Here is a 70,577-nt window from a genome sequence, read left to right as displayed (position 1 = left end):
TGAAAGGCTCAATAGAAGAGACAAAAGAGTATGCTCACAAAAATTTACTAATCTTGAACGAGTAGTTACTCCCTTGCTAATATCACCCAATATCTGGTCGACGGGATGATCCCTTTGAATCGTCGCTCGAACTTGGGTTGGAGGTGCCTGAGGTGCTTCTTCCTCTTCAACTTGAACATCCTGTGCTCCCCCTTGATCATGCGCCTCCACTTGAGGTACCTGTTCGTCATCTTGGGTTGGGGGATGCACCATAGTTGAGGAAGACGGTTGATCTTGCTCCAAATGTTCCTGAGGCCGTACATCTCCAATCGCCATGGTGCGTATCGCGGCCGTTGGAACGTCTTCTTCATCTACATCATCAAGATCAACAACTTGCTCTCTTGGAGAGCCATTAGTCTCATCAAATACAACATCGCTAGAGACTTCAACCAAACCCGATGATTTGTTGAAGACCCTATACACCTTTGTATTTGAATCATAACCTAATAAAAACCCTTCTACGGCTTTGGGAGCAAATTTGGAATTCCTACCCTTCTTCACTAGAATGTAGCATTTACTCCCAAATACACGAAAGTACGATACATTGGGTTTGTTACCAGTTAGCAGCTCATATGAAGTCTTCTTGAGGAGGCGGTGAAGGTAGACCCTGTTGATGGCGTGGCAAGCCGTGTTCACGGCTTCCGACCAAAAGCACTCGGGGGTCTTGAACTCTCCAAGCATAGTCCTCGCCATATCTATGAGCGTCCTGTTCTTCCTCTCTACCACACCATTTTGCTGAGGTGTGTAGGGAGCGAAGAACTCGTGCTTGATCCCCTCCTCCTCAAGGAACTCCTCCACTTGAAGATTCTTGAATTCGGACCCGTTGTCGCTCCTTATCTTCTTCACCTTGAGCTCAAACTCATTTTGAGCTCTCCTTAGGAAGCGCTTGAGGGTCCCTTGGGTTTCAGACTTATCCTGCAAAAAGAACACCCAAGTGAAGCGGGAAAAGTCATCAACAATAACTAGACCATACTTACTTCCTCCTATGCTCAGATAGGCGACGGGTCCGAAGAGGTCCATATGTAGCAGCTCCAGAGGTCTTGACGTGGTCATCACATTCTTGCTGTGATGTGCTCCTCCCACTTGTTTACCTGCTTGACAAGCTGCACAAGGTCTATCTTTTTCGAAATGAACATTGGTTAGACCTATCACGTGTTCTCCCTTTAGAAGCTTGTGGAGGTTCTTCATCCCCACATGTGCTAAGCGGCGATGCCACAACCAGCCCATGCAAGTCTTAGCCATTAAGCATGCATCTAGACCGGCCTCTTCTTTTGCAAAATCAACTAAGTAAAGTTTGCCGTCTAGTACACCCTTAAAAGCTAGTGAACCATCACATCTTCTAAAGACAGACACATCTACATTTGTAAATAAACAGTTATATCCCATATTACATAATTGACTAACAGATAGTAAATTATATCCAAGACTCTCCACTAAAAACACATTAGAGATAGAATGCTCATTTGATATTGCAATTTTGCCTAAACCTTTCACCTTGCCTTGGTTCCCATCACCGAATATGATTGAATCTTGGGAATCCTTATTCTTGACGTAGGAGGTGAACATCTTCTTCTCCCCCATCATATGGTTTGTGCATCCGCTGTCGATAATCCAGCTTGACCCCCCGGATGCATAAACCTGCAAGGCAAATTTAGGCTTGGGTCTTAGGTACCCAACTCTTGTTGGGTCCTACAAGGTTAGTCACAATTTCCTTAGGGACCCAAATGCAAGTTTTATCACCCTTGCATTTTGCCCCTAATTTTCTAGCAACTATCTTCCTATCCTTTCTATAAATAGCAAAGGAAGCATTCAAAGCATGATAAATTGTAGAGGGACCATTCATAACTTTTCTAGGAACATGATGAATATTTTTCCTAGGCACATGATGAATATTTTTCCTAGGCATATTTCTACCATGCATATAGGAAGAGCTGGGGGCAAACATAGCATAAGAGTCATTGGCATGCGAGTCAAAAGCATTACAATTCCTATGAGACTGTCTTCTATCATTGTACATAAAGGCATGGTTCTTTTTAGTACTACTTGCCATAGGGGCCTTCCCTTTCTCCTTGGCGGAGATGGGAGCCTTATGGCTTGTTAAGTCCTTGGCTTCCCTCTTGAAGCCAAGTCCATCCTTAATTGAGGGGTGTCTACCAATCGTGTAGGCATCCCTTGCAAATTTTAGCTTATCAAAATCACTTTTGCTAGTCTTAAGTTGGGCATTAAGACTAGCTACTTCATCATTTAATCTCGAAATTGAAACTAGGTGTCCATTACAGGCATCAATATCAAAATCCTTACACCTAGTGCAAATCATAACATGTTCTATACAAGAATTAGATTTATTTGCTACTTCTAATTTAGCATTTAAATCATTGTTAACACTTTGTAAAGTAGAAATGGTTTCATGACACGTAGATAGTTCATAAGAGAGCATTTCATTTCTTTTAACTTCTAAAGCATAGGATTTTTGTGCCTCTACAAATTTGTCATGTTCATCATACAACAAATCCTCTTGCTTTTCTAAAAGCCTATCCTTTTCATTCAAGGCATCAATCAATTCATTGATTTTATCAATTTTATTTCTATCCAATCCCTTAAACAAGCTAGAGTAATCTATTTCCTCATCACTAGATTCGTCTTCACTTGAAGAAGCATAAATAGAGTCTTGAGTACATACCTTCTTCTCCCTTGCCATGAGGCATGTGTGACGCTCGTTGGGGAAGAGGGATGACTTGTTGAAGGCGGTGGCGGCGAGTCCTTCATTGTCAGAGTCAGACGAGGAGCAATCCGAATCCCACTCCTTGCCAAGATGTGCCTCGCCCTTTGCCTTCTTATAGTTTTTCTTCTTCTCCCTCTTGTTCCCTTGATCCTGATCACTATCATTGTCGGGACAGTTAGCAATAAAATGACCAAGCTTACCGCATTTGAAGCATGAGCGCTTCCCCTTGGCTTTGGTCTTGCTTGGCTGTCCCTTGCGACCCTTAAGCGTTGTCTTGAATCTTTTGATGATGAGGGCCATCTCTTCATCATTAAGTCCGGCTACCTCAATTTGTGCCACCTTGCTAGGTAGCGCCTCCTTGCTTCTTGTTGCCTTGAGAGCAAGGGTTTGCGGCTCGTTGATCGGACCATTCAAGGCGTCGTCCATGTACCTCGCCTCCTTGATCATCATTCGCCCGCTAACGAATTTTCCAAGGACTTCTTCGGGCGACATTTTGGTGTACCTGGGATTCTCACGAATATTATTCACCAAATGAGGGTCAAGAACGGTAAAGGACCTTAGCATCAGTCGGACGACGTCGTGGTCCGTCCATCGCGTGCTTTCGTAGCTCCTTATTTTGTTGATAAGGGTCTTGAGCCGGTTGTATGTTTGAGTTGGCTCCTCACCCCTTATCATCGCGAACCGTCCAAGCTCGCCCTCCACCAACTCCATTTTGGTGAGCAAGGTGACGTCGTTCCCCTCGTGAGAAATCTTGAGGGTGTCCCATATTTGCTTGGCGTTATCCAAGCCGCTCACTTTGTGGTATTCATCCCTGCACAAGGAAGCTAGAAGAACAGTAGTAGCTTGTGCATTCTTATGTATTTGCTCATTAATGAACATGGGACTATCCGAACTATCAAAGTGCATTCCACTCTCTACAATCTCCCATATACTAGGATGGAGAGAGAATAGGTGACTACGCATTTTGTGGCTCCAAAATCCGTAGTCCTCCCCATCAAAGTGTGGGGCTTGCCGAGTGGAATGGAGAGCAAATGTGAATTTGAACTTTGCGGAATACGAGAGTAGTCAAAAGAAAAGTTCGAATTAACCAGTTTCCTTCTCTCGTAGTCGTTGTGGTCGTCGTCCTTTTGGGAAGAAGTAGACTCATTGCTGTCGTCGTAATAGACGATCTCCTTGATGCGCCTCGTCTTCTTCTTCTTCCCTTCCTTCCGTCTATGGCCCGAGCCGGAGTCGGTAGGCTTGTCGTCCTTCGGCTCATTGACGAAGGATTCCTTCTCTTTGTCGTTGATCACGATACCCTTCCCCTTAGGATCCATCTCTTCGGGCGGTTAGTCCCTTTGTGAAGAGAACGACTCTGATACCAATTGAGAGCACCTAGAGGGGGGGTGAATAGGTGATCCTGTAACACTTCAAAACTTAAGCCACAAAACTTGGTTAATTGTTAGCACAATAATTGCCAAGTGGCTAAAGAGTAATCCTCAACAAAACACGATAACCAACAAAGATCAATCACAGAGATGGCACGGTGGTTATCCCGTGGTTCGGCCAAGACCAACGCTTGCCTACTCCACGTTGTGGCGTCCCAACGGACGAGGGTTGCAATCAACCCCTCTCAAGCGGTCCAAAGACCCACTTGAATACCATAGTGTTTTGTTTGCTTTACTCAATCCCGTTTGCGAGGAATCTCCACAAATTTGGAGCCTCTCGCCATTACACTTGAAATTCACAAAGAACACGGAGCAAGGGAGGGATTAGCAACGCACTCAAGACAAGAAATCACAGCAACACCACGCACACAAGTCGCAACGAGAGCTCACAACACAACTCAATGAGTTCACCACTCAACTAGAGCTCTAATCGCTATTGCAAAGAATCAAAGGCGTGGAATCGATGTCTTGGTGCTTAGGAATGCTTAGGAGATGCTTGATGTTCTCCTCCATGCGCCTAGGGGTCCCTTTTATAGCCCCAAGGCAGCTAGGAGCCGTTGAGAGCAATCTTGGAAGGCTGATCTTGCCTTCTGTCGACTGGCGCACCGGACAGTCCGGTGCACACCGGACACTGTCCGGTGACCGATTTCCTTCCAAAAATGGTGCAGTCGACCGTTGGTAGCCTGAGAGCCGTTGGCGCACCGGACATGTCCGGTGCACACCGGACAGTCCGGTGCCCCCTTCTAGCCGTTGGCACGGCCACGTGTCCCGCGCAGATTGCGCGGCCGACCGTTGGCCCGGCTAACCGTTGGCTCACCGGACAGTCCGGTGCACACCGGACAGTCTGGTGAATTTTAGCCGTACGCCGTTGATGGTTTCCCGAGAGCGACGAGTTCGCCTGTGAGCGGCCCACCGGACAGTCCGGTGCACACCGGACAGTCCGGTGAATTTTAGCCGTACACCGCCGTCGAAGTCCCGAGAGCAGCCTTTTCCCTCGAGCCAGCCTGGCGCACCAGACACTGTCCGATGCACCACCGGACAGTCCGGTGCTCCCATACTGAGCATACTTTGGCTGCTCGAGCTATCTCTTCTCCAGCTCAATTTTTTCTGTTTCCAGCACTTAGACACAATACATTAGTCCATAAAACAATGTACTAAGTCTGAGAAACATACCTTTATCCTTGATTTGTACTTTGTCCACCTTTTTACAATTAGGCACTTGTGTTGGACACTAAGTCACCAAAATACTTAGAAATGGCCCAAGGGCACATTTCCCTTTCAAGTAGGACTCCATTTTTTGGTCGCGGCAGTGAGAGTTCTTCATGACTTGGTCAATAACGAGCTACGAGTCGCCACGAGCGTCGAGGCGCCGAACCCCTAGCTCGATGGCGATGCGCAACCCATTTACCAAGGCCTCGTATTCGGCCATGTTGTTTGATGCCGGAAAATGGAGGCGTATTACATAACGCACATGTTCTCCGAGGGGTGAGATGAAGAGCAAGCTTGTGCCTGCTCAAGTTTTCATTAGTGACCCATCGAAGTACATGGTCCAAAGCTCGGCCTGGATCGGAGCTGTCGGCAATTGGGTGTCGGCCATTCAGCCAGGAAGTCGGCCAAGACTTGGGATTTTATGGCCTTCCGGGGGGCGAATGAAAGTGTTTATCCCATGAGTTCCACTGCCCATTTTGCTATCCTACCCGAAGCCTCTCGGCACTGGATGATCTCTCCCAAGGGGAAAGAGGACACCACAGTCACCAGATGAGACTCGAAGTAGTGTCGCCGCTTTCGCCGCGTCAGAATTACTGCGTACAGTAGCTTCTGGATTTGTGGCTAGCAGATTTTGGTCTCGGATAGCACCTCGCTGATGAAGTAGACTGGCCTCTGGATGGGCAGTGTATGCCCTTCTTCTTGTCTCTCGACTACGACCGCAGCGCTGACCACCTGAGTGGTTGCGGCCACGTAGATCAAGAGGGCTTCTCCCGCAGCGGGGGGCACCAAGATGGGTGCATTAGTGAGGAGTGTCTTAAGGTTTCTGAGGGCTTCTTCGGCCTCAGAAGTCCAAGTGAAGCGTTCGGTCTTCCTTAAGAGGCGGTACAAGGGTAACCCTTTCTTGCCGAGGTGCGAGATGAAGCGGCTCAGAGCCGCAAGGCATCCCATAACTCTTTGTACTCCCTTCAAATCTTTGATAGGCCCCATGTTGGTGATGGCCGCGATTTTCTCCGGGTTGGCCTCGATGCCTCGTTCGGAGATGATGAATCCCAGGAGCATGCTTCGGGGGACTCCGAAGACACACTTCTCGGGATTGAGTTTTACGCCCTTTGCTCGCAAGCACCTGAATCTTACTTCAAGGTCGGAGAGAAGGTCGGAGGATTTCCTTGTTTTGACAATGATGTCATCAACATAAGCCTCGACTGTTCTGCCGATATGCTCTCCGAACACGTGGTTCATGCACCTTTGGTATGTAGCACCTGCATTCCTCAAGTCAAATGGCATAGTAGTATAACAATACATGCCGAAAGGTGTGATGAAAGAAGTCGCGAGCTGGTCGGATTCTTTCATCTTGATTTGGTGATAGCCTAAATAGGCATCGAGGAAAGACAGGACTTCACACCCAGCAGTGGAGTCCACGATTTGATCAATGCGAGGTAGAGAGTAGGGAACTTTTGGACATGCTTTATTCAGCCTAGTGTAATCTACACACATCCTCCATTTCCCCCCTTTTTTCTTTACAAGTACAGGGTTAGCTACTCCGCTAGCTCCCGCGGGATCTCGACGCGAGATGCAGGTGCAGTGGCATCGTTGTTTCCTGGCATGCCGAGGTGGTTGTCTCCGTCGTGATCCTCCCGATCGATGTGGAAGCACTCGCGAGTCGGGTCGTAACCCTCGTCGTTGGGGCTGTGGCCATCGTCAGAGTCGCCGAAGAGGCAGTGGTCACATGCGGACATGAAGTCTCGCATGGCCCCGGGATCATGGAGTCCTGTGAAGTCCAGAGCGAAGTCGGAGCCGTCCTCTTCCTCGGGACCAGCGGGTTCGAAGGTAGAGGCGGCCGTCAGTCGGTCCCAAGTTGACCACATATGGTACCCCAGGAGGTCAGGATATGCCCTTGCGGAAGCGTACGCCGAAGCGGGTCGCCTGGCAGATTGAAGCTGAATCTGAAAAGAACAGGATGGAAAACCGATGGTACCTCTTGGTTGGTGGACGGTGGTGAAGTCGTAGTGGAGACGAAACGTGTCGCTGTCTCGGGCGCGAGACTGATGCCAGACAAGTCCCTCGCAAGGGTGCTGGCGTCATCAGTCCGCCTGGGGTTGGCATTTTGTGGGGAAGTGTCGTCCATCGTTGTCTCAGGTGTGAGGCTAACATCCGACATGTCCCCCGCTGGGGTGCCGGCGCCGTCAACCTACTTTGGCCTGACAGCCGACGAGGTGCTGCCCCTTGCCTGGCCATGGTTGCCCCGCCTCCGTCTCCTTCGGTGAGGAGGGTGGCGGGGTTGACCCGAGTGTTCCTCTCCCGCCCCGGGGAGATGTCGTCGTCGGGTTCGCCTTCGCCGGGCGAGCCGACGACCGTTGCTGTCGTCATGCTGCGGTGGAAGGAGTATCATGTCGTAGCTGCCGTCGAGGGACATGAACTCAAGACTCCCAAAGCGGAGCACCGTCCCGGGCTGAAGAGGCTGCTGAAGATTGTCCATCTGGAACTTCACGGAAAAGTATTGTTTACACGCAGCGAGCCCCTACCTGGCGCGCCAACTGTCGGTGTTTCGGACCCGGGGGACCCTCAACCGAACCGACTAGTGAATTTTGTGCCGCGTGTCCCTGCCCAGATGGATTGACGCAAGATGAAATACAAGAGGTGGGATGAGGCTTATATTATCTTGCACCGGGGTGCTTGCAGTAGGGGCTACAAGCTTCATGAGAGAGGGAACGGGTCACAGGTCTCTTGAGAAGTCTAGTGTTGCGAAGAGGAGTTCGATGTTTGAGCGAGTCTGTCTCCATCGTCCTTGCAGCGTGCCGTGGGAAGGCCCTGGGCATCTCCTTTTATAAATAAAAGGAGGTGATCCAGCTGTACATATGGGGGTGTAGCTGTGTGCTATCGTGGCCGGCGGAGAAGTGCTTGAGCCCTATAGAGTCGTGGCTGGCGGTACAGCCCTTGGTCCTGCTGATGTTCCTTTGATTTCGTAGAGAGCTTGAGGATAGTCGACGTCATGAGCGCATGCCGGGGATCATCATTACCTGTTACTGGAGTAATTTGATGTGACACCGGTCTTGTTCCTTCGTAGCCTGAGATGACTAGCTAGGGGTAGGATAATGATGGTTTCCCTGCTCACGTAGTCGGTCCGAGGCCGTCTCGAGCGAGGTGGTGACCTCTCCCGAGGCCGAGGCTAGGGTCGGGCGAGGCGGAGACCTCCTCCCGAGACCGAAGCTAAGGCCGAGGCCTAGGTCGGGCGAGGCGGAGACCTCCTCCCGAGGCCGGAGCGGAGGCCGAGGCCTGGATCGGACGTGGTGACGACCCCTCCTGAGGCCGAGGCTGGGGTCGGTCGAGGCGGAGCTCCCTGTGGCGCCCGAGGCTAAACTCGGGAGAGGCGATGACTTACTGTTGTTAGTCTTACCTTGGTGGTTGGCACAGTGGTGGGAACGGGGTGAATAGTGTTGTCATCCGTCAGAACGATCAGTAAAAGGGTGAAGTGACTGCAGTCATTTCGACCTTGCCAACCGTGGCGCGTGTGTCAGGATAAAGTGTCAGATGATCCCTGCATTAAATGCGCACGTGATACGGTCGGCGGCAAGGTGTTTTGGCCGAGGCCGCTATACGACAAAGCTTACCCGAGTCGGGGGCGCGCCCACCGCCTGGGGGGGCCCTCGGGCGAGCCGTGAATTTGTTCTGGGCTACTGCTGCTGCCCGAGGCTGGGCTCGGGCGAGACGGGATCACGTCCCTTGGTAGACAAGGTTATTAACTCTGATCCGCGCTTGCCGGTCTTTTTAAAGGTGTTCTTCCAGACATGTTTTAGGATTATCGGGGGTACCCCTGATTATGGTACCCGATAGTGGGATTTGTCTGCAAAGGAAAATGAATATGTCTGCATGTTTTAGGGTTTAGAAAACGACGAATACCTTCCATCGTGATGACTTGATGGATTCTAACACTTGTTTGAATGATTTTTACATGGACACGCAACCACTCGCCTGTCGTGCCTCTTCTCCTCCTAGGGGCGGTTCCATAGGGGGGCAAAGGTGGTCATGGCCCCCTCAATTTTAGTAAAACCTTCTACACCTAATGTTCATTTAATGTTGAGTATAGACAAGAAATAAAGTTTTAGGTGGATTAAATCAGCCATGTTCTATTCTTCTTGTCACATATGTCTAGTCCTCCCGACTTTCGTCCCCCTCGTTCCAGTCCTTGCATTTATTTGTTTAGTCCCATTCTATCTGACGTCGTCTGCCACTGCCTCCTTTCTGACGTGTGATGTCGTTCGACCTTAAACCCTCCTTAGACCCTCATCCCATTTGTCATATATGGTCACAACGCCGACACATCTAGCAGGCTCCATCTCGCTCATCGCGACGATGTGACCCATTCTCGGTGGTCGGTGAGCTTGTTGAACCAGCGAGCCCTAACTTTCTGTCAGAGAGGTCGCCTGACACCGCCCCATTCCCGATACCCCCGCCGTTCAAGGAGATAGACATTCGATAGGTAAGTATGGCTTTGTTTCGGTTAGTGTTGGAACTTGCACACGGGCACAAGTCGATCCAACAGTAGGGGGAATGTAGGCACAAACAGGGTTTTAGCGCATGATGGCAAAAGCACTGTTCATCTGGCCTCTCACGGGCACTGTACAGGGGTATTTATAGGTACCTGAGTGCGCAGCGCCTTGAGCTAAGGACGCATGTGCCCTCAGCTACCTAGATTATCCCCGGAATATTCCCATAAAGCGGGGTTACAGACCGTAATTACAGGGATGTCTTTACAAATTAGGCCCGTAACGCACGGCGGCCACGCGGGGCCCATAGCAACGGGCCGGATCACACGTGGGCCTCCGAGCTGGACGAAGCTGCGCTGTGGGGTGCCCCTCGTCGCCAGTCTTCGTCTGATGCGGTACATGCGAAGGGTGTCTTCGCCTGCTTTGTCTGTTGGCTCAGTTGCTGCAGCGAAGACATCGAGCGAAGGGAAGACTTCGAGCGAAGGGTGGCGCCTATGCCTTCGCCCCAACATTTGCCCTCCGAGGGACCAGTTCGACAAAGTCACCTGGTGCCGAAGACGTCGCTAGATGGCGGAGACGCTGCCCTCGCTCGAAGTGGTTCCACGGGGGTTTTTGATATGACCGTTGATTGACGGCGTACTGTTGGATTACGGGTTTCCCGGAGCGCCGCGCCCTGTTGGATTGCGGGTTTCCCGAAGAGCCGCGCCCTGCCTATAAAAGGGGGGCGGGGGCCGGCGCTTTTTGAACTTTGCTTTCCACGCTCCGCGAAAACCCTAGCCGCCCGCCGTCTTGCTGCTCGTCTGCCCGCCGCGCTCTTGTTCGCCGGAGATCTGGCGCGAGTGAAGCAGACTGCCCGCCGCCGCCGACGGTACGTAGCAATGTCGTCTTCCTCTTCTTCCGCTGCCGCTACGTCGCCGGCCGGTTCCTCGCCGCCGGCCGCCGCCTCGTCGGAGGAGACGCTGAGCGGTTTGATGCCGGAGGAGTTGCGCGCCGGCGATACTGTTGATTTCGGCGTGTCGCGAATGTCGTCGGCCCGCGTGGAGGATATGCAGCGGTTGGGCTACTTCGGCGGCGGAGTTGCCCGTGCCCCGGGGACGGAGAAGGTCCCCGAGCCGGATGGCGAGTTGGTTGTTTTCGAGGCATTTTTCGCCGCCGGTCTCCGCTTACCTGCGCATCGGTTTGTTGGCGAAGTCCTGCGCAGGTTCAACGTGCAAATGCATCAGCTGACGCCGAATGCCGTGGTGGCCTTGTCGAAGTATGTCTGGGCGACGACTTCGTACGGCGGACAGCCTTCGGTCGAAGTTTTTGCGAAGCATTATTGTTTACACTGGCAGAAGAGGATGATCGGGGACGAAGTTGCTCAGTTCGGGTCCTGCACATTCACGCCGAAGACCGGCAAGACCACGATGCCGGTAGTCGAGTTGGTCCCTTGCGCCCGCAACAAGTGGGGCAACTGGAATGAATTTTGGTTTTACGTTGCTGAGGGTATCATCGAGGGCCACGAGGGACTTCCCGTGTCCAAAATGTGCTCTCATTTTTACTCGGCGTACCCGCCCTTTGAAGTGGCGGAGGATGATGTGGACGAAGGGGCCCTTCGGTGTGCCGCCGGCCAGAGCAGTGGGCGCGACTTGGTTGAAGAGTTTGTGGCGTACGGGGTATGGCCCTTGGCGCGTGGTTGGGCATTGGGCGAAGTATGCCCTCGCCAGATGCCTTTCCGTGGTGGAGAGATGGTGCGGAGTCCCGCCTTCGCGCTAAATTTGCGAAACCGTGATGCGGCCGCCTTTGTGCGTGAAGCTGAGGATGGGGCGGTGCGGCTTGTTGGGCGTTATGTGCCGAGGACCGAGGGCCAGCGCAGCTGGGAGATCCGCGGGTCGAATGACCGTTTGAACAGGGTCTTCGAATTGAACCAACTGCCATATGACGGCTATCCTGGTCAAGACGACGCGGACCGCCGGGGGGAAAAACCGGTGGTGGAGACTAAAGACGACCCTGCGCCGGCGGCCGCCCCATCCTCTAAGAAGAGGAAACTAGGTACTGCCATGGGAGGACTTGGGGTGTCCGATGGGTTTGCTAGAGAGTTGATGAGGACATGCGCGGCCCCGGGGGAAAGGATGTCTTCGCTCGAACTCCGGGAGTCTTCGGCTCGGATGCTGAAGGTTACCGGGGGTTGCTGGCCTAGGAATGTTCCTATCCCCCACGCGGCCAGCGGGGACGTTTTTACATCTCGCATGGTTCGCCAATGGAGAGTTTTTCCTTACGGGTGGAATATTGCTGCTGTTGTGTCGGCGGTGATGGACAAGGACCGCTAGGGGGCTGCACAAAAGCGGCAGGCGGCGATCAGGCTTGTTGAAGCCAGGCCAAAGAGGCAAAAGCGTGGGTCGGCGAAGGATGCGGCCCCCGGCGGAGGCAAGCCGCCGCCGGCGGCGAAGTCAGGCGTTCCTGCATCCAGCAAGGCGCCAGAGGCAGCGGCGGGCGCCGGAGGCTCTAAAGTGTCGAAGGCTGTGCCGCCGCTCAGCAGGGTGGCGGAGGCTGCGAAGGCGGCCCGAGCGCTGTCGTCAGCAAGCAAGCGCGTCGCCGACTTCGCCACCGACATTTGTGTGGAGGACTATCTTGGTGGTAAGTCGCTGGCTTGTGTGTGTGTGTTTTTTTTTGATTTGTTGGTGCGTTGCAGGGTCGGACGAGGGCCAGCTTGCTGTGGTTGCGCCCACGGCTGGCACAGTGCCGAAGGCGGGGGGCGATGCTCTTGGCTCTGGGGGCGAGGTGTCGGCCCTCGTGGTTGTCAGGGACGAGGCGGGCGCGGCGACCCACCGGCTGAAAGGGGTGACGGAGGCGCTGAGTCAGGTGACGGAGGCGCTGGGCCAGGTTCGCTGAGCTATACTCTCTCCCCGCCCCCCTCTTTTTTTGTGTGCACGACTTTACACGTGCTCTGCAGGTGGCTGACTTCGCCAGCCGTGCTGCGTCGGGGGCCCTCACGGCAGCGGTGTCTGCCGAAGTCGAGAGACTTCGGACGCAACATGCTGACGCTGTCCGTGAGAAATCAGCCTCCGACAGCAAGTGCCGAAAACTGACGGACAAAGTGGCCGTGCTGGAGAAGGAGAAGGCTGACCTTCGGCGCCAGCTGGCGGCGGAGAAGAGGGAGGCCAACGAGGCTATCGCCAAGCAGCAGGCTGCTCAGGCGGAGGCCAAACTGGCGCGGGCGGAGGGCAATCTTGCCAAGGAGCTCGCCGAACATCTGCAGGAGCGGCTCAACGCCCTGGAGAGCCGCGCGAAGGGGGCCGAGGCCGCGGTGCGTGCGGAGGCAGAACGGACGCGCACGCAGCTTATGGATACATATCGTGAGCTGGGTGCGCGGATCGGTGACTTCGAGGTGCCGGACCGAGAGCCCGGGCTTCGCTGTCTGCAGTGGGTGCAGGAGGAGCTGCAGGAACTCCCCGCTGTCGTGGGGGGGGGGGGTTATGTCGTACGCCTCCCTGGTCACCTGCGAGGGGGCGATGAACGCGCTCTCCCGCGAAGGGTGCCGGCACTTCGAGGTCTTCGACTAGGCTGATGAAGATTTTGATCGAGATGTCTATAAGGTTGAAGACCTCGTGGTGAAGGATTCTACCGGGGCCCTCTACGACCGGATGTGGGGTCCACACGGTCGCGAGGTGGTCAGGGAGCGGGCGGAGACGGCAATGGCTCAGGTAATATTTTCGTTTGTTTGGCGTTTGTTGGATGTGGGGTGTGCGTGAGTTTGCTGAATCTTGCGTGTTTTGTTCTAGGCGTTGCGTGGCGAACGGGTGGACGACCTCGGGGCGCTGAACAGCGCGCTGCCTGACCCGGAGCCAATCCCTGCGGAGGCCGTGTCCGGGGTCGCCCTGGAGCCAACCCCGGAGACCGCGCCGATCGCGACGGCTGCCCCCACAACTGCTGCGGCCAGCGAAGACCTGCCCCCAAAGGTGGCCGAAGGCGCCCCTGATGCCCCCGCAGCTGCTGTGCCGGGTGCTGAAGGTCTTGCGGCGGAGGCGGTGGAAATAACGATAGAAGCGGCGGCGGAGCCAGCGGCGGAGGCTCCCGCAGCGTCAGGGCCTTCGCAGGTGGCATAGCGGGTGTAATAGGGTTGGGGAATTTTGGATATGTTACTGAATTTTGGTTGCTGCGCAGGTTCAAGATTTTGGGCCTGCGCACGCAACCGCTACTGCTAATTTTTTGGCGGCTTCGACCGCGGAAGGTGGTAATGAATGTGGTGAATCTGGATCTGAATTTTCTGAGTTTTTTAATGTTGCTGATTCTGGGAGCTCGGTTGAGTGGACTGGGTCGTCGGAGGAGGATTTGGACTATTTCGCGGCTTTGGATGTGGCTGCAGCGGAGATCTCGCCGCACGCTGCGGACGCGCAAGATGTGCCATGTCCTAGCACCGGGCACCGACGGCGAAGGGCGGTTGCGAAGCGTAGAGTTAGTACGGAGGAAAGGTCTCGGCTTCGTGTGAGCAGGGCTGGTCGGCAGGAACTGTTATCTTTGCCGGCCGCTACGAGTACAGGGGAAGGGGAACTGCGGAGTCTTTTTGCGGGTGAGGAGCTTAGGATAATGTTATTTAATTATAGGGAGATGGGAATTATTCCTAAGGTTGAGCCGATGTAGGGTGTGGCGCCCGCGCGCGTATATGTGTAAAGGCTTGTACGATGAAGTTGTGTGCCCTCGCCTGCCTGTGCCTGCGAAGGCGTTGTGTATTTTGCCTGGTATGTTTTGTTTCTGCCTTTGTTGTACTAGTTCGGCTGCGCCTTTTAGGCGGCTTCTGCGTGGATGGTCTTCGTGGTAGACTTCGGGGTTTTTCGCACTTGTTGTGCTATTCCGGCTGCACCCTTAGGCGACTTCTGCGCGGATAGTCTTCGCGATAGACTTCGTGTTTGTCGCACTTGTTGTGCTAGTCCGGCTGCACCCTTAGGTGACTTCTGCGCGGATAGTCTTCGCGATAGACTTCGTGTTTGTCGCACTTGTTGTGCTAGTCCGGCTGCACCCTTAGGCGACTTCTGCGCGGATAGTCTTCGCGATAGACTTCGTGTTTGTCGCACTTGTTGTGCTAGTCCAGCTGCACCCTTAGGCGACTTCTGCGCGAATAGTCTTCGTGATAGACTTCGTGTTTGTCGCACTTGTTGTGCTAGTCCGGCTGCACCCTTAGGCGACTTCTGCGCGGATAGTCTTCGTGATAGACTTCGTGTTTGTCGCACTTGTTGTGCTAGTCCGGCTGCACCCTTAGGCGACTTCTGCGCGGATTCGTCACACGCGAGGGTGGCTAGCGCTTAGCCTCGCGGTGACCTCGAATTGGTCGAATGTCGAAGACCGTCGTCGCGGTCTTTTTTCGACGCATGTTTTTGCGGGGGATTTTTCACACATATATTACATGGCTCCGCCTCGTTAAAAACCTCACCCCCCGGGAGGAAAAGAGTGCGGGCCGGTACAAGATTGTTTTTGGCGAATTACAAGGGCGAAATCAGCCCTAATGAGTCAAACAAAAAATTTACGAAGGTTGTCGATGTTCCAGGAGTGCTCCAGGTCCTCGCCGTTTGGCGTTGTGAGCCTGCAAGCGCTGGGGGAAGCTTTTGTCTTGACTATAAAGGGGCCCTCCCACTTGGGCTCCAGCTTGCCCCTGGACTCCGTCCGAGCTGTTCGGACGAGTACGAGGTCCCCCTCGCTGAACTCCCTCGGGATGACTGCGTGGTCGCGCCATGCTTTGGTCTGGGCTTGGTATTTGTTTAGGGCCTGTAGGGCGAAGACCCGGTCTCCGTCGATGAGATCTTTTGAAGTTGGCTCGTCCACGTCGGGGACGGCTGACGGGACTGTTCGCGGGGACCCATGCTTGATTTCTTGCGGGGTCATGGCCTCCGATCCGTATAGAAGGCGGAAGGGAGTGAACCCGGTCGCCCTGCACTCAGTCGTGTTTAGTGCCCATATTGCCTCTGGTAGCAAATCGGTCCATCTGCCCTTCTTTTCATCAAGGAGCATTTTCTTGACAGCTGTGAAGATTTTCCCGTTGGCGCGTTCGACGACCCCATTGGACTGCGGATGATAGACTGAAGCGAAGGCAAGCTTGGTGCCAATGGAGAAGCAAAAATCTTTGAAGTCTTGATTATCGAACTGCTTGCCGTTGTCAACTGTCAGCTCGGACGGTACTCCGAAGCGGCAAACAATGTTCTGCCAGAAGAATTTTTGGGCAGTCTTTGATGTTATTGTAGAGACAGCCCGCGCCTCGATCCATTTGGTGAAGTACTCGACAGCGACGAAGGCGAACTTAAGGTTCCCCTGAGCGGTGGGCAGGGGCCCGACGATGTCCAGGCCCCAGCGCTGGAGAGGCCATGTATGGGCGATCAGCTTTGTATACTGCGAAGGGCTGCCTGACCGAGGAGAAAACTTCTGGCAGGCTTCGCAGGACCAGGTGACCCGATTCGCGGCGCAAATCATTGCGGGCCAGTAAAAACCCTGGCGGATCACCTTAGCAGCTAGGGCCCTTGGCCCTGCGTGTGATCCGCACGTGACGCTGTGGACTTCGCGTAGGATCTGCATGCCTTCGGCTTCGGTGACACACTTCAGCATTGGTTGGCTGACCCCTTTTTTGTAGAGCTGGCCTTTAATCAGTGCGAAGTCTCGGCTTCGATGTTTGAGGCGCTTGGCCTCACTGATGTCGGCTGGATGATAATACCCCTGTAGGAACAGGGTTATTGGTGCCCGCCAGTCCTCGGTCATGATAAGGTTGACTATGCGGTGGCCCTCGCTGTCGTTGGTTATTTGGAGCCCTTCGGGGCTCCGGACGGCTGGCGTGCCGATGATGTGAAAGAACACGTCGGAGGGCAGAGTTTCGCCCCTGGCGGCAGCCTTGGCCAATGCGTCGGCCTCTTCATTCTTGGCCCGATCCACGTGCTGCAGGGTGAACCCCTTGAATTGCCTCTCGAGACTTCGGATGGCCGCAAGGTACTGCATGAGCGAGGGGTCCATTGCCGCGTAGTCTTTCTCGACTTGGCCGGCAACTACCTTGGAGTCTGTTTTGATGATGCAGGTGGTGACTCCAAGGGTCCTCAGTTTGTGGAGGCCGAGGATGACTGCTTCGTATTCTGCTATATTGTTTGTGCATTTGTCGGATTCCAGATTGAAGCTGAGTCGTGCTGCATATCTGTGCTTGACCCCGACTGGTGAGGTGATGACTGCAGCGACGCCTGCCCCCGCATGGCACCATGCGCCGTCGCAATGGATCGTCCAAACCTTCCCTGCGGATGGGTCTGGCTTTGTTGTTGGCCCGGTCCAGTCGACGACGAAGTCTGCCAGGACTTGAGACTTTATTGCTGTCCTGGGCTCAAAGCAGATGTGGTAGCCGGAGAGTTCGGCCGCCCACTTGGCAATCCTCACTGACGCCTCCGGGTTTCTGAATAATTCGCCGAGTCCCCTGTTTGAGGTGACCCGGACCTTGAATGCTTCGAAGTAATGGCGTAGCTTGCGCGACGACATGACGACTGCATAGGCAATCTTCTCCAGCTCTGTCATGTTGCACTTGGACGGTGTCAGCACTTCGGAGACATAGTATACGGGGCGCTGCCTGACAACGCCTTCGACAGTCTGCTCCTGCACTAGTGCCGCGCTGACCGCATGTGGCGAAGCCGCGACATAGAGCAGCAGGGGGAGCAAGGGGTCGGGGCTGGTGAGGACGGCCAACTCTGTCAGGTACTGTTTCAATGAGGCGAAGGCTGCCGCCTGCTTTGGTCCCCAGGCGAAGTCCTTTGCACCACAGAGTGTCTTGAGGAAGGGGAGACTTCGCTCGGCGGACCTGGAGATGAATCTGTTGAGGGCGGCCAATCTGCCTGTTAGTCGCTGGACATCCCTGACGGACTGCGGAGGCGTCATGTCTAAGATGGCCTGAATCTTGGTTGGGTTGGCCTCTATGCCGCGGTGTGATACCAGGTAGCCCAATATTTTGCCTTGGCGAACGCCAAAGACGCACTTTTCCGGGTTTAGGCGGAGTTGTGCGTCTCGCATGTTCGCGAATGTTTCAGCGAGGTCGGCGAGGTGGTCCTCCTTGCTCTTGCTGGCGACGACGATGTCGTCCACATATGTAAATATGTTCCTGCCGATTTGCCCCTCGAGCACAGTTTTGGTGAGCCGGGAGAAGGTGGACCCGACGTTCTTGAGTCCCTCCGGCATTCGGATGAAGCAATAAGTGCCGAAGGGTGTTATAAAGCTGGTGCTAGCCTTGTCTTCTTCCTTCATGTATATCTGGTGGTAACCGGAGAAGCAATCGAGGAGGGACATGACCTCGCATCCGGCCGCGCTATCGACTATTTTGTCGATCCGTGGCAGCGGGAAATTGTCCTTTGGGCAGGCTTTATTGAGACTGGTGAAGTCGATGCACATTCGCCACTTCCCGTTTTTTTTCTGCACCATGACGACATTGGAGAGCCATGTGGGGTAAGCCACTGGCTCGATGAATTTGGCCTCCAGGAGGCGGTGCACCTCTGCCTTGGCGGCCTCCGTCTTTTCGTCGGACATTTTGCGAAGGCGCTGCTTTTTCGGCCGTACCGAAGGGTCGATTCCCAAACTGTGTTCAATTATTGTACGGCTAACCCCGACCAGGTCGAGGGCCGACCAGGCGAAGACATCTTTGTTCTTGGCCAGACAGCAGAGGAGCTTCTCTTCTTCATGCGAAGTGAGGTCTTCGCTGATAATGATTGTCTGCCTGGGCGTGGCCTGGTCGAGGGGGACAATCTTGGTCCCGTCGTTGCTCTGCAGCTGGGCCTTGTCGTGCTGCTTATTGGTTGGGCTGGCAAGCGCGGGGACCTCGCGCTGTGCCGTGAGGCAGTGCACGTTTCTTTGACCGGGCACGAAGTCCCGCTCTATGTTGCGCGCAGTCTGTTGATTGCCGAAGACTGTGATGACGCCTAACGGACCTGGTATCTTCATGCATAGGTACAGTCCGTGAATGGTTGCTTCGAACTTATTAATGGAGCCCCGGCCCATGATGGCATTGTAAGGATATACCATGTCCACAATGTCGAAGGTTATCTGCTCGCTTCGGGCATTGGGTGCTACACCGAAGGAGAGAGGCAGCTCTATTTTGCCGACGGGGAAGGTGCCCTTGCCACCGAAGCCATACAGCGGGTTGTCCGAAGGCTTGAGCAGGCTGTGACTTATGCCCATGCGATCGAAGGCGTGAAGGAAGATAATGTCCGCCTGACTGCCGTTGTCAACTAGGACTTTGTGCAAGTCCCAGCCTGCCACGCTGCAATTGATCACCATGGCGTCGCAGTGGGGGGCACTGCGCAGGTCGACGTCCCGTGCGTCGAAGGTTAGTGGTATGTGGGACCACTTAGTCTGCACAACTGGACCCGTGACGACGACATGGTTGATGCTGCGGTAATGGTCCCGCTTCTGCCGTTTGGTGTCGAAGTCAGTGCTGGATCCCCCAGTTATCATATGGATGACTCCGCGATATGGTTGATCGGCGAAGTCCTCCTGCTTTGGGGCATTGGGGATGTTCTGATGTTGCTGGTGTGGTGGTGGGGGTGGAGGAGGTACGATTTGTACTTCCTGGTGGTGTTGGTAAGCGTGGTGCGGTGGATGCGGGGCGGGAGCGTGGATATATGGTGGAGGGGGTTGCTGGTAATTGTGCGCGACAATTCTGGGGTTGTCGGCTGGTTGCGCCCGTGCCATCCTCTCTCTGGTAGCCTTCGTTTCGGGGCAATCCTTGGTTTGGTGGGCGCAGTCTTCGCCGTGGAAGAGGCAGTAGAATCGGCGCGGCAGCTGTGTGCGCCCTCGGCCCCTACCACGAGTGCCATTTCCGCGGCCCTGGGGGGGATATTCCTGGCGGCGAGGGGGGTCAGCAGCGGGATGCTGGTTGGCGATGTTGTGCACTTGCTGCTGGTTGCGGCCGTCTCGACCGGAGTCTAGCTGCGGAGTCCTTGTCCACGTGCGGCTGGACTGTGGGACATCTTTCGGCTTCCTTTGGGACTCAATCTTGCGCTGGTGGAGTTCTTCGGATCTGGCGTACTTTTCAAACAGCTGATATAACTCCTGGAGGCTCTTTGGCGGATCTCTGATGCAATGGCTGTATAGGACGCCAGCGCGAAGGCCACTGATAGCATAGTGGATGGCAATCTGGTCATCGACTGAGGGCAGCTGTGATTTGAGTGTTAAAAATTTGCGGTAATACTCCCTCAGAGTCTCCTTCTCCAGCTGCTTGCATAGCGAGAGTTCGGCCAGGGCGTCGGTGTCTGGGCGGTACCCTTGGAAGTTGAGCAGGAATTTGTCCCGGAGACTCCTCCAGGAATCAATGGACAGCGGAGGCAACCTGGTGAACCAGGTGAGTGCCGGGCCCTCGAGGGCGATGATGAAAGACTTCGCCATTGTGGCGTCGTCCCCTCCGGCAGATGCAACGGCGACCTGATAACTCATTATGTATTGAGCCGGGTCGGTGATGCCGTTGTACTTGGGATAAGTCCCTGCCCGGAAGTTAGCTGGCCAAGGCGTCACTTGCAGGTGTGGCGCCAGGGGACTTCGCTCATCGAGATAGTTGACCCCTTGGAACGGCGCGGCGTGCGGGAAGGTGAAGTCGCGCTGGGGGAAACGCAGGTCCTCCGGTTGGGCGCGGTGTTGCAGGGGTGGCCCATGATGCAGGCCGAAGTGTCCTTCGCGCGTGTCTTCGAGTTGTGCGCGCTGCTGGGGGGTGCCTCGTGCTGCAGGCCGGAATGGCCTTCGCGCTGCATCAGCGCAATCTCCCGCTCGAGTTCTTGAGCCTTCTGCTCTTTGTCGCGTATCATTTGCCGCACTTTGGCTAGTGCGGACACACGCTGGCGCTTGGCCTCCAGTATCTCCTTCTGCCTCTGGAGATTGCGGTTCTTGAGGCGCAGGGCGCGGAGCTGTAGCTGCTCTTCTGCTGAGACGCCGAGGACTTCACCGTCCTCGGTGAGGTCTGCGCCCTCCGGTGGTGCGAAGCCTGAGGGCAGCTGCGGTTGTCCTTCAGGGTCGCAGGTGTGGAGGGTTCGTCTTCGCAGGCGCGAGGAACGTTGTCTTCAGTGGCCTCTTGGTTGGTGGAGTGGGTGAGGGCGAGGGCCTTGCCCTTTCTTGCGGCGAGCAGTGCTGCCTTCGCAGCCTCGTCAGCCTTCGGGTTAGCTCTCTTGGGTGCCATCGCGGGTGGTTTTCTCGTAGCACGAACGGTGGGCGCCAAATGTTGGAACTTGCACACGGGCACAAGTCGATCCAACAGTAGGGGGAATGTAGGCACAAACAGGGTTTTAGCGCGTGATGGCAAAAGCACTGTTCATCTGGCCTCTCACGGGCACTGTACAGGGGTATTTATAGGTACCTGAGCACGCAGCGCCTTGAGCTAAGGACGCATGTGCCCTCAGCTACCTAGATTATCCCCGGAATATTCCCATAAAGCGGGGTTACAGACCGTAATTACAGGGATGTCTTTACAAATTAGGCCCGTAACGCACGGCGGCCACGCGGGGCCCATAGCAACGGACCGGATCACACGTGGGCCTCCGAGCTGGACGAAGCTGCGCTGTGGGGTGCCCCTCGTCGCCAGTCTTCGTCTGATGCGGTACATGCGAAGGGTGTCTTCGCCTGCTTTGTCTGTTGGCTCAGTTGCTGCAGCGAAGACATCGAGCGAAGGGAAGACTTCGAGCGAAGGGTGGCGCCTATGCCTTCGCCCCAACAGTTAGCAAGAACTTAGTGACCTGTTCATTTTTTTTCTTTATATAGTTATTTTATTTTGTACCGTGTATTGATATGAATCTTAGATTTTATGCAATATTAGTTTTTTCGATATAAATGGTTTTTTTGTCTCCCATAGATTTTCCTGCTGGCTCCGCCACTACTCCTCCCGTAGTCCCGTGCTAACCATTAGGTAAAATCCGGCCAACTTCTGTGCTTGGTTCCACCCGAGAGAAAGGAGCCGGGACAAGCTGGCATTCACAGCTTCATGCGGCTCCCACCCTTGTCAGAGCACAAAATCCGGGGATCTGGCCCGTGAAGCTGGTCGTGCTCGTGGGCACGCTGTCTGGCTGTGGCTGATTGAAAGCTGAGAAGCAGCTTGTGAAGTCTGGTCTCGAATCCGTGCCATTGCCAAACGTCCCGTGCAACAGCAGAGACGTCCGGTTTGTACTCCAAAATCCACTCTTCGCTTCGCCTGCAGTCGGCACCGCCGTTCAAGCAACGGCCACCGCACCTCTTGAACCATGAACCCTAAGTATCCTTATCCACGGTGAGCTCTGAAATCCACGTCGCCTCACGTACAGTACTCCCCATAGATTTCAGACGGAGCTGGAAGAAAAAGAAAGCCTAGCCACCGAGACGTGCAACGGGACACATCCACGACACGAACGCCGCGACGGGACTGGGCAATGCAGGTGGTGTGGGAGTATTTATCAGCCTCGCCGTGTCTTCTTTTTATGTTCCAGCACGTAATGTAGGGCGCGTAGAATCTAGACTATCAAATCGCGAGGGGCGAGCGACGACGACGGTGCGGTGCAGCTTTCTACAGGACTAGTCGTTTTCACGTCGTAGCAGAGCACGCTCGCTTGGAGCAGCCGACAAACACCAAGCGCTAGTAGACTAGGACTACAGTGCAGTGCGTCTCGCAAGTCCACGGGCCTCGCATTGCATTGCAAAAAAAAAAAAAAAAAACAGTTGCCGCTATATAACAGGATCCAGCGCACGGCAAGGCGGCAGGCAACAGCAACACGGAGTCAAGGAGCACGAGTTAGGTTGGCAACCCTCGAGAGTCGAGAGCATGGATCCCAACGACGCCTTCTCGGCGGCGCACCCGTTCCGGTGGGACCTGGGCCCGCCGGCGCCCGCCGCGCCCGCGCCTCCGCCCCCACCGCCGCCCGCGCCGCAGCTGCTGCCCCACGCGCCGCTGCTGAGCGCGCCGAGGGAGCTGGAGGACCTGGTGGCCGGCTACGGCGTGCGCCCGTCCACGGTGGCGCGGATCTCGGAGCTCGGGTTCACGGCCAGCACGCTCCTCGGCATGACGGAGCGCGAGCTCGACGACATGATGGCCGCGCTCGCGGGGCTGTTCCGCTGGGACGTGCTCCTCGGCGAGCGCTTCGGCCTCCGCGCCGCGCTGCGGGCCGAGCGCGGGCGTGTCATGTCCCTCGGCGGCCGCTTCCACACCGGGAGCACATTGGACGCCGCGTCACAAGAAGGTATACACAGCATGGTCAAATTGTTTGCCTCTGTGGTCGTGCACTCGTGCATGCATGCGGACAGTGCCCATGATTCAGTCATGTTGAGTTGAGTTCTGCTTGCCGGCCTGTGATGTTATTTGTTCTTGTTCAATCATATCGCAACTGGCAGTGCTGTCCGACGAGCGCGACGCCGCGGCCAGCGGCGGCTTGGCGGAAGGCGAGGCCGGCAGGAGGATGGTGACGGCCGGCAAGAAGAAGGGCAAGAAAGGGGTTGGCGCGAGGAAGGGCAAGAAGGCGAGGAGGAAGAAGGAGCTGAGGCCGTTGGACGTGCTGGACGACGAGAACGACGGAGACGAGGACGGCGGCGGCGGCGGGTCAGACTCGACGGAGTCTTCCGCTGGCGGCTCCGGCGGCGGGGAGAGGCAGCGGGAGCACCCCTTCGTGGTCACAGAGCCCGGCGAGGTGGCCAGGGCCAAGAAGAACGGGCTTGACTACCTCTTCCATCTGTACGAGCAGTGCCGCGTCTTCCTGCTGCAGGTGCAGTCCCTTGCTAAGCTGGGCGGCCACAAGTCCCCTACCAAGGTACGCACACTTATTATTAATTTAGCAGGGCAACGTTTTTATATTACATATGTATAAATCCATTTGGTGGTGCATACGGATAGCTAGATTGAATGTACGATAAACAAACAAAAACTGTAGTGTTAAAAAACGTAATGTAATGAAACAAACTTTTTAGGTCGTTGACAAGCTAGGTACTGTTTATAATTTGCTCTAAAACATGTGTTATATATTCTCAGACACAGTTGGAGTCACACAAGTTAAGGGTCAGAACTCTATTAATAATTTAATACGAAGACGTAATTCTCAACTTTGTTAGTAGTGAAACGGTTTAAGGGTTGACTAAAGTTATATATAAAAATACTAACATTTATGATGTTAAATAAGCACATTGTTAGAATAATAATGAAGTATATCTAGTTGGTATATAATTACCAATACTATTTGCTATAGTAAATTTGATCAAAGTTAGTCTAGTTCAACTTTCACAAATCCTAGAAATACAGATACTATTCATTGTAATAACATCATAGTCATAGTAAAAAAGATCTAGTGGCATGCAAAAGGCCCTTCACATCACCTAGAAGGAAGAAGGAAATCCTTTGCAGTGGAATTCTATTATATTTTGTGTACCGTAAGTACGTCTACAGTAGCACATGTGCAAAAGATGGTCTATATAGTACGCCGTAGTAGTCTGTAGTCAAGTACTTCTACGTACGTGTACTCAAGTATATTTTGCTACAGCCGCACACGCACGTAGATGACCTGGAAAAAGGCGCGACGTGTCAGTCATCGGTAGGCTGCCAAAGCCTGTGCAGCTTGTGTTGTCTTGTCCGGCCGGCCCCAGGCCTCAGATACAGATAGGCATGCATGGACGCCCTCTCCTCTCGGAGTCCGTGGCCTGTGTGCTGTTGCCACCGGTTTCGCGCGTACCAGTACGAGCCATGTGAGCTCGCTTTTGGCAGTTTGGCCGGCGTACGAGTAGTCGCGACTCGCGTGCTCGCCCGCAGTGAAATGAATGCACGGCCTGGCCTGTCCGGATTCCAGGGCTGATTGGATATGATGATAGCTTCCCTGACCTGGACGGCTGCATCGATGCGCTGCTCCTGCGTCCGCGCCAGGCGCACCCGACCACACCGGCCAGTTTCACGACACCGGAACCAATCGACCGTGGCTGATGAACCTTTTTTTTTTTTGCTTGCACTGCAGGTGACCAACCAGGTGTTCCGGTACGCCAAGAAGTGCGGCGCGAGCTACATCAACAAGCCCAAGATGCGGCACTACGTGCACTGCTACGCGCTGCACTGCCTGGACGAGGAGGCCTCCAACGCGCTGCGCCGGGCGTACAAGGCCCGTGGCGAGAACGTCGGTGCCTGGAGGCAGGCCTGCTACGCGCCGCTCGTCGAGATCGCCGCGCGCCACGGCTTCGACATCGACGCCGTCTTCTCCGCGCACCCGCGCCTCACCATCTGGTACGTGCCCACCAGGTTGCGCCAGCTCTGCCACCAGGCACGGGGGAGCCACGCCCACGCCGCCGCCGGCCTCCCCCCGCCCCCGATGTTCTAGCTGCGTCGTCGATGTGTGCCTGCACCGGCGCGGCGCCGTACGTCTCACATCGCAGTTCAGGCTGTTCCATGGCGCCATCGAAAAGTGGAAGGCGGCCTTCGTCTGCCTCTCATGTTGTCGCTTTGTTCGTTGCGTTGTGGTTAGTCAGAAGTGGGCTTAGATTTAGAATGGGGACGTCACTTGTTCGGCCGAGCGGGCCGGGAAACAATTTACTGTTTCGATGGGCCACTTGTTAGTTTGTTACCTCGCGGCCTTACTAAGTTGTATTGTATCCCTCGTGATAGTTGTCCCCCATCCTCCAAAAAAAAAACCCGACGGTGTACCGCTCCTGTGATGATATATCCTAAGAGTAAAATACATTTTCATTACTTCAACTTATATGACGTTATATGTTAACTCGGTCCATAAACTTTTAAAGTGTGTCAGTCTGGTCCTTAATTGTTGTTCCGGTCTTAGTTAGGTCGAAACGCGTCGTGGTTGACATATGAACCCCACATTTTAGCCTATGTATCTATTTTATCTCTCTTTCTTGGTTCTCTCTCACCGTACATGCGGAAAAGAGAGACAAAAGAGATACACATGCTCACATGTTGGGGGTCCATATGTCAATCACAACCTGTTTGGATCTAACTGAGACCCAAACAACAATTAAATATCGGATTGACACACTTTAAAAGTTTGTTAACCAGGATGACATAGGGCGACAAGTTTCAGAACTGTAAATGTATTTTACCCTATATCCTAATTATGCTGTAACAGTAGCACCATTTTTTTGCTCCTTCGTATTCGCTCTAATTGTTGAATGGTTGGGAATGACTAATATGTCTCTTTGACTTTCTTATAAGGTTGTCTCTCTTATACACCACTCTTAGCTCATTCGTGATTTTCTTTGGTTCATTCTAATAGTCAAGTTGTAGGAAATGAAAACTATCTCTTTGACCCTATTCTCTCTTTTACGATCATCCCTCTCTCCATGTTCTCTCTTTTTTCAACCTTTCCTTGGTCACCTTACCTAATTTGAAAGCTATAAAACTTCCATTGGTGCAAGACTACTGATGTTAGGTTAGTCCGCATATGAATGTTGCGACTTATCCCATGTACGTGTAGCTAATCTTTTATCGCTCTTAACCTTACATCAATACTCTCTCACAATACAACTCTTTAAACAGAGATATGCCACCAACGGTACTCCGACAAGGACTACAGAGTGACACCACTGTCACCTCCATTCAGATTACACGATTTTGAGTCTGATGGATCTAGCATAGCCCCTCCACCTCTAATAACAAGCACTAGAGATGATCAACTAGCCTCACTTATTGAGCATATGATATAGTAGCAATAGCTTGCCACAAAGCAGTAGAGGATTGACAATCAACTTGCACCGAATATGAGTTATGCACTAAATAGGATGGAGTTATGCCCTGCACATTTTTACACTTGCACCAATGTGTCCATTGTGTACTGGGTATGGTGTACCAAACAAGGTACTCAGAAAGCTTGCAAAAGTGTTCAAGGACAGTTTACACTTACCAGTGTGTCAAGTGTGCCACCGAACGTGACACTAGACAAGACACTTATGGAGCATGTAAACTATGGAGAAGAGGTTGAGTACTCGCTGGATAGGCACCTAGAGCATTTTTTTGTTTATTTTCGGTTTACACTCACAAATGTATCTAATATAGCACTGGTGCTGACACCAGATGTGAAGTATAGTAATTGCTAGGGTACCATCATGTCCGATGCAATCGGAAAGTTGGCACTAGACACACCCGTTGCCCCCAAAAAATGCTAAGTGGATTTCTGATGCCTGTTTTAAGCCCTTGGGCAATTTATACCCCAACTTAGCTTGTTGAGATGTCTTGCCCTTATAATAGTTGAAGCAATCCCTTGAGAGAAAGAAAGACCCTTTGCATAGTGACGAGATTGGAGAAGTGATAATCTTTTGGTTTGGCAATCTCGTTAGTGCATAGAGAGAGACTTGTGTGCATCCACCACTCACATTAGGGTTGTCATAGAAGTGAGAGTCTAGTACTTCGCACTCTTGGTGATTGGCATTGAGATGACTCAACGGTGATTGTGAGTGCGGTGATCACTGCAGAGTTTATTGGTTACTCAGGTTGTACACAATTGTGAGTTCTTCATCGTATTAGAGCGGCAAAAAACCAACTCATGGATAACACTTGGTCCTTGTATGGACCAAGGGGGAGTGACACCCTTGTATGGGTGCTCTAATGAGGATTAACAAGTGCCAATCTCCGAGACCTTAGAAAAATGTCGAGGAGTCTTCTAACCCTTGCATTACAGTTTTCTTTTACTTTTAAGCAACTTACTTCAAAAATTTACGTTCTTAGAATTGTCATGTAGTGTATGGAGTTGTAAATTAGGGTGCAAAACTTTTGTATACATATTTGGCACTTAGGTGAAGTTGGACTTACAATTAAGAGTTAATTTTTGTAAGAGTTTTAAGCAAAGTCCAATTCACCCCACAAGCTATGCATCTACGAACGGCCTGTTTGAAAGCATCACAATTTCTAAGAAACTGGTTTATAAAAAAACTAGGTGTTCGTGTTCGAATCCCAGTTTCTTGAAAACCAGTTTCTAGCTTTTTATATACAAAGACAAGTCTACCCTTACTTTATTTAAAAGTAACTAATCCAATTATTCCCTTTATTTTATTTTGCAGCCAATTTAAAATGTTTATTGAACTCATATTTTTAATTGAAAATTTTGAAATACTAATTAAACAATAAAATCAGGTAGAGCAGGCATCGAGGGGGTCACATGCATAGGTTTGAAAGCGATGACAATCAATGTAATTTCCACCAAACCAACTAAGGGCATTAAGTAATTTACCAGGCAAAAACTACTTTTAGCTTTGGAAGACTTATGTCTCTAGAAACTAAAGCATAAACTGGCATGTTTGGATGCACCTTAGTTGTTGTCACTTTGATTTTTAAAAATTGGATGCTTTCAAGCATGCCTGAAGTCACAATGTATTACAGTTTAGGGGTCGGTTTAATCCATTGTGATTCTCTTAAGAATCGTTTGGAACGGCGCCGAACAGGTGAAGTGCGTTTGAAGGGTAGTTTCGCACCAATTTACTTCTGTTCTCTTGTCTCTTATATGGGTTAGTCTACTAGTTTGATTTATCTCTTAAAATGTTTCTTGAGAGAATCTCAATCCAGATCGTTTTTATAATTTTATAAGACTCTGGATCACTACTAAATACACTTTTAATTGAAGAGAGTAGAAGAAATATGAAGGCATGGAAGTTTCTTTATATTAGCCTGTTCGTTGCGACTTTGTATAGTATCTTGTCTCTATAAATTGCAACTGCATCAGTCTAAACATTTTTAATCCAATCTCTACTAACTATTAAGACATTACTGTAGACTGCCCCCGCCGCTACCGAACGTCCGCCCGCGTGAAACGGCCGCCCGCACGCCCGCTGCCACGAATCCCGCCGCTACCGAAGCTCCCGCACGCCCACCGTCGCCGCTACCGAACGCCCACGCAACCGCCCGCCACCGCTATCGAAGCGCCCGCACGCCCACCGCCGCGAAACTTGCCACTACCGAACGCCCACGCACCCCTCCACGAGATCTGTCGCGTCATCCCTGCCCTACCCCCTAAAACCCCTTTCCCCTAGCCCGGCCTCCCCAGTCCCCGCGTCCCCGCCGCTACAGCCGCCGGGATGGCCTGCAATGAGGTTGTCACCCCCCAACGAGGTCCCTGCGCACCAGACCCACTGCCCCCGTCGTCTCTGCAGATCGACGAGCGGTGTAGATTCAGGTTTGGGTCTGGGGTTCGCTCGGGTCTCCTTGCCTCGCCGGGCCCCCACCGCGGCGGTTGGGGAGCATGGTGGGCGGGGGGAGGCGGAAAAGAGCAGCGAAGAAGGTGAAACTCTACATTCTAACTCCTGATTGTTTGTCCAAGCAAGATGAGGGAACGAGGTTCCTAGGGACAGGGCAGGGAATGGTGCCAATTTGGCAGAAACTGACCAAATTGGGAATTAGATTGAAAATGAGGATGACCAAATTGGAGGTGATAATCATGCAAGAACTTTTTTTATTTACTGTAGGATGGCCAAATTGGATCTTATTGCGGTTGCTTTACAGGAAAGTTCGGATGGTGAACATGAACTTGAAAGACCTAATAATATCACGCCGGATCGGAGGAGTCTAGCTATGGAGATAGTGCTGGAGAGGAAGAAGGGTTTTGAGGGGGTCCATGCTCACCACACGTGGCCAATGTCGATGAGGCTGTCATAGGGGTTTGAGGGGATTATGCACAAAAATTGACAGCAGAGGTGAGTATATTCATTTGACATCAATTTTGGACTTCTGAATTTTTAGTGTTTACATGATGAGATGGCGGTGAACAAAAAATAGTGTAAACGTAACTAGCATGTAAACGTACCTACCATCTGTCAATCTTCTGAAGAACCATATAGAGTATGATTTCAAAACATTGTAGATTTGTAAAAGTTTATTAGTTTAAATACAACAAGGCGAGTAAGATATAGGTTTTAGCCTTTTAGGATTTATTCACAGTTAGTGTGGAAGTGTTTAGAAATCAGTTGTATGTTTCCTTTTATATTCAGACTTCACTCCAGAAACAAGTAATATGTATTACTCTTCTCTCTTTATAGGTTACTATCAATTATCTGTTGGGAAATTTGGGAAAGATTTATGTAGACATAGTTGGAGTGGTTGATCATGGTGGTGGATCTGTCCAAATGGCATGTGTGATCGCAGAGAAGGATGCAAAAAAGACTAATAAATCATCTGACGGGGAATACACATAGGTGAAGGAACTCTACCTGAAAGTAACCACATATAATCTTTGTGCTCACAGGTCAGTGCAACAAATTATTCAACTTTGCATGATTATTGTTGTTTTGAAAATTTCTTCTTTATTAACCTTGCATGTGTAAGCTTAAGTCTTGACTTTGTGGACTATTTAGTATAACAATGCTTTGACGATATTATGGTTACCAGTATCTTGTTAACATCTTCCTCATGTGTTGCTGGCCCCAACACAACGATGTAGCACTGTACTGTATAAACTGGTTATTGGTTGATGCAATCTGTTCCCCACTTCTATATATTAATAGAAGCTCTTCTAATTATTCACATTAACATAAAATCAGATACAGAGCAACATGTCAGCTATTGCATTCTGTAGCCAATCCATGTTTCCACAACTCCCAAGTAACAATATGCTTCCAGAAGGTATAAGCTTGCGTTGAAAGCAGCTTTCCTATGTTTTCTGAATTAATGGAGGATACCCAGGAAGACAGTAACACATTTCCTTTTTTTGTGCTTTTTTTATTAGTATACTACACTGCTCACTCAAAATACAAGACTTATAGCCTGCAAGATGGCATTGAGTGAATGGTGTAAGAGTACGACTTGGAATTGTTCAGACTTTCAGAGTCCAGATCAGAAACATACTTGGATCTAGGTCGCTGATTATTGTAGCTGCATTGAAGTAGGAAGTACACCATGTTGCTTGATTTTTTCTCGTTGTTGTTGATGGCATACTTGGATACATGGTCTCTGGCGGTATTTCAAAGATAGCAAAATTGGTTTGTCTCAATCATCACGTCTACACCACCAGGACCACATGCTCAGTTAAGATGTTGTTGTAAGACATCGTTTGGTGCTTGCTCATTAGCTATGCACCGTTGCTTCTTGCGATTTCAGTTATCTGGTTGCAAGCAAAGGCTTGAATTCTCATATAATTGGGATTATTTTTCTTAGGGGCATAGACTCATTTTAGTTATTCTATCCTTCATTTTCCTCATTCATATGTGCTTTGCATTTACTTAAGAAAAAAATATTGTTAATATATTTGCGAAGAATCACTACGGGGTTTGTGTTTTTAATTGTGTAGTGGATCTCAATGCTTGGTAGAGTAATTTCATTGTTTTTACTGGTATGGTTAGAATTTTGCTTGTCTTGTGAAATATCAACTTCAAGCTTTGGTATATAGCATAGGGACATCTGCAAATAGAAATGGTGGAGTTTTGATTAATAAGAGTCTCAATAACGTTGTGGTGGATGCGAGAAAGTAGGTGGATAGAATTATCTTAGTCAAGCTTCTTGTGGGTGTTTGGTCTTGAACGTAATTAGTGAGTTTGCCCCCAAGTACGACACAATGAGAGTGCTAAGAGACTATTCTAGGAAGACTTAGATGGTATGCTTGGTGTATTTGGATCAATGTTTGATTCCATGTTTTATTTGTCCCCACCGACTTTCTTTGCTGCAAACGACATAAAAGGGAAGTGTACCAGAGAAGGACACGTTGGATAATGTCTCACTAGAAGAATACCGAAACTTCCTGTATACAAATGCTGACACTCTCAGTTATACCGTGTACCTTAGGATTTATTTAAGAAACAAGAAATCTAAAAGTTTCTTGTGTTGGGAGAGGACTGATGGGCTACATTGGGGATAAGGTTAATCAGGGTGAGCAAATGAACTGTGAGCCTTATGTTGTTGTAATTTGTCAGTCTATTTGATTTTAATAAGTGGTCATGATTGTGTTGTAGGGCAAGTTTTACTTGATAATGTGGACGTCAAGACGCTGCAATTGAAGCAACTTAGAGACCAGACCGGCTTGATGAATCAGGAACCTGCTCTTTTTGCATCTACAATTCTTGAGAATATTCTTGATGGCAAACCTGATGCCACAATATCACTCAAAGAGAAAATGTAAGTGCAACAAACTGTCTTCCCCATTTTTTGCTGCTTCCAGTTAATACCCTTGAGGCCTTGATGAAACCGTCCACTGTACATAGTCTGGCTTGCTTATCGTACCTTATGTTTTGCATCAGATTTGGGTCAAGCATTACTGAGATCAACTAATTCTCCTTGTTTGGATCATCTATAAAAAGGCATATGACTATATTTAAACCATTGTAACATATTCTTTGAACAGTCTAGCCGTTGGGTGTTTTGTTTTTGTCATTAGCTCTAACAATACCACACATTTTCAGACCTCATGATAAAGCTCACATAACCCCAAGAAACAGTGTGCATGCCCAATTGAATCACATTCTTTCCAACTTTTGAATCATATATGCTTTTAGCCAACTCCATTTCACCTCACTTTTATTTATGGAACAAATAGGCACCGACGAGCTGATGTGGTCGTGGGATCTAACACAGCACGCGGCGGGCGAGTTCTCCTTCGCCATGGTGCAGGCCAACGACGTGTTGTAGGACCACAACCAGGTGGAGACGTTTGTTGCCACCACCTTCATCGATGTCTACGGCGACCTCAGGGGTGTCGATGCGTGTTGCTTCATCTCTAATCACCTATGTGTGCATACTGTCTGTATGTGCCTCTCTTGCTACTCGCTAGCTTGAGAGTTGAATTGTTTGGGTTACTGGTTATTTTTTAGAGCTACGTCCCTGCGCTGTTGCGATTGTCTACACTCTACAGTAACCACGAGAAATAGGTTTCTTTGTTAAGTTGTACCACTATTTTGTGAATAAGATAAAACATCAACTGCTACACGTGGTGGATTCTTGGTTTCTTGTCGAGCAACTACCAGCTAATAAAGTATTTACTTAGGTGCGCTTTTTGTCATGTTTCAACTCACTGGACTCGTTTTGTTACAGAAAGTGAATTTTATCTCCCAATTATTTTTGATTTGCCAATAAGCATGAATGGTTTCATTTATTAGACTGCCTGCGAGGAGTTGATTGCGATTTGCAAAAACAAATACTGGTGATGAGTGAAAATTATCAGATATTTTGCAGTGATTCAATTTCTCTACTCTTTTTAAGTGGGAACTAGAAATGCCCATTTTGGATCCACCTATCCAGAATTCACAAGAAATAGGACATGAGAAACAGTTGATATGTGCAAGTATCCTCCATGAGGAAAATAAGGAATGCCAAGGACACAACAAGTGGGCAAATGTGCTCTAGAAGATTAATGGAAAATCCAATGTTTCATAGGAGGGAACTTTACCTGATAGTATTTTATTTTCTCAGCAGTCCAATGATGATGCATTAAGTTCATGGGATATTGAAGCCATGAGACATGCATGCGAGGTTATTGGGGAGGACATAATGTGCATGCTATATCTTTTCTATGCTATATATGGACACCTGTTACATGTGCTAGATGATATCGAGTTTTATGAAAAGCGGGTAGAATGCTTGGTGAGTTAATAGTATGAATAGCCTCTTACTGAGCAGCGGATCTTTTTCTATCTATCCGCTTTGGGCTCTGCCTTACCTCCTTTCTTTCCTGTCGTCTCAAGTCAGTGTCCTTTGCTTTTTTGATCAATTTCACAAGCAATAAGCTCCACTTTCTGATATTTGCTCTTCTGAATCGTTTCTAGATATTGGAGCTTCTGGCCCCATTGCAAGTGCAAATCCATTGTGTTTTGCATTGTAATGGTTCCGTTGCGAAGCACGGGCAATTACCTAGTTGTAGTGAAGAGCCTAACTCTGTTCCAAAATATAATTTGTTTTAGACTAAATAATCATTCATTAATTGATCTACGAATGTTGTTTGTATGTAAGTTTACCTTCATTATTATTCGGATGAGTGTGGACAGAAAAAAGAGAAATATAAAGGAATGGAGGGATTATTGTGGTTCCTTGGTCGGACGGTGGAAACACCAGTGCAAACTATTGTCATATCCACTGATCCACAAGATAGTCCCACTAGAACTTATTGCCTGTTGCCTATCATCAATTCATCATGCCTCTTGCCTCATGCGTGCTTTTTCCTTGGAAAAAGAATAGTAGCTTCGAACGTCGTGGTGCGTTGACTCGTATCGTGGCAGGTCTTCCACTGGAATTTGTCTGCCCGTTACCTCCTGGTGCTGCTAAGTGCTAATCATAGTACACCAGCGAAAAGACTGCTGCCTAACCTACTGGTGCTGCTAAGTGCTAATCATAGTACACCAGCGAAAAGACCGACGACTCGTTTGTATCCTTAAAATTGAATTTCATTCTAATAATAATAATTTAGGCATATATCAATTAAGTTAATTCAGTTTCATATAAAATATATTTGTATATTATTATTAGCAAGACGTTAGAGATATTTATGTACTATATTTTTAATATAAAGATATGAGCCGAAGAACGTTCTAGAAATTATAGAGTAGAAACAAATTCTAGTGATACATAAAATCATTTCTCATCCTCCACCCTATAAATTTAAGATAAACTTATATCTAAACTTTGAATAGTGATAAAATGTTAAATTTCAAACTAAATAGATTATTTTATTAAGTAAATTCTAATTCGTCAAAAATAAATGGATAAATGCCCGTGAAAGAAATCCACGAAAATCACGCAACAATACACGTCCAGCAGAGACCAGAGTCCAGACTAGCAAATGATTCCTTAGCAGTTCCCTGCATGCCTTCTCGCTCGCCGGCATGCCGGCCGCGTGGAAGAAACCGCCGATCAGCCGCTGACGCGGTTGCACGACCACTCGCCCTGGCGCTCATTCTCGTCTCTACCCTGCCTCGCGCCGCGCACTCGCAGGATCTGGCGCTGCCACCAGTCCAGCCACGTGGTGTGAGGAGGACGATGACGTGCGACAACATCCCGGAGCCCTTCGGCACAAGATCTAGAGGCGCGTCGCGTCTACCCGGCTTCGAGGTGACGTGCGGGCCAAACAGGGAGGCCATGCTGTCCATCGGCGGCGATGCATACATGATCGATTTCGTGTCGGTGTCGGGCAGCTACGTGGTCGTCTTCGCGGAGCCCATCACGCAGGTGTGCTACGACGGCAAGGGCAAGCCGACGCCGGACACTGGAACCGGCGCCAAGAGCTCGGAAGGGACGACGACGACGTTCACTTGGAGCTTGGAAGGGACGCCCTTCACTTTCTCCAAGAGTAACAAGCTGGTCAACTTCGGCTGCAACCGCACGCTCATGGCTAACTTCTTCATCGTGCCCGGTGATTCCAGCCCGCTATACACCAGCTGCACCACCACGTGCAACACCCTCCAAATCAGCGGCTCTTGCCTTGGGGAAGCCTGCTGCGAGGCCCCCATGGACCAGGTGAACGGCGCCAAGGCGTTCAGCCTGTCGTTCGAAAGGACCACGGCCAACGGCACCGGCGAGGAGGACGGAACCTGCAGCGCCGCGTTCTTCCTGGACAAAGACGAGACGGTCTTCACGTTCAGTGGCGATGAGGTACGGCCGCTAAAAACAGCCTTGCTGCCACCAGGTGAGCGCAGGATGGTTTTGGATTGGGCGATTGGGAGCACCAGCTGCGAGCAAACTCAGAGCTACACCTTCGAGAAACTGTGCAAGTACGGCACCTGCGTCGACGCGCCCACCGGAGCGGGCTATCTCTGCAAATGCCCTAGCGGGTACGACGGGAATCCGTACGTCAGTGACGGATGCCAAGGTGAAATTTCTTCTTCATTATTTGGGTGTTTGTTTGAGCTTAGAATCAGATTGAGGCCGTCAGAATCAGCTTCTAGCAGCTAAATGTTTTGTTCCTTAGTGAGAATCGTTTTCGTAAAAAAATATCTAAATCAATGTAAACACAAAATCTATCGAGTCATGATGATAAAAGGAATTCGTCATTTAGATTCTAAACCCTATAAATCTCTTTATCTTCTTTCGCACATCAGACCCACGATATTCAAGTTCACAGCTAGATTTTCCAAGAATCTAGATTTTTAGAAAAGCTCGTCACAAAAAGCTAAACCAAACATGCCCTTTATCCTATATTTTCTTTATTTCATTTCTCACTTTGCCCTTTCCCGACAATCCTTTAGAGCAAGTTTAATAATAGAACTCATAGTAGGCTCTAAATCATTGTCCTATCATCTAGAACCAAAAATAGTGAGCTATAAGGTTGGCTATTAGATTATTTCTTATCTCTTTCCTTTCATCCTTTCGTCTTGTAGCCTTGTAGCAGCCGACTCTTTCACGAGAGCTCACTTCTTCTACTCTTTAATGTCTCTCGTACACATAAGCAAAAAATATACATCAAATATTGTATAAACCTACTAATTTGCTAAAACGAATTTTAATTTAGGGAGGGGTATTATTCTTTCAGTCTGGTTCGTACAAGAGTTTTCATTTGTAACGTAGTACAGTTTTATTGTCTGTTATGGAGACAAATACTTTCACCTTGCTTTCTGACACGAAGTGTGTTGCTCCCTTTGTCAAGATATCAACGAATGCCGGAATTACAATAGTAATAATTGCACCTATCAGAACCTCTGCAACAATACTTTGGGAGGCTATACTTGTTCTTGCCCCGAGAATAATATTGGTGACGGTTACAGGACAGGAACAGGCTGCAACACCACTCTTGCGACACCTGGTAATAATGTTCTACGTTTCAAACTTCAATTGTCAATTTATAGCAAACTATAATCTCTCAACCCATGCCATTGCACAAGTTAGAATATTCGGAGTATGATCATTAGTAGTGTGTATTTTTTCCATCCATATCTATATGTTTTCTTTTTCTATACCACACCTCCACGTATTTCAATATACATTTAGTTAAAGTTTTAGCTTACAATAGCTCTTACCATAACTCAAGCTTCATGAGTCATGACGTCATTGATTTTTCAAATTTTAGTCTCATTAGTTTGTACAACTTTTATAAAAAAACCAATAAGTCTTTTTCTTATGGTACCTTTTATGAAAACTCTACTTCATATTTTATTAAAATAAGAATTTAGACCTTATAGTTACCACAATACCAAAAAAAGTCATTTAAGCTCAATAAAATATTATTATTTATGTCTAAAATTTACTGTATGCTCAAAAGGCATATACAAAAAATAAGGGAGGTTATTGACACTTTTTTGTCTGCACTTACCTCATCTAATGTTCAAGGTATTAATTTCTATATGAAAGGTAAATCCTGAACTAATGGAGATATATGCCTATATATTCCTTGATTACATTTAGAGGTACTAACGAAAGATCTAACAATGAATGTTCTTTCATGCTGCAGTTTCTCCTTCACAACAACCTCAAGGTACATGTTCTGTATAACTTGTTCGTTGCTACGAGTGTACGAATCAATTAGTTCATCATGACTATCATCCTTTGAGATTTGTTTAGCAGTACTTCAATTCACTCTGGTCCACATGTATTGGGATGCATTGGAGTAGAGAATTAACAGTTTTAATTTTCATTCTGATTTATCCTAATGCACATTGATTTATCCTTTGAGACGTCGTTGATGATCCTTGGCTATCTATCAGGTATCAACGTGTGTGATCACCCGGAAAAGAACCCTTGTACATACATTAAGTATTGCATTGATTTGGAAGGAGTTGTTTCGTGCGCCTGCCCTGAAGGGATGAGTGGCGATGGCAGGAAAAACGGTAGAGGCTGCTGTTTTAGCTGTCAAAAGCACTTCCCTCTTGACACAGTTTTGGGTAACTTCAACAAACCTCAATGCATAGCACATGCATACCACATTACATCAATGCATATTAATCAACAAACTCCTTCAAAAAAGATTAAACATGCCAAGTAATCTTGTACCATGCACAATCTGCAGCAAAATAATCAATTCAACAGTCATCACTCATCAGTCATTCAGTCCTATTTGTAGTGGTCTCAGTAGTGTTACTCCCACACATGCAGGTGTAAGTCTTGTGCTTATGGTTACAACGACCACTGCTGCGTCGTGCTACTGCTGGGCAGTAAAGAAAAGAGAGCTAGGAAGAAAGAGAGCGGAATTATTCAGGAAGAATGGTGGCTTACTCCTGCAGCAGAGATTTTCAACAATCACATCTCAAGGCGAGGACCAATATTCATCAAAGATATTCAGTGCGGAAGAGCTCAAGGCTGCTACTGACAACTATAGCGAGAGTCGAATACTTGGCCGAGGTGGACAAGGCACAGTGTACAAGGGCATTCTTCCAGATCAAACTGTAGTCGCCATAAAAAAGTCCAAGGTGTTCGATGAGAGCCAAGTGGAGCAATTTGTCAATGAGATTGCCATCTTGTCACAGATTGATCACCCAAATGTTGTCAAGCTTTTGGGATGTTGTTTAGAGACACAGGTACCATTGCTGGTTTATGAGTTCATATCTAATGGAACACTCTTCCAGCACATCCACAACAGAAATGCAACTCGCCCTCTAACATGGGAAGACTGCTTAAGGATAGCTGCAGAGACTGCAGACGCACTTGCCTATCTGCACTCCGCGTCTTCTATACCTATCATACACAGAGACATCAAATCAAGCAACATTCTGTTGGATGGGAACTTCGTGGCTAAAATAGCAGACTTCGGTGCATCAAGATCAGTCCCATTTGATCAAACCCATATAACTACTCTTATTCAGGGGACTATTGGGTACCTCGATCCCGAATATTTCCAAAGCAGCCAACTCACCGAGAAGAGTGACGTTTACAGTTTCGGAGTCGTTCTTGCAGAACTGTTGACCAGGCAAAAACCTATTTCTGCAGCAAGGCCGGAAGATTCATGTAACTTGGCTATGCATCTGGTGGTTCTATTTAATAAAGGGCGCCTACTTCAGGAGATAGAGCCACACATTTTGGCCGAAGCAGGTGAAGACCAATGTTATGCCGTTGCAGAGCTTTCAGTGAGATGCTTAAACGTGAAGGGAGAAGAACGGCCTGCCATGGTGGTGGTGGCTTCTGTTTTACAAGAGCTAAGAAGGTCATTCACCATAGACCAGGCTGTCGGAATAAAAGATGAATCGATACAGGAAAACAGTGAACAAGAAGAGAAACATCTACATGAGTCCAGATCAATTCCCAGTTTGCAGTCATCAGAAGTAAGCACACAATGTAGCATGGAGGCCAAAATGTCATCTTTTTGTTGACAAAATAAGCAAATTTTATATTAAAATCAGAACACATATACTGTGACAATCTCATAAACTAATATAAGTATAGCTCGTATACCAGTTAAATTAAAAACATAAATATAAATACTAGTATAAACATAGCCCATAGACTAGTCATATTAAACAACGTGAACAGTAAATGCCAGTGTAATCATAGCGCTTATAATAATTAAATTAATCAGCATGAACAAAAACATTTAATCACATGGTGTATACCTTTCGACCACAGAGGAAGACGATGTTGTTGATGGTGGTACAAAGTCATTGATGAGTAGTGAAAGAACTTAGAGCAACTAATGATATATAAATACATTGGGACATAGCACCGCCTCACTTGGATGAAAGACGATCCATCGTAGAAGTTGGACATAGTCACGAGAAAAGCGCTTTCTAAAAACCTTATTCGTTCTTTTGTTGTGCATGATTGCAAGAACGAGGGCTTCAAAGACATGCTCTCCCAACCGCTAGTTTACACGGATGTTCGGGATACAGAGACTCTGGCGGTAGGGCAACAACGAGAAGAGAAAAAACTATTTGACTACCTTAGGGGTTTTTCAAACTAGAAACTCCTCAATATTATTTTTTTGTCTTTTCTAGGAATTGCAGCTTTGAGATTTAATTTTCCATTAGAATTTGTACATATGTTCTCAGAGAAACTAGACCATAGAACTTATAACAATCCCTCCCCAAATCTCAGGTACCTAGTGTGTATATATATATATATATATATATATATATATATATATATATATATATATATATATATATATATATATATATATATGACCTTAGAGGAACTAGACCATACAAAATTCTAATACTTCTTCTCATATGCCAAGATGATCTTCTTGACTATGTACATTTGATTATGAATTATGATTAATTATTGTAAAAATGTTCAAATCAATCTTTGTTTATGGCTTTAGGCTACTACTAAGAACTAATTGCTAATAAGTCTTTACAGACTAGATTTTGGATTAGATGAAAAAATAAAATAAAATGGTAGTTCTAGTTCTCATGTTCTTAGAATTTGGTGTAAGTCATGCCTTACAAACATCTTGTCTGCCTAGTAACCACACACTATTTATTCATGAATGACAAATCACACATAAGAAGTACTAATAAAAACAATATAATCAAACTACCATTGCCATATTTCCATATATATTTCATTAAAGTTAGGCATGAAGCTTTACCACAGAAGAGAGACACATGTAGTTTGAGGCTTATGGACTGATTCATGTCGACACGAGTCTTAACCGAGGGACTAGAGAAGTCGGATGACTTGTCATGGTGGTTGACACCTGGGATACTAAAAGATGCAAGGACATGGTGGAGTGGATCATGTCGTTGACACGGTTGCGGACCGACGGGACACATGCCCAGGACGTGGGGGGCACGTATGGAGTACGCTACCCACGGGGTTTAAAGTGGTTGAGACTCAAAACCATCTAGAGCGATTATTTGTGGGTTAGGGCCTCTGAAAGTAGCCTAGAGGGGGGGGGGGGTGAATAGGCTAATCTGAAAATTTTCACAACAAACTTCGAAAGATTGTTAGATACACAGTTCGACTGGTGCAGGCCGGTTCAACAGCTACGTGCGCAAGTTGAACCACTCTGAACCAATCCAACTGTTTTATAAACTTTAGACTAAAATCTACTCGAAAAAGTATTTCACAAGTTCTTGAGAGAAGTAAGATATAGCTAAGTGAGGATGAAAAGATGAATATGTAAAGGCTATTTTACTTCTAGATAAGCTCTACGGAAAAATCTTTATGTCAACCTTGCAAGTAAAAATATCTCAAGTCAAAACAAGCAAGAACACAAGACACAAGATTTAATCCGAGGTTCGGCCACACCACAAAGGTGTCCTACTCCCCGTTGAGGAGCCCACAAAGGGCCGGGTCTTTTTCAACCTAATCCTCCAAAAGCCGACCACAAAGGTCAAGGCAATCTCTTCTTATCTTAGCTCAAAGAGCGGGTGATACAAACTTCTTAGGGTCGTCCACAAATTTGGAGACTCCCAAGCAACCTCAAAGATCTTGAAACCTAGGGTTTCAAGAACACCAAGAACGCACAAGAGGGGTTTGCACAAGCTCAAGTCTTTGTAAGAGAGATGGGAGAGGAAAACCAAATCGTGAGCACAAGCACAAACCTCACACCCAAGAGCTCCTCCAACAAGGTTGAATCTTGAGGAAGATTTAAGTGTGAGAGAGATGGAGAGATGAGTGCTTTGTCTCAAGTTAGGTGAGCAATAAATGAGTGAGTGTTCAGCCGTATTAAAGAAGAGAGAGAGGGGGTCTATTTATAGTCACGGCTCAAAAACTAGCCGTTTGACCAAAAACCCCGCTGAAAACCGGTTGAACCGCCCCCTGACAGGTCAGCAGTCTGTCTGCCAGTCTGACTGCTAGACTGACTGGCAGACTGACCTGCAGGCGGGTCAGACAGGCCAGGACCGGTTGAACCGCCCCCCTAGGACGGTTGAACCGCCCCCTGACACCCCTAGCGACCTGACTGCCAGTCTGACTGGCAGACTGCAGATCAGAAGTCAGAGGGTTAGAGACCAGTTGAGCTGCCCCCCAGGACCAGTTCAGCTGGTCTAGACCAGAGAGTTTTGGAGAGAAAACCCCAGCTCAGCTGCCCTGGGGCAAGTTCAGCTGGGTATGGTCAGAGAGGTCCATAGCTGAAGTTGAAGTTCAGCTGGAGTTGAAAGTTCAACTCAGCTGAAGTCCAGCTCAGCTGAAAAGCTCAGCTGCAGCTGAAGAAGCTCATCACAGCTGAAGTTAAGTTCAGCTGGAAAGCTCAGCTGTAGTTGAAGAAGTTCAGCTGCTTTTCAGCAAGAACACTCTAGGTTTCTCAACCCAAACCATGGTCAGCCAAATAATATTAAAGTGATTTTTTGTTTTCAAAAATAGCTTTTGAATTAGAGGACTTGAGCTATAGCAAACACCTGTACCTGTGCGGAAAAGAACAAGGAAGAATTACATCATGCAACACAAGATTTTACATAAATTTTATACGTCCGTTGCATGAAGTCCTTGGTGCTTCCTTAAGTTCCTGTTTCCTTCTAATCAAACACTGAGAACAAAAACTGTTAGTACCCTTATTTGTTTTGTCATTAAATCACCAAAACCCTCACTTGGGGTTGATTGCACTTACAATCTCCCCCTTTTTGGTGATTGATGCCAAAAACAATTAAGGTCAAAAGATATATATTTGCAATAGAAAATTTCTTTTGAATGATTGTATGTAGATGGCTCCCCCTAAATGTGTGCACGATTGTGAATCCAACGTCTTGACATAATATGTCATGTGAGCAACACATTTAGAGATAGTGACAACAACCATACTAAATACAATCATCCGAGGGGTGCAAGAGTGTCATAACAGGAGTTGTGATGCACATGACTATCTCTAAAAACCCATTATTTTTACTTCATAGCAGAGTAGACATTACAAACTGATAGGACAAAAGATGATGGCCAGAAGACCATCATATTACTTTGAATAACAATCCAATAGTTTTATTTCATACAATGGTAAAAAGGGTACAAGCCACAACAGTGGCCAAAAAAAAATCCAAAAAGAAAACCGAAAGAACCACAAACTAGAAGTTGGATTTTCTCCCCCTTTTTGGCAACAAGTACCAAAAACGGAGAGAGAGACAAGGATAGAAGAATCAATATCCTCCAGGAGGAGGATATGACGGAGGATATGATGGAGGATATGAAGTGTAGTCAGGGAAAAAAGTCCTCATCGCGTCCTCCTCAAAAGTGGAGTCCCGAGGTGGCTCATCAGCCGCAGAAAAAACAGATGCCGAAGATGTACGATGATCAGGAGGAGGTGGAGGGTGGTGGTAACCAGAGCCGGATGGCCTAGGGTCACCAGGAATGGGTCCCGGACCCGGGTAAGGAGGCGGAGGGTGGGAGGATGATTGACCCGGATCCCCATGGTAGGGAGGCGGGGCAAACTCCTCACGATCATCAACATAGGCTTCTTCTTCGTCATCGTCTGCAGACATAAAAGGCACCCCATAGGCCTGCTGGTGCCACTCATTGATCTCCGGGGGAGAAGGATGGAGAGGCACATCAGGCGAACGAGGGACAAAAGGCATGCCCATGGATGAAGCTTGACGACGAAGAATTGTCGTCAGTCTCCCGCTGACGCCGTGCCACCTCATGGACATCAGCAGAAATGTTGCGGCACATGGAGAAAAATGTCGCAAACCCATGGACCAAGCGAGCACCCATCCCGCGGCCACGACCTCGACCACGACCACGAGCACGTGGCATGGGAGATCCGCGGCCAGGAGAGGGACGCAAGGCAGCAGCGGGGGGAGAGGAGGATGGATGATGAGGAGGCTGGCGAGGTGGCTCAGTGGAGGAGGCAGGGCCTCCAGACCGTGAGGGAGCCCGCTTCGTACGAGCAGCTGGGTTGGAGGAATCAACCCAGTAGGGTACGTAGCGGGAGTGTTTGACGGGTTTTTCGAAGTGGGTCTGGGTGACCACTTCGATCATCTTCATGATAAAGGGTGCATGAAGACACCCTCTGAGAGGAGACCAGGAAGCACGGACGATCTCTTCCCAGATCATATCAAACACATTGATGCGGGCGAGACTGTTTGGAGCAAGGAGGAGGAGGAAGACTCGACTCTCCCCAAGGACGTTCATTTGATTTCCGCCCTTCGGGAGAACGGTCATCCGGGACAAAGAATTAAGGTACCTGTAGTACCTATGCATGTTAGCGGTTGTCCAGAACTCCCGCTCAGTAGAGACATGAATGAATTCCGTCTCTTCCCGCATGGGCAGCCGAATGTCATGCACTCGCATGTTGCTGCCCTGAATATCTGCATCAGAGAAGCCCAGAATATGGGCAAAACGACGATAACTGACTTTGTGCCAGTTACCCTGGATTAAGAAATACATGACTGGGTAATCATACCCATCGGCTTCCTCATCTACTTTCTTTATCCAGAGGGTGGCATAGAACTGAGCTACCACCTCATCGTTCCAGGGGTATTCCATGGTCATAATGTTTCGTAACCCCTTTCTCTCTAAGTTTACGAGAGCTGACGACATGTCAGCATCTCCCATATTCTCACAACCCTCTCAGTCAATAAACCTATGTCTAACGACTGAGTGTTTCTTGGAAAGAATGACAAAATTGTAGAAGTCAGCCTGGAAAAGATTCCAGAACCGAGGATCCTGGACACCAGGATGACGAGGAGTGAGAGTAGGGTTGGTGAACCTCAGGCGCTGAAGGGTGTCTATTCCCTTCAGAGTGAAGTCGACGGGAGATTCATGCGGACCGCGGCTGACGTTCGCCGGATGCATGTGCAGTCCGGTGACGTAGAGAGCATCAGGCGCCGGAAGGTCGACGAAGTCGTCGAAAGCCCCATCCTCCTCCTGGCAGGGAGCATACCCAGAGGAAGACGTGCTATGACGAGGACGAGAGGCGCCAACCTTTTGGCGTCTCCCGCAAGTCGGCTGCGAGGGCATGGAAGAGCCCTCGCCATCCATCCGACCAGAGCCACGTCCTCTCTTAGAGAGGGAGCGACGAGGCGGAGGAGAGGGGACGGGAGATTCCTCCTGAATCTCGTCCGAGTCGCTGCTAAACTCAATCACTGAAGGGTTGCGACGACGCACCATGATTAAAAAGGTGGTGAAACTGTGAACCGGTTGAGGTGTGTGAAAGAGAGGCTCTAAAGGTTGTGAAGCGACTAAGGCGAGAGTGAATGAAGTGGGAGAAGAGAAGGGGAGTGTCAAATATATATAGGCAGTTGAGCTGGTCCTCAGGACCGGTTCAACCGCCCCCATGGGCCAGTTCAGCTGGTTCTGACCAGTGTGGCCAGAGAGCCAGAAACAGCAGAGGGAAGATGCCAAAAAATTCAAATTTCTGACGCAGGATTCTAAAAAAGTGTACTGCAGAGATTCCATGCGAAAAAAACAAAACCAAGTGTCTGCGCAGATGAGACCAGACGACAAAAGAAAAAGAACTGCGCAAAAGAAAAGTTCTGCGCGCCCTGTATCCCTCACACTGCTGCACGGAAGTGACAAAAAAAAAGTTTCCTTGCTGCGCGGGTGACACAGCGACTGGTCACAAGAACAAAAGGCTGCGCACACGGCAGTAGAGTGTGGCTGTAAAAAAAATGTGCGCGCAGCTGCTGGAAGCGACTGGACGAAAAAAACGCTGACGCCCCTGACACGCATGCATGGCTGTGAGGAGAAGTGACCGAACAGAGAGAAAAAGGCTGCAGCATGGCGCGCGGGCTGAGCAGAAGCATCCAAGAAAAATGTTGCGCGCCCAGTAGAGGAGAAGTGACCGGATAGAACAAATAAAAACAAATTCCTGCATGCGCAGCAGCTGTTGACCGGACACCACAAAAAAAACTGTGCGCGCATTGACGCTAGAGCACAGCGGATACTGCATGGCGCCCTGACATTTGCATGCAAAGTTGAGACCAGACAACCCTCAAATAAAAAATTCTGGCGCGCTGACAAGAAGCGACCGGACAGAAAAAGTGGCGCGCGCAGACCCTGCTGAGCGGCAGCAACCAAAAAAAATTGAGCGCCCAGCAGAGGAAGTGACCGTTCAAAAAAAATGTTGTGCGCCCTGCAGGATGTGACCGGATAAAAAAAATTGCACGCCAGGCTGCCAGCAGAAGAGGAAGCGACCGGTCAATAGAGAAAAAGATGTTGCGCGACTGAAAAAAGGTGCAGCTGACAGACCTGCGCGGACAGGCCTGCGCGGACAGACCTGCGCGGACAGACCGGTCAGAGACCGGTTCAACCGGTCCACTATGCCGGTTCAACCGGTTTTAACCAGGATGGTCCTGGTAAAAACTGGTTAAAAGCAGCTGAGCTGAAGTTCAGCTCCGAAGTTCAGCTGGCCTCCTCCAGCTGAACTAGAAAGTTCAGCTGGTCAAGCCAGTTGAGCCCCCAAAAAAAAATCTTAACACTAAAATGCATTCGAATTTTAACATTTTCACCAAGTTTTTGAAAGATCATCACATAGCTTTAAAACTATCAATCAAAAATAGTGAATCAAACAATTTTTGTGACCGTTTTCAAGTTAAGTTACGAGAATCCAAGATATTTAATTCACTCCTAAGAAAGCAAAACCTAGTCTCATCGAGTGGTTTTGTGAAGATATCGGCTAGTTGATTTTCAGTGCTCACATGAAACAATTCGATATCTCCTTTGGCTTCGTGGTCTCTCAAGAAATGGTGTCTGATGTCAATATGTTTAGTTCTAGAGTGTTGCACAGGGTTGTTTGCAAGTTTTATGGCACTCCCATTGTCACACAAAAGTGGAATTTTGTTAAACTCACAACCAAAATCTCTAAGGGTTTGCTTCATCCATAACAACTGTGCACAACATGCCCCAGTTGCTATGTACTCAGCTTCTGCAGTGGAAAGTGCAACACAATTTTGTTTCTTGGAACTCCATGATACTAAGGATCGCCCAAGGAATTGGCAAGTCCCAGTAGTGTTTTTTCGATCTACTTTGCAACCGGCATAATCTGAGTCAGAATAGCCAAGTAAATCGAAAAGGGAGCCTTTGGGATACCATAATCCTAGGTTTTGGGTGTGAACTAAGTATCTTAGAATTCTCTTAACTGCTACAAGATGGCAATCTTTAGGATTTGCTTGAAAACGTGCACACATGCAAACACTCAACATAATATCAGGTCTAGATGCACATAAGTAAAGCAGTGATCCTATCATTGATCTATATAATTTTTGATCTACAGGTTTACCTTCCTCATTTAGGTCGAGATGTCCATTTGATGACATTGGAGTCTTGGCGTGTTTTGCCTTTTCCATGCCAAACTTCTTGAGCATATCTTGTGTGTATTTGGTTTGGCATAGAAAAGTACCTTCCTTGAGCTGTTTGACTTGAAATCCCAGGAAGTATTTAAGCTCGCCCATCATAGACATCTCAAACCTGTTCGTCATTACTTTGCTAAACTCTTCACAAGATTTTTCATTAGTACTACCAAATATAATGTCATCAACATATACTTGGCACACAAATAGTTCAGTGTCAACTTTTCTAGTAAATAGGGTAGAGTCAGCTTTTCCTATTGTAAACCCATTCTTAATTAAAAAATCTTTAAGACAATCATACCAAGCTCTATGGGCTTGTTTAAGCCCGTAGAGTGCCTTGTGAAGTAGATAAACATGATTTGGCTTCTTTGGATCTTCAAAACCCAGTGGTTGCTCCACATATACTCTCTCTTGTAGTGGTCCATTTAGAAATGCGCTCTTGACATCCATTTGATATAGCTTGAAATCATGGTTAGTAGCATATGCAATTAATATTCTAATTGATTCTAACCTTGCTACCGGCGCATATGTTTCGCCAAAATCAAGTCCTTCCACTTGAGTATAGCCTTGGGCAACCAACCGTGCCTTGTTTCTTGTGACCACGCCATGTTCATCTTGTTTGTTCCTAAAGACCCATTTAGTCCCAATCACATTTTGTTTGGGTCTTTGGACTAAGGACCAGACTTCATTCCGGGTGAAGTTGTTCAACTCCTCTTGCATGGCAATTATCCAATCCGGATCACCCAATGCTTCTTCAACCTTAAGTGGCTCAAGAGAGGAAACAAACGAGTAAAATTCACAAAAATTAGCTAAACGAGATCGAGTCGTTACCCCTCTCCTGATGCTACCCAGGATGTTGTCCACCGGATGATCCCTTTGAATTGTATGATGGACTCTTGGATGAGGCACTGATGGTTGTCTTTGTATTTGCTCCTCCTCATCATTCACTTGATCAAGAGGCACTTCACCATCAATGCTTTCGTGTTCATCTTCTACCACTGTTGTCATCCTTTGATGATTTTCTTCATGGCTTGGATGACTTGAGGTTGATGGGTTTGCTTGGGTGGAGACTTTGTCACTCACCACCTTTGCACCCACATCAACAACCTCATTGGTCATCCAGAAAGTTCCTTCCTCATCATCCTTTTCTTGAGGTCTCACTTCACCTATTGCAAGTTTCTTTATGGCTTCACAAGGTAGTTCTTCATTTCCTGCAGTGACATTAGAAACATGCCCTTGCGAGCCATTAGACTCATCAAATGTCACGTCTATCGCTATTTCAACAAGACTGGTGGTATTGTTGAAAATACGATATCCATGCGCATTTGATGCATAACCAAGCAAGAAGCCCTCGTCCACTCTAGGAGCAAACTTTGAGCTCTTGACTTTCTTGTTAAGAATAAAACATTTACAACCAAATACTCTAAAATAATCAACTTTAGGTTTGTTACCAGTGAGAAGCTCATAAACAGTCTTTTTGTAGATCTTATGAAGATAGAGACGGTTGATTGCATGACAGGCGGTGTTGACCGCCTCTGCCCAAAAGTTGTCTGGTGTCTTGTACTCATCCAACATGGTTCTTGCAGCTTCAATTATAGTTCGGTTCTTTCTTTCCACAACACCATTTTGTTGTGGAGTGTAAGGAACCGAGAACTCATGTTTGATTCCTTCTTCGCCTAAGAATTCTTCGACACCTGTGTTCTTGAATTCCGTCCCATTATCACTTCTCACTTTCTTGATTTTGAGCTCAAATTCATTTTGAGCTCTCCTCATGAATTTCTTCAATATTTCTTGAGTTTCACCTTTATCACTCAAAAAGAAAACCCAGGTGAATCGAGAAAAATCATCAACAATGACTAAACTATACTTACTACCACCAATGCTAATGTAGGCCACAGGTCCGAAGAGGTCCATGTGAAGAAGCTCCAATGGCCTCTTTGTTGTGACCACATTCTTTGATTGATGTGGGACTCCATGTTGCTTTCCTGCTTGGCATGCGCCACAAACCCTATCTTTCTCAAATACAACATTTGTTAGTCCAATGATGTGATTATCCTTTTGAAGTTTGGCCAAATTCCTCATACCGACATGGGCTAGCCGGCGATGCCATAGCCAACCCTTGTCGGACTTTGCCACTAAACAAGTCTCAGGCGTCACTTTACTTGTTGTGAAATCAACAAGATAAAGCTTGCCCTTCAAGCGACCGGTAAAGGCAACTGAGGAGTCCTCCCTTCTAAGGATCTTCACATCCACATCTGAAAATAAACAATTATAACCCATTCCACAAAGTTGTGAAACGGACAACAAATTATAGCTTAAAGAATCTACCAATAAAACATTTGAAAGTGATTGTTGGTCAGAGATAGGAATTTTACCAATACCAATCACCTTGCTCTTGCCACTATCTCCAAACACAATTTCTTGTGCTTCTTGAGTTAGTTGCAATGTATGAAACATGTCTTTCTCCCCGGTCATGTGATTTGTACATCCACTGTCAAGCACCCAACTTGACCCACCAGAGGAGTAGACTTGCAAAACAAGTTTAGGCTATGCTTTTAGGTACCCAAATTGAATTGGGTCCTACAGTGTTAGTTATAGCCTTGGGTACCCACACACTTCTTTTCATGACTTTTCGTTTAGTGTAGGCACCCACATATTTCACAACCAATTTTCCTAAATCCCAAGTCAACATATAATCACAAAGATATGAGTGGGAAATGGGAGCATTAGATTTTTGTCCACTTGAGGATCCCACTTCCTTCATCTTACTCTTTGTGGAACTCAAGTTAACCTTTACCTGAGGTGACTTGTCATTTGAGGAGTGAATCCTCCCCAAGGCATCATATAGGGTGGTTCCCTCTATGAACTTGGGGGATCTCCACCCCTTATGCACTGTGCTAGGGTTTTCCTTGGATGAGTTGAACCCAAGCCCCCTTCTTCCATTGTTGGGCTTAAGGGACTTGTACTTGGGTTCAACTTTCTTTAACCCATCATTGCTAGAGCATCTTTTCAAAATTTCTTTGACCTTCACCTATGGGCTATTCTTTCTTGCATGGTTAGTTAGACAACAAGAAGCATGATATTTGGCACAATGTTTGCAAGAATTATCATTTAAGCTAGACTTAGATTCAAGCACTAAAGATGAGGCATTGATGTTCTTGCAATTTTCAAGTTGCACTTGAAGTTCTTGATTTTGAACATTCAAGCTTAACATGCTTGCTTCAAGTGCATTCTTTTCATTTGCAAGATTAGCTATAGAGGTTTTCATATTAATTACTTCTTTATCTTTATTCTCTATAGTTATCTTGACTAAAGATACTTCCTTAGTCAAGACATCTAGCATTTCATCTTTATTGTGAAGCAATTCTTGAAGCTCTAGGTTTCTTTCCTTTTCAAGGATAAGCAAGTCTTCTTGAGCATCAAGAGTTGCTTTTCTTTTATCTAGCTTCTCCATTAATTTGGTGATAACATTGTATTCATTCAAGCCAAATTCTTTAATCATTTTATTTTTCATGGCAATTTGTTCATCATCATCATCATTTGGAAAATCATTACTAAATAAGGTTACCTTATCTCCTTTTGCCATGAGGCAAGTTGGAGTGTAGGAGTCGTCTTGTAGGTTGGTGAAGAGTTGCGAGCTTGATGTAGATTGGATGGCCACGTTTGCCACCACTTCCTCTTCCTCGGAGCTAGAACTCTCTTCATCGGAGTTCCATTCTTCACCAATATGGGCTTGACCATATTTCTTCTTCTTGAAGTGTCCCTTGGTCTTGCCCCCCTTTTTGAACTTGTCCTTCTTGTATTCCTTCTTAGCTTCTTGTTCCTTCTTGTTAGGATAATCCGCTATGAAATGACCGGTTTGGCCACATTCATAGCATGCTGTTGGGGACTTGTTCTCAAGTGCTATGAGTTAAGAACAAGGCAACATAGAAAATGTTAATCGTTAAAGTCCTTCGTCCTCCGAAGCATTATTTCCCTTAGGATATAATGGTTTACGGACGAAGGTTATGAAGGACGTACCTTCATAAATTCATTAAACAATGACGAAGGATGAAATATAAAGAATATAAAAGACAACATGAACAATTATATATTATTATCAGGCATAAACAGAAATATCATTGAATTACAAGTGTACCTTCAATTGGAAGGATATGACAGTACAAGCGTGACGCAAAAAGCGAATGCCAAGTCAGCGTGAACAGTACGGGGGTTCTGTTCACCTATTTATAGGCACGGGACTCAGCCCATACAAAATTACATTCATGCCCTTTACATTTGATAATAATTCTATAGTAATCTATCGAGGTCTGAATAGCCTTTTCATCTTTAAGTCGGTTTCATTTTCTGCAACCACGCCGAAGCTTTCCTGCTAACATCTTCGGCATTGTACCAAGACCTTCGTATTATCCTGATCTTCTCCTGTCGTGATACCGACTTGATTCCGAAGGTACCTGCTCACACATTATACTTCCAGAAATACTGTTAAATCCTGTTTTTGAGGACCTTCGGATGCCGAAGGTCCCCAACAGTAGCCCCTCGCAATATTAATTTGTTTAAAATAACGAATTTAGATTGCGACATGGACGGAGGCTTTACGCCGAAGGTCCGAAAAAACACCTTCCCTTTGCTAGAATAGCAACATTCACTGACAAGCGGGGTCTTTGAATTTTCAACGCTCTTGGCGTATAAATACGGCCATACCGCAAACTCATTTGACACGCTTTCTGGCCAACTACTCCCGCTCACTCAATTTTTAGCTCTTGCATACTGCGATTTGCTAAGCTTTTAGTTTTGAAGCTTCGGCTTTGAAAATAGTTTTTTAGTGTCTCCGAAGATGTCCGAAGATAAGAAGACTGCTGCTGAGACGAAGCTGAGCCTCGACGAAGAGAAAAATTTGAGGTTTCTTATAGCGATGTCAAAGACCAACACAGAAAAAATCACCAAGGAGATTCTGGAAGGTTTGTCTGAGGATACTGGTGACAGTGACAGCTATGATGTGGACAGTGGTGGTGAAGACTCCGAAGATCGTCCATGGCGACCAAGCCATTCAGTTTATGGTAAATCAACTATCAAAGAGAATCATCTTATCAACATGAGAGGAAGGTATTTTCGGGATTTGTCCATTGTGAGGGCCGACGAAGGGGAAAAAACTTGCCCACACCCTGAAGAGAATGAAGTCGTAGTGTATCGAAGCTTTTTGAAAGCTGGACTGCGATTTCCTTTGAGCAGCTTCGTTGTGGAGGTACTGAAAATATTCGAAGTCTATCTGCATCAACTTACCCCCGAGGCAATTATAAGGTTAAATATCTTCGTGTGGGCCGTGAGAAGCCAAGGTCTAAAGCCTGATGCAAAAAGTTTCTGCAATATACACGAATTATCATACGAAACAAAACCTTGGGGTAAGGAACAGTATCACAATAATTTTGGCTGCTACAATTTCGTTTCTCGGTCCGGGTCAAGCTGTCCCGTGCCGACCTTTCGGAAGAGATGGCCCGGCGACTGGATGACAGAATGGTTTTATGTGAAGAATGATCTGACAGCGCGAGAAGATATCAAAGGTATAATTATGCGCCCTATTTGGCAAAGCTTCGGCCTTCGGAGGCCGAAGGTTGAAATGAGTGAGGCTGCCGAAGAATGCCAAAGGGCCTTCGGCGTTATCTGTTCTTTTATTGGAACGAGGGACTTAGTACAAGAGCATATCGCCTTCAGGGTATGGCCGCTTGCGGAGAAATGAGAAATGCCACAAGAAACCATAAAAGAGGCCGACGAAGGTGGACTTATCAGGTTGAAGTACACTTTTAAGTTTGGAGATAAATTCATTGAGCCAGATGATGACTGGTTAAAAAGCATTGAAAATTTAAGTGATGAGCTGCTTGGGACCTATTCGAAGGCCGAAGACACTGCAATGTCAGCAGCCTTCGGAGGCCGAAAAAAGAAGAGGCTGAATCGGGTATTTGATGCAATCGGGTTTGTCTACCCTGACTATTGCTATCCCATTCGAAGGCAGAAGAGGAAAAACACAACCTCTGCAAAAGAAGAAGCTGCAACTGCTCCTAGCGAGCCAGAACCGAAAAGAAAGAAGATAAAGGTCCTTACGCATCGGCCGCGCTATATTGAACCAGCTTCGGTGCCTGAGTTTACCGGAGAAACTTCTTCGGCCACCGAAGCTGAAAAACCAACCGAGTCAACCTTGCTGCCAGAAGTCGCAGAAACGGCCGAAGCGCCAACAAAGATAGAATTGGAACAATCAAAAATTTTGTTATCAGAAACGAAAGAGAAGGCCGAAGCGCCGTCCTCAGAAAAAATGGAAGAGGTAAAAGAAGCAACTGAGGGCTCCAAAACATCAGAAGTTTTGAGTCCTGCAGCAAACATTGAGACAGTAAAAAATCAAAAAGTGCCAGCAGTGACTCCGAAAAGAAAGAGAATGGCTAATGTGCTAGATGTACTGGAAACGATCAAATCTTCAAGCACACCTCCGAAGAAGGCTGCTGTCATTCCTGAAACATCAACTGAAATTTCTGGTTCTAAAGCTCCAGAGCAAGAGACTGAAGCCGAAGCTGGGCCCTCAGAGCCCGCAAAGATAAAACCCTTGGAAAGTGAGGCAGAAAAAATAAGAAAGCCAACTTTTGTTGAAGAAACCGGTGTTATTGCCCCCGAAGCATCCCCCAAAATTCGTGATTATATTGTTCGTCATGCTTCGGGGAAAAAACTATCAGAAAAAGAAGAGCAAGAGGCCCAACACTACGCCCAAAAACTGAAATATCCAAAGGGGGCGTTAATATTCAATGGCAGTGGAGAAGAAGACTTCTTGTATTGTCTTCCCGATAGCAAGGAAATTTCTGTCTGTCGGGAGATGAGCAAGAGCTTCGAATTCCCAACTTTAGAAGACGGGCTCTCGGTGCTGTCGAAGAACGATCTGGCCGACAGCCTGGCTTACAATAGCTTAAAGGTGCGACAAATGAAATCCTTGTATTTTTTGTTGAGTCCAAAATTTTTCGTTTGTTTAAACCTATTGACGCACACATATTTCTCTTTGCAGGGCCTGATACTTAGCAATGCCCTCAGGGCACAGAAAGATGCTGAAGACGAAGGGTGTACTATAGCCCTGAGCAACCTTCGTTCCGAAGTAATTGAACTGAGGAACGAAGGTCTCGAAAAAGATAAAATATTATACTCATTGATAAATAAAATAAAGGAAGACGAAGCTGCTTTTAAAGGTCAAGCTGAAGCTCAGAAGCGCGAAATTGAAGATCTTCGGAAACAACTGGCCAGAGCCAAGGAAGAACGCTTACTTGAAGAAACAAAGCGTGAACTCAGCGATCAATGGGCAGATCACCTAGAAGTGACTGTTGAAGAGCTTCGTTCGTCCAAAAAGAGATGCTATAACAAATCTATAGATTGTGTTAAGAGGCTAAAGGCTAGCTTCGCCAAGGTCGGTGCATTCTCAAGTGAGGAAAACTTTTCGAGAGGCAATCCCGAAGGTGTCATCGAATGGATCGACCACGAAGCTGAAGCCTTCGAAGAAATTTTAAATAGCCGAGGAGATATATGCGCCTTCTCTGGTGCCAGAGGGATTGCCACCATCTTAGAGAAGAAGGGCTGCGAACATGTAAAAATTTTAGCACAATCCGAAGCTGCTTTGTCCTTTGAAGATGCAAGAGATCCTTCGGCCGAAGCTAGTATAATTGGTGGAAATTTTTTTACCGATATCTGGGATAATGGTGGCCGAGAAATGGCCGGAGAAATTATTCGAAGAAGTGAAAAGGGCATTCACGATGCTAGAGAAGTAGCTGAGGCTGCTGAAAAGAGCGCAGAGGCCGAAGGTCAATTAGGTATTAACTAATAGTTTTTATCGTATTGTAATCTTAGGCTTTAAGATTTGTTTGCGATTTGTAATAGCAATGTAGCTGTATCCTGTCTTACTTCAGATCCGACTAAAGCGTCTTCGGGCCCTCAGCCGAAGGGAGACGACGAAATTAAAAAGATGGCTGAAGATATTATGGACGAAGTCGTCAATCGGCTCCTGAACGAGGCTGCAGAAGTCGTTTTGAGAGAAGATTAAGTATTTTTGTAAAAACTTCTGAAATGTAATATAGTGTAACATTTTGTAACCCCAAATGTAATATACCTATTTTTGTTAGTCAATTCTTTACGATGCATGAAACTTTACACGTACCGCTTTTGAGTCTTTGACGAAAAAACACCTTTCCTTCTTTTCATGCTTCGTGAAGAAGAATTTTTCTTTGTCACAACAATATCCAATGTTCTGATGAATAATATCCAGGCTTCGTGAAAATATTTTCCGAAGCTACACTTCCGAAGATCAATGATGTATCTTTTTGTGACTATGATTTCTCCCTTTTTTCAAAGCGTTCTTCTGTAGATTGATAATGTGTCCACCTCTTGTGCCATGTGCAAAATGATGTATGATGCTTATGCTATGCGAAATGATGCGATGATGTTATGTTATGTGAGATGATGTTTATTCCGAAGATACATACGCATCCCTGCAATAAAACACAATCTTTTATAAGCCTCCCTTAGGAGCTTCTTCGCCTTTTACTTCAGCGGAATCAGCGTTTATTTTTCGCTGTAAGCCTCCCTTAGGAGCTTCTTCGCCTTTTACTTTCAGCGGTATTCGCGTTGACTTTTCGCGCTTCGCCTTTTACTTAGGCGGTATCAGCGTTGACTTTTCGCTGTATGCTCTGCATTCCCTTTGGAACGACTTTGGAGCAGAAAACTTACACTGCGCTCCCTTTGGAACGACTTTTTGTGACTTCGGCAAACTTACTCTGCGTTCCTTAGAACGACTTTTTGTTGCTTCGAAGAATTTTCGATAGTTCGAAGGTCCTTTTTATTATCACAAGTCTTTGAACTTCAATCAATTTAAGCCTGTGAAGAAAACATATTTTTCTTGTAGGAATCAATGAAACTAATTACATGAAACCTAAACAATGTCCTTTATTACAGAAAATAAAACTGAATGAAAAAGATTGCTATTAAGGTAGGATATTCGTCAATAGATGTGCTTTGACTCTGGCACAGTGCTATTGACTGTACGAGCTTCGGACTGCTCTCTGAAGTCCCTCTGGTGTGGAGCATACTGGCTCCCTTCTGGCTGCTGGCCTTGTTGCAACGGAGGTGGAGGCGGAGGCTGTTGCCAGGAAGCTTGAGGCTGACTCGCCGAAGCAACAGAAACTGCAGGATGGTTGCCCACATATTCTGGGATATAGGGCGAATGATACGAAGCTGTATGCATGACCTGCTTCGGCTGAGCTTGTTGTGCTGCGGCTTCAGCTATTTCCTTTTGCTTCTGAATAGTAACATGGCACATCCTGGTAGTATGGCATTTATTCTCACCGCAGAATAAGCAAAAGATTCTTCTCGGTTGATCGCCAAATCTTCCTCCAAAGCCCCTGGCGCCTCTGCCTCTTGGAGCTGGTGGTCGGAAGGAGCTTTGCTGTTGCCCCGAAGCCTGTGAGGAGCATTGTGGCCTTTGCTGTTGACCTCCTCTATCATCATTTTGTGTAGAGTTATGAATTGATCTCACGTGCCTCGGGTAGAACCTCCCTCCGAAGCCCCTGGTCATTTCAGAAAACCTGAAAGCCTCCTCCCTTCTTTGGCGAAAATCATTATCGGCCCGAATGTACTCGTCCATCTTCTGGAGCAGCTTCTCCAAAGTTTGAGGAGGCTTCCTGGCGAAGTATTGAGCTGACGGTCCTGGCCGAAGCCCCTTGATCATGGCCTCGATGACAATTTCATTGGGCACCGTTGGTGCCTGTGCCCTTAAACGCAAGAACCTTCGGACATACGCCTGAAGGTATTCTTCGTGATCCTGGGTGCACTGGAACAGAGCCTGAGCAGTGACCGGCTTCGTCTGAAATCCTTGAAAGCTAGTTAACAACAAGTCCTTCAGCTTCTGCCATGAAGTGATCGTTCCTGGTCGAAGGGAGGAATACCAGGTTTGAGCAACACTTCTGACAGCCATAACGAAAGATTTGGCCATGACTGAAGCATTGCCACCATACGAAGATACTGTTGCTTCGTAGCTCATCAAAAACTGCTTCGGGTCTGAGTGACCATCGAATACGGGAAGCTGAGGCGGCTTGTAGGACGGAGGCCAAGGTGTAGCATGCAGCTCAGCGGACAGAGGAGAAGCATCATCAAAAACAAAATTCCCATGATGGAAATTGTCATACCAGTCATCTTCGTTGGGAAAACCCTCCTGATGAAGGTCTTGGTGCTGAGGCCTTCGGTGTTGCTCATCCTGAGCAAGATGACGAACTTCTTCAGAGGCTTCGTCTATCTGCCTCTGCAGTTCAGCTAGCCTGGCCATCTTTTCTTTCTTCCTCTGTACTTGTTGATGAAGCAACTCCATATCTCTGATTTCTTGATCTATCTCGTCCTCTGGTGGTGTCGGACTGACAACCTTCCTTTTCTGGCTTCGGGCCTCCCGCAGGGAAACTGTCTCCTGATTGTGGTCCAGTGGTTGCAGAGCTGCAGCCCCAGTCGCTGAAGCTTTCTTCGGCGCCATAACGAAGATTTATGATCGCCGAAGGTGTTCAAAAAACTTCAAAGAGTGGAAGTGAGTTCACCGGAGGTGGGCGCCAATGTTGGGGACTTGTTCTCAAGTGCTATGAGTTAAGAACAAGGCAACATAGAAAATGTTAATCATTAAAGTCCTTCGTCCTCCGAAGCATTATTTCCCTTAGGATATAATGGTTTACGGACGAAGGTTATGAAGGACGTACCTTCATAAATTCATTAAACAATGACGAAGGATGAAATATAAAGAATATAAAAGACAACATGAACAATTATATATTATTATCAGACATAAACAGAAATATCATTGAATTACAAGTGTACCTTCAATTGGAAGGATATGACAGTACAAGCGTGACGCAAAAAGCGAATGCCAAGTCAGCGTGAACAGTACGGGGGTTCTGTTCACCTATTTATAGGCACGGGACTCAGCCCATACAAAATTACATTCATGCCCTTTACATTTGATAATAATTCTATAGTAATCTATCGAGGTCTGAATAGCCTTTTCATCTTTAAGTCGGTTTCATTTTCTGCAACCACGCCGAAGCTTTCCTGCTAACATCTTCGGCATTGTACCAAGACCTTCGTATTATCCTGATCTTCTCCTGCCGTGATACCGACTTGATCCCGAAGGTACCTGCTCACACATTATACTTCCAGAAATACTGTTAAATCCTGTTTTTGAGGACCTTCGGATGCCGAAGGTCCCCAACACATGCCCTCTTCTTTCCTTTCCTTTGAAACTTGTTATTTTTCCTTACAAATTTCTTGAATGTTTTGATGAACATAGTTGTGTCTTCATCACTTGAGCTATCTTCATCACTTGAGGTCTTGACCACTTTCTTTGCTTTGTGGTCTTTGTTCTTCTTGGGGTTGTCTTGTTCATTAGTGATCAAGGCATGAGAGTCCCTTGACTTGATAGGGGCTTCTTCGGACTCGTGTTGTTGAATCTTTGCAAATAATTGATGAGGCGTCATATCCTCATAGTCATCACGATCCCTAATCATCCTTGCAAGACTCTTATCCTTTTCTTTATATGCTCTCATGAATAATCTTGTGACCTTGGAGTCACTCCAATCTTCACTCCCAAGTACTCTTATTTTGTTGACCAACACCATCAACCGATCAAAGAGTGATTGAAGCGACTCACCCTTTGTCCAATCATATCTTGCAAGCTCACTTTCCAAAGCTTCAACTCTATGTCTCTTAGCTTTGGGATCTCCTTCATGTGACATTTTAAGAATATTCCAAATGTCACGGGCATCTTCTCTTCCTTGAACTTTCCTGTATTCTTCCGGACAAAGACTTCCTTTAATTATGCTCACTGCTTGAGCATTGCGATGAACCTCTTGCATTATTTCCGGAGTCATCTCTTCTCTTTGGGCGGGCTTATACATACCTACATTAACAATCTCCCAAAGACTAGGATGCACACCGATTAAATGCGACTTCATCTTGTCGGCCCACTCGTCATAGTTCAACTCACTAAGAGTTGGTAACTTTCCAAGTGGGGCGGAAGAGAAGTTGGGAATATAATTTCTAGAGTAATCGAATTGAACTTTGCTAAATTCGTTACCTTTTCTTTTGGTAGATGATCCTTCGGTGTTGAGACTTACCTTGCTCAATACCTTAGACACCAAAAGATCCACTAGATCGTCATTGTAATCAAATGTTCCCTTACCTTTATCTTCTTCGGCCTTTCTTCTTGATTCTTCTTCTTCAGCCTTTTTCTTAGCATCTTCCTCTTTCATTTTGAGGAACATTCTCTCGGCAATCTTCATGGCGAGGTCGAGGACCTTGGGGTCCACTTCCTCACCGGAAGATGTGATGGGGATTTCCTCGAGGAGAGGATCCACATGGTCCCGTTGAGTAGACATGATCGTTTTCTCACGCGGTTAAGCGTAAAACAAGGTACGAAGCTCTGATACCAATTGAAAGTAGCCTAGAGGGGGGTGAATAGGCTAATCTGAAAATTTTCACAACAAACTTCGAAAGATTGTTAGATACACAGTTCGACTGGTGCAGGCCGGTTCAACAGCTACGTGCGCAAGTTGAACCACTCTGAACCAATCCAACTGTTTTATAAACTTTAGACTAAAATCTACTCGAAAAAGTATTTCACAAGTTCTTGAGAGAAGTAAGATATAGCTAAGTGAGGATGAAAAGATGAATATGTAAAGGCTATTTTACTTCTAGATAAGCTCTACGGAAAAATCTTTATGTCAACCTTGCAAGTAAAAATATCTCAAGTCAAAACAAGCAAGAACACAAGACACAAGATTTAATCCGAGGATTGGCCACACCACAAAGGTGTCCTACTCCCCGTTGAGGAGCCCACAAAGGGCCGGGTCTTTTTCAACCCTAATCCTCCAAAAGCCGACCACAAAGGTCAAGGCAATCTCTTCTTATCTTAGCTCAAAGAGCGGGTGATACAAACTTCTTAGGGTCGTCCACAAATTTGGAGACTCCCAAGCAACCTCAAAGATCTTGAAACCTAGGGTTTCAAGAACACCAAGAACGCACAAGAGGGGTTTGCACAAGCTCAAGTCTTTGTAAGAGAGATGGGAGAGGAAAACCAAATCGTGAGCACAAGCACAAACCTCACACCCAAGAGCTCCTCCAACAAGGTTGAATCTTGAGGAAGATTTAAGTGTGAGAGAGATGGAGAGATGAGTGCTTTGTCTCAAGTTAGGTGAGCAATAAATGAGTGAGTGTTCAGCCGTATTAAAGAAGAGAGAGAGGGGGTCTATTTATAGTCACGGCTCAAAAACTAGCCGTTTGACCAAAAACCCCGCTGAAAACCGGTTGAATCGCCCCCTAGGGCGGTTGAACCGCCCCCTGACAGGTCAGCAGTCTGTCTGCCAGTCTGACTGCCAGACTGACTGGCAGACTGACCTGTAGGCGGGTCAGACAGGCCAGGACCGGTTGAACCGCCCCCCTAGGGCGGTTGAACCGCCCCCTGACACCCCTGGCGACCTGACTGCCAGTCTGACTGGCAGACTGCAGATCAGAAGTCAGAGGGTCAGAGACCAGTTGAGCTGCCCCCCAGGACCAGTTCAGCTGGTCTAGACCAGAGAGTTTTGGAGAGAAAACCCCAGCTCAACTGCCCTGGGGCAAGTTCAGCTGGGTATGGTCAGAGAGGTCCATAGCTGAAGTTGAAGTTTAGCTGGAGTTGAAAGTTCAACTCAGCTGAAGTCCAGCTCAGCTGAAAAGCTCAGCTACAGCTGAAGAAGCTCATCACAGCTGAAGTTAAGTTCAGCTGGAAAGCTCAGCTGCAGTTGAAGAAGTTCAGCTGCTTTTCAGCAAGAACACTCTAGGTTTCTCAACCCAAACCATGGTCAGCCAAATAATGTTAAAGTGATTTTTGGTTTTCAAAAATAGCTTTTGAATTAGAGGACTTGAGCTATAGCAAACACCTGTACCTGTGCGGAAAAGAACAAGGAAGAATTACATCATGCAACACAAGATTTTACATAAATTTTATACGTCTGTTGCATGAAGTCCTTGGTGCTTCCTTAAGTTCTTGTTTCCTTCTAATCAAACACTGAGAACAAAAACTGTTAGTACCCTTATTTGTTTTGTCATTAAATCACCAAAACCCTCACTTGGGGTTGATTGCACTTACAGCTTCAAAACCCGGCGGCACAATTCCGAAGGGAATCAAAGACAACATGTGCCGCCATCACGGATGGTGCGTCAAGGTGAAACAACATCATAAAAAGTGTGTGGTCGTCATAATGTATCTAGATGTAGTTTAGAAAAGAGGAATAACCCTCTATAAATAGTAGAGGAGGGCTGAAACATTTGACCATCTCTCTAGCAGTTCTTTCACTTGTAATCTTCATTTTCCTTCTCATTTTGTTAGGAGATCCTTAGATATTTTGGACCTTGATATCTAAGTTCACACGATTTTGAGAAAGTGTGGTCGTAACCACATGTTGCCCTCTAGGTTTTGGAAAAATTCCCTATGTGCCATCAGAACTGATACCCATTTCTTGTGTGCCATTGAGTGACATATAGGGATTTTTTTTGTGTGTATGACATGTGGCGTCAGTGACATAAGGGATGAGTATAATTCCCGATGGCACATAGGGAATTGCCCCTAGGTTTTTTTATTCATGTCAAATCTGATAGGTTTTGATCTTGAGTTGTTTCTTCTCTCTAATCTTCTAGTTTGAGTTTTTGAGAATTTTTGAGAATATGAGTTCTTGGAGTTATTTGGCTTAATAGAAACATGTTAGGACCTTCTGGGATCATTGCCACCAAGTGGTATGGTCTGATTCACCTAGAGCACAAGTTTCTAATCCCTTGATCAATTTTGAGAAAACCCAAATTCGAATTTGTGTTTTCAGATCTAACTTTGACGTTTAAATTTTTTAGTTCAAATTTTGAAGACACCTTTAAAACTCCCTTGTGAAGGTGTATGCAAAATTTTAGCCCAATTAGAATTTTTTTAGATTGGTTTTGCATTTTAAAACTTCAGTTCGAGATGTTGAAAACAGCTTGAGTAAGTGGTATGGTTTTGGGTCGTTTTGCATTTTTCGGTATCTGTTTTGTGATCTGTTTGTTTTGTCAAATTCGTGTATGTTCTAAGAACATTTCAAAATATAAAACCACTCGTTGGTTGGTATTTGTTTGAACAATCCCTTCATCTCGAATGAAGTTAAGCACTCGTTTTCTCAAGTTTGGAAGATTCTCTTATTAGGCCATCTCTAGCTGATTTGAGCGCTTTGATGTATTATTCGGTGATTACAAACGACATATTGCCACTAGTTAGCGCTTACACATCTCTTTTGTGCCTTTTGGAGTTTTAAAAGCTTTAGGTGTAGCATTGGGAAGCAATGCAAGAATGTTTCGTCACATAAATTTTTATGAGCTCCTATTCACCCTTCTCTGGTCGTATATTCAATCCTTCAATTGCCTAAGGGATAGGTAATGTAGTCAAAAACAAATCTAAACCCGCAGCACTGTATGATAGAACGTATGAGAATGAAGAACTAGAATGGTACATATGTGTCTTGATTTCTTTGTTGACAGTCGATACAGTAGAGATACCAACATAGCGAAACTACCATCGCCTTTTGAACTGCAAGAGGAACAAAAAGAGAACATAGCTGAATGACGATAAGCCAAATAACTCAGTCATATTCCATTAACCGGGTAGTTACGTTGGAAGCTAATCATAAGACGAAGAGATTACTAAGACGGAATTGGCAATTGAGAAGGTAGAAGTCAGCTAAAATCCTTTTTATTTGTGATAGTTGCGAGTTAGGGATAGGATGTGAGAATTTTGGATGGACATGTAAGTGGAATGATCTCCATGCCTTCATCGTCAGAAATGCCATCAACGCCAAGGAACAAACTTGATGGTGCGTCGATGCTCATTTCTTCATTGCAACATGACTCCTGAAGCAAAGACTCGTTCTTCAAGATGAAGTGTTGTTTCATCAGCCTTCTCAGTGCTTCAAGTTCAATCGCAACATCTATCATCCTTGGGCGTTCTTCCCCTTTCAACCTTAAGCATCGTAACGCCAACTTCGAAACCGTTTCAACATGTCTGACTCCAGCTTCTTCAGCTACTACAGGATCAACGATTTCCAACAGCTTATTTCCATGGAATAGCATACTAAATTGCAGCGCTAGGCTTCTAATGTCTTCCGCGATATCATCCATGATAGGCTTCTTTCTTGTCAGTAGCTCGATGAGTACGACGCCAAAGCTGTACACATCACTCTTCTCAGTCAGTTGGCTTGTCTGGAAGTACTCAGGGTCCATGTACCCTAGTGTCCCTTGCACCAATGTTGTCACATGGGTCTGGTTGTGCGGTATTGGCCTTGAGGCACCGAAATCGGACACCTTGGCAGTGAAGTTGTCATCTAGGAGTATGTTGGACGACTTGACATCTCTGTGAATAATTGGCATCTTTGCAGCTAAGTGCAAGTATGCAAGTGCCGACGCAGTCTCAACCGCGATGCTTAGACGGCTCTCCCATGACATGGGGACCGACGTATTGTGAAGATGGTGGAAAAGGGCCCCGTTGGTGATGAACTCATAGACCAATAAGGGAACCTCAGTCTCGAGACAGCAGCCTAATAGCTGGACCACGTTTTTGTGGTTCGCCTGTGAAAGAATGATCATCTCGTTGATGAATTGTTCCGTCTGGGTTTGATCAACTCGCTGCGCCTTCTTGATCGCCACAACCACTTGATTGGACAGAATGCCTCTGTACACAGTCCCAAACCCTCCTCTGCCGACAATATTGTCATCACTGAAGTTGCTGGTAGCCTTGTCAAGCTCACTGGAGGTGAATATGTGCAGCGGCGCCTCCTCAGAAAACATCTGCTGCTTCAGCATCAGGCCACCATTTTGCATGAAGTACCTTTGCCTTGTCTTTGCAAGTTTCCTCTTCTTAACAAGCCAGTGAGTCCAGAAGCCAAGGATGAGGAGAAGCACTAGCAGAGCTAATCCTGCAACTGCGATAGAGAGAGGGCGCAATAAAATTCAGATTTTTTTTTAAAAAAAAACAAAATTTTGGCTGCAGCATCGATTCAACTCGGCATGCTTCAAGATTGATTAACCACACTTATTAGCACTTGTTAAGTTATGGCTTTATTAATTAGACATTTACCTATTGCAATCACTAGTGTGCTTACTCCATTGCAACCACTTCCTTCCTTGAGGCCGTCGCCGCTCATCCCTGCTGGGCACGTGCACTGGAAACCACCTATTGTGTTTGAGCACCTATTGGTGCACGGATTTCTGGTGATGCATTCATTAATATCTTGCCAATAGCCACATGAAGGAGAAAAAAACCAGATATCAGACATGGACTGTTCAAGAAACAAAAGCTAGTGGATTCGAGGCGAAATTATAATGATAGATAGAAGAGTTTGTTACCTGTGCATCCATTTGGCCCTTGCAGGTATGGGTTCCCCTCGAATCCACTGGAGCAATTGCAGCGGTAACCGATTCCGTTTGATGAGTTGTAGCAGTAGGCATTCTCTGCGCAGGCGTATGATCCGGACAGTTTCGCCTCTTCACAGCTGCTGCCGTTCACAGACCACTCGAGCACAACATGTCGGTATTGAGGTTTTGTGTCAACTGTGTAGTTCAGATCAGGAAGTGAAAACACATATGAATTCTGCTCCACGATGAAGGCCTGACCACATGGCCCGTAATCGATGCCGCTGTTGGTTATATTAATATTACTGAACTCTAAGTCCAGCTTCTTTAGCCCTTTGGGAACAGGCGCTTGGCAGCAAGCCACACCAGAGCATGAGCCGTCGATGATGCTATTTCCGCTAGAGCAAAAGGAAGCACAGCCACCGCTATACCCCGTGCTGCCATTCAAAAGCATGGCCACCACGTTACAACCCAGAGCTGTGAACTTGTTCCTTGTGTCTGAGAATGTGAAGACGGTCCCCTCAAGGTTAACGCTAGAGTTCGCCTCCCCTCCTATGCACTGCTGAGAACTAGCACTAGCCAATATGCTCACAAGACCATCAAGCAACGAGATGTCAAGAATCCCAAGCATGCTGTTTCCGATGGACAGCAACGGACCACTGTGTCCACACACAACTTTAAATCCACGGGACAGGGAGGGGCTCTTACCAGCAACGCCAAAAGGATATGGGATGGAAACATTGGAGCAACGGTAGGTGCCTGGTTCCATAGGATGAACAAAGGATGGGGAGAAGCATGTGAGGAAGAAGAGGATGTGCCAGGGACGAAGGAGAACCATCCCTCCTCCCTCCTCCTGTTTGTCTTTGGCTAAAAAATGAAGCCAATGGCTGGCTACTAGTAAGACTGACTGACTGAAGCGATTGAGAATATGTAGGGCAGAACGTATGCTGCAAGTCTATGTTCTTTTTTACTTGGTGGACTTAGAAATACTTGCAGCACATTTTTGCCAGAATCATGCAATCTCATTTTTGCCATTTGTTTCTGCGTTTTGCAACCAGGACCAGTTCAAATGAGAGACCAAAGTCAGATGATTTTTCTTCCTAGTGGCAAAAACGAGATGGTTACGTTCCTATTTGGTGGCGACAAGGTGCCAATTCAATTTGCTTTCTGTCCCTGTCTGCTTTATTGTTTTGAGTGGACATAGACCATAAGACCAGGAACGTGAACCAATAATGTTGCGTTCCCTGTATTGGACGGTGACCTTGATTGTGCCCTGAACGACTCATATGCAAACAATTATTTTGTGCTAGCGTGCAAACAAACCATCTAATCCATTAAATCATGGTCCAACCGTAAGTCACATTTAACACTTAAACTCTTCCACCATCAGCTCAATAATCTTTACTACGTATTAAGGCTGCAATAATAGTCTGCCATTCCCTGGGTCTCTTCCATTCCACATTCTGTCATTCCCTGTTCTGCCTTTCCGATTCCCTCCTCCCCGCAAAACTCATTCTCATTCCCCTATACAGCCGAAAATACACGGCCCCAAGGGGATTTAAACCCACGACCTCTCAAGGAAATGCTAGCAGTAGCTACCACTACACCATATGTGTGTTTATATCTACATCTATAACAGAAAACACATATACTACATCTCTCGCCAAGTCCACCTGCTACCCTTGCACAATACGTAGTAGTAGATAAGTATCACCGAGATTCTTGAATTATATTTTTGAATTGAGGGAGTAGTATTTAAAGAAGAGCCTTGCATGCAATTTCTTTTGTTTGAATAATGTTTTCAACTTAAATTCCTTTTTTGCATGCGTGACATTTATTCTTCGTAATATTTTTCCATGGATCTGACTTGTGAGTCATTTTTATAAACCAACGTCAAACATGAATCCATGTTTCTTACTTGAAAACCCCGAACAAACACCATTAGCAGGAGGCACTCGCGTTGGGGTCGCTCATCGACGATAAGAAGAAACTTGGCGACTGCCAGTTCGACCTCTAGAAATAGTCCTATGTGATCGCATGTGCCGCTATGTACGACAAGCTCCGGCGCAGCCGCCACTTGGACACGGTGCAGAGCGGCTGCTCCATGCTGTTCATCGTCAAGCAGGGGGATCTCATGGTCGTCGCCAACGTCGGCGACTCTCGGGTTGTTCTGGGCACCGCATTCGACGACGACGTCATCACATCGTCCAGCTCATCGTCCATCTGAAGCCCAACCTGCAACGTAAGTCGCTACTGACTGGCCATGAATTTTTGTGCGCTGAGACGATGACCGTTGCTGACGTTGTATGAGTGTCCTCGAACACGATGTATGTAGAGGAGTAGCGCATCCGGTGGTGCAACGGCTAGGGGTACTACTGAGAGCACCTAGAGGGGGGTGAATAGGTGATCCTGTAAAAACTTAAAACTTAAAGCCACAAAACTTGATTAAGTGTTAGCACAATGAAATCAAGTGGCTAAGGACCGAGCTCTTGTGAAACACAATAGTCACAATGAGAACAAGCACAAGAGACACGATGGTTTATCCCGTGGTTCGGCCAAGTACAACACTTGCCTACTCCACGCTGTGGCGTTCCAATGGAACATGGTTGCACTCAACCCCTTTCAAGTGATCCAAAGATCCACTTGAATACCACGGTGTTTTTCTTTCTTTCACTATATCCCGTTTGCGAGGAATCTCCACAACTTGGAGCCTCTCGCCCTTACAAATGACGATCACAAAGAAGCACGAATGTAAGGGAGGGAAAAGCAACACACACAAGTCTCAAAAGCAACAGCACAAACACGCACACTAGTCACAACTTGAGCTCTAAGTTCACACACGGAGTTCTCAACTCAAGAGGAGCTCAAATTGCTATCACAAAGAATCAAATGCGCTAGAATGAAGTTTTGGTGCTTAGAGATGATCAAAGAATGCTTGTGTATCTCCTCCATGCGCCTAAGGGTCCCTTTTATAGCCCCAAGGCAGCTAGGAGCCGTTCGAGGCAATCAGGGAAGGCAATTCTTGCCTTCTGTCGGGTGGTGCACCGGACAGGCACTGTAGCATGTCCGGTTCAGATTGCCTTCCTAAACTGGCGCAGCCGACCGTTGAAGACTTGGAGCCGTTGGCGCACCGGACAGTCTGGTGCCCCCATCTGACCGTTGGCTCGGCCACGCGTCACGCGCGGATTGCGCGGCCGACCGTTGGCTCACCGGACAGTCCGGTGCACCACCGGACAGTCCGGTGAATTTTAGTCGTACACCGCCGACGAATTCCCGAGAACGGCCAGACCGGACACTGTCCGGTGCACCACCGGACAGTCCGGTGCACCCAGACTGCGCTGAGTCTTGGCTGCTCCAGCCAAGTCTTTTTTTCCTTTTGTATTTTCTCTGATTCTAGCACTTAGACAAATATGTTAGTACATAAAAACCAATATACTAAGTCTAGAATCATACCTTGTGTCTTGATTTTCACTTCTTGAGTCTTTGGCACAATTTCACACTTAAACCATTTGTGTTGGACACTTAATCACCAAAATACTTAGAAATGGCCCAAGGGCACATTTCCCTTTCAATCTCCCCCTTTTTGGTGATTTATGCCAACACAACAAAAAGCAACACATAGAAGTGCAACATCAATGCAAATGAGAACAAGATTTGTTTTTGATTCAAATTTGACATATTCGGATCATTCTTTGCCACCACTTGGTTTGTTTTTTTAAATCAAACTCAATTTCCTATCTCTAAGTCAAATACACTTGTTGAGGCATAAAGAGAGGTATTCCAAGAGGAATTGATCAAAGATTAAAAAAAACTCCCCCTTTTTCCCACAATCAAACATTCTCCCCACAAGAGACCAACTTTTGACAATAAGAGACAATAAGAGTATTTTGACAAAACAAAAGCTCTAACTCTACTATTTTCAAAATTCTCAAGTGGTAGCTGATCCATTTGCTTGCTTTGACCTTAATTTTCTCCCCCTTTGGCATCAAGCACCAAAACGGGATCATTGTTGGCCCTTTAACCTCATTGCCTCACCAAAATCGTCAATTGAGAGCAAAAAAGGCAATAACAGCAAAGAGATGAACTTGGAGTTAATTACCCTCTCATCGGAGTGCAGTGGAAGTCTTGCATGGTCCAAGTTCACCTTTCCCTTTCAATCCACCCTTGAGACTAATTTAAGTAAACTCAAGCACACGGTTAGTCTCAAAGGGTCAAGTTGTAGCACATCTCCCCCTAAATATGTGCATCACTCACACATGGACTTTTGAGGTCCGGGGATTGCTTGCACAACTTGAGCACCATACATAACCAACAACATGCATAAAAGAACATGATCAAAGACATAAAACACATGTATGCTATAGATCAATCCAAGTTACACGAATCTAAGACATTTAGCTCACTACGCAGCCTGCAAAAGGTTGACTCATCTAGAGGCTTGGTAAAGATATCGGCTAGCTGGTTCTCGGTGCTAACATAAAACACTTCGATATCTCCCTTTTGCTGGTGGTCTCTCAAAAAGTGATGCCGGATGTCTATGTGCTTAGTGCGACTGTGTTCAACAGGATTGTCCGCCATGCGGATAGCACTCTCATTATCACATAGGAGTGGGACTTTGCTCAGATTGTAGCCAAAGTCCCTGAGGGTTTGTCTCATCCAAAGTAGTTGCACGCAACACTGTCCTGCGGCAACATACTCGGCCTCAGCGGTGGATAGGGCAACGGAAGTTTGTTTCTTAGAACTCCAAGACACCAGGGACCTTCCTAAGAATTGGCACGTCCCTGATGTACTCTTCCTATCAACCTTGCATCCAACATAATCGGAGTCTGAATATCCAATTAAGTCAAAGGTAGACCCCTTTGGATACTAGATCCTGAAGCAAGGCATAGCAACTAAATATCTAAGTATTCGCTTAACGGCCACAAGGTGACACTTCCTTGGATCGGATTGAAATCTAGCACACATGCATACACTTAGCATAATATCCGGTCTACTAGCACATAAGTAAAGCAAGGAACCTATCATCGACCGGTATGCCTTTTGATCAACAGACTTACCTCTTTTGTTGAGGTCGACGTGTCCGTCGGTTCCCATTGGAGTCTTTGCGGGCTTGGCGTCCTTCATCCCAAACCGCTTGATCAAGTCTTGCATGTACTTCGTTTGGGAGATGAAGGTGCCATCCTTGAGTTGCTTCACTTGGAACCCAAGGAAGTAGTTCAACTCGCCCATCATCGACATCTCAAATTTTTGAGTCATCACCCTGCTAAACTCTTCACAAGACTTTTGGTTAGTAGAACCAAATATTATGTCATCGACATAAATTTGGCATACAAATAAGTCACCATCACAAGTCTTAGTGAATAAAGTTGGATCGGCTTTCCCAAGCTTGAAAGCATTAGCAATTAGAAAGTCTCTAAGGCATTCATACCATGCTCTTGGGGCTTGCTTAAGTCCATAGAGCACCTTAGAGAGCTTACACACGTGGTCGGGGTACCGTTCATCCTCAAAGCCAGGGGGTTGCTCTACGTACACCTCCTCCTTGATTGGCCCGTTGAGGAAAGCGCTCTTCACATCCATTTGGAACAACCTGAAAGAATGGTGAGTGGCATAGGCTAACAAAATACGAATAGACTCTAGCCTAGCCACAGGAGCAAAAGTCTCCTCAAAGTCCAAACCTGCGACTTGGGCATAACCTTTTGCCACAAGTCTAGCCTTGTTCCTTATCACCACCCCGTGCTCGTCCTGTTTGTTGCGGAACACCCACTTGGTTCCTACAACGTTTTGCTTGGGACGTGGCACCAGTGTCCAAACTTCATTTCGCTTGAAGTTATTAAGCTCTTCCTGCATGGCCAACACCCAGTCCGGATCTAGCAAGGCCTCTTCTACCCTGAAAGGCTCAATAGAAGAGACAAAAGAGTAATGCTCACAAAAATTAGCTAATCTAGAGCGAGTAGTTACTCCCTTGCTTATATCACCCAATATCTGATCGACGAGATGATTCCTTTGAATTGTCGCTCGGACTTGGGTTGGAGGGGCCTGTGGTGTTTCTTCCTCCATAAAATGATCGTCTTGTGCTCCCCCTTGATCACATGCCTCCTTGGGATGAACCTGTTCATCAGTTTGAGTTGGGGGATGCACCATTGTTGAGGAAGAAGGTTGATCCTGCTCTTTGTGTTCCTGTGGTCGCACATCCCCGATCACCATGGTGCGTATTGCGGCCGTTGGAACATCTTCTTCATCTACATCATCAAGATCAACTTGCTCTCTTGGAGAGCCATTAGTCTC

General features: G+C 47.2%; 3 protein-coding genes and 1 long non-coding RNA gene across 5 annotated transcripts; 3 read left to right on the top strand and 1 right to left on the bottom strand.

The window, feature by feature from the left end:
• The first annotated feature begins 22,567 nt into the window (after positions 1-22,567).
• LOC103645994 (probable transcription factor FL) lies at positions 22,568-25,533 on the top strand. The gene is made up of 3 exons (XM_008670734.3): positions 22,568-23,050; positions 23,202-23,614; positions 24,803-25,533. The coding sequence occupies exons 1-3, from the start codon at positions 22,636-22,638 to the stop codon at positions 25,157-25,159; spliced, it is 1,185 nt and encodes a 394-aa protein (XP_008668956.1). The 5' UTR covers positions 22,568-22,635; the 3' UTR covers positions 25,160-25,533.
• A 5,732-nt stretch (positions 25,534-31,265) lies between these two features.
• LOC103645993 (uncharacterized) lies at positions 31,266-32,754 on the top strand. Its single transcript, XR_002267510.3, has 3 exons — positions 31,266-31,625; positions 31,719-31,881; positions 32,300-32,754. It is a non-coding gene; the product is annotated as an uncharacterized lncRNA (long non-coding RNA).
• A 1,741-nt stretch (positions 32,755-34,495) lies between these two features.
• On the top strand, positions 34,496-39,071 carry LOC103645992 (wall-associated receptor kinase 4). The gene is made up of 5 exons (XM_008670731.2): positions 34,496-35,560; positions 36,335-36,490; positions 37,136-37,159; positions 37,389-37,565; positions 37,777-39,071. The coding sequence occupies exons 1-5, from the start codon at positions 34,558-34,560 to the stop codon at positions 38,985-38,987; spliced, it is 2,571 nt and encodes an 856-aa protein (XP_008668953.1). The 5' UTR covers positions 34,496-34,557; the 3' UTR covers positions 38,988-39,071.
• A 23,308-nt stretch (positions 39,072-62,379) lies between these two features.
• On the bottom strand, positions 62,380-65,317 carry LOC100281741 (uncharacterized). Of its 2 annotated transcripts, XM_008669722.4 has the most exons (4): positions 65,001-65,317; positions 64,287-64,490; positions 64,018-64,170; positions 62,380-63,862 (listed from the first exon to the last, which is right to left on the bottom strand). In XM_008669722.4, exons 1-4 carry the CDS (start codon positions 65,128-65,130, stop codon positions 62,658-62,660), a joined length of 1,692 nt encoding a protein of 563 aa, XP_008667944.1. In that variant the 5' UTR covers positions 65,131-65,317; the 3' UTR covers positions 62,380-62,657. The 2 variants fall into 2 exon arrangements, with proteins under 2 accessions (XP_008667944.1, NP_001355020.1); NM_001368091.1 differs by having other exon boundaries at positions 62,518-63,862; positions 64,287-65,307.
• Positions 65,318-70,577: the final 5,260 nt, after the last annotated feature.

The sequence above is a fragment of the Zea mays genome, chromosome 2 (genome assembly GCF_902167145.1).
Source record: "Zea mays cultivar B73 chromosome 2, Zm-B73-REFERENCE-NAM-5.0, whole genome shotgun sequence".
Classification (NCBI taxonomy): Eukaryota; Viridiplantae; Streptophyta; class Magnoliopsida; order Poales; family Poaceae; genus Zea; species Zea mays.
Note: the sequence above shows the minus strand (reverse complement) of the source record. Positions and strands in the feature narration are given on the sequence as shown.

What these genes read in the sequence shown, in the direction of transcription:
- LOC103645992 (XM_008670731.2), top strand. Translation starts at nt 34,558, where the DNA reads ATGCCTTCTCGCTCGCCGGCATGCCGGCCGCGTGGAAGAAACCGCCGA. An exon ending in CGTCAGTGACGGATGCCAAG is followed by an intron (nt 35,561 to 36,334) that starts GTGAAATTTCTT and finishes CCCTTTGTCAAG; the next exon opens with ATATCAACGAATGCCGGAAT. An exon ending in TCCTTCACAACAACCTCAAG is followed by an intron (nt 37,160 to 37,388) that starts GTACATGTTCTG and finishes GCTATCTATCAG; the next exon opens with GTATCAACGTGTGTGATCAC.
- LOC103645994 (XM_008670734.3), top strand. Translation starts at nt 22,636, where the DNA reads ATGGATCCCAACGACGCCTTCTCGGCGGCGCACCCGTTCCGGTGGGAC. An exon ending in GGACGCCGCGTCACAAGAAG is followed by an intron (nt 23,051 to 23,201) that starts GTATACACAGCA and finishes CGCAACTGGCAG; the next exon opens with TGCTGTCCGACGAGCGCGAC. An exon ending in GCCACAAGTCCCCTACCAAG is followed by an intron (nt 23,615 to 24,802) that starts GTACGCACACTT and finishes CTTGCACTGCAG; the next exon opens with GTGACCAACCAGGTGTTCCG.
- LOC100281741 (NM_001368091.1), bottom strand. Translation starts at nt 65,130, where the DNA reads ATGGTTCTCCTTCGTCCCTGGCACATCCTCTTCTTCCTCACATGCTTC. An exon ending in AGGGCCAAATGGATGCACAG is followed by an intron (nt 64,171 to 64,286) that starts GTAACAAACTCT and finishes GCTATTGGCAAG; the next exon opens with ATATTAATGAATGCATCACC. An exon ending in CACACTAGTGATTGCAATAG is followed by an intron (nt 63,863 to 64,017) that starts GTAAATGTCTAA and finishes TCTCTATCGCAG; the next exon opens with TTGCAGGATTAGCTCTGCTA.